The sequence below is a fragment of the Rosa rugosa genome, chromosome 6 (assembly GCF_958449725.1).
Source record: "Rosa rugosa chromosome 6, drRosRugo1.1, whole genome shotgun sequence".
Lineage (NCBI taxonomy): Eukaryota > Viridiplantae > Streptophyta > Magnoliopsida > Rosales > Rosaceae > Rosa > Rosa rugosa.
The window spans coordinates 26367720-26439658 of NC_084825.1; the positions used below are offsets into that span (position 1 = coordinate 26367720).

General features: G+C 38.0%; 3 protein-coding genes, 3 long non-coding RNA genes and 2 pseudogenes across 12 annotated transcripts; 3 read left to right on the forward strand and 5 right to left on the reverse strand.

Annotated features, from left to right (window-relative positions):
* Positions 1 to 2420: 2420 nt before the first annotated feature.
* On the forward strand, positions 2421 to 7483 carry LOC133718805 (centromere/kinetochore protein zw10 homolog; annotated as a pseudogene).
* Positions 7484 to 8043: 560 nt separating this feature from the next.
* On the reverse strand, positions 8044 to 9259 carry LOC133718537 (uncharacterized). Its single transcript, XM_062145392.1, has 3 exons — positions 8656 to 9259; positions 8470 to 8569; positions 8044 to 8388 (listed from the first exon to the last, which is right to left on the reverse strand). Exons 1-3 carry the CDS (start codon positions 8735 to 8737, stop codon positions 8253 to 8255), a joined length of 318 nt encoding a protein of 105 aa, XP_062001376.1. The 5' UTR covers positions 8738 to 9259; the 3' UTR covers positions 8044 to 8252.
* A 3667-nt stretch (positions 9260 to 12926) lies between these two features.
* On the reverse strand, positions 12927 to 21028 carry LOC133714869 (putative ABC transporter C family member 15). Of its 2 annotated transcripts, XM_062141133.1 has the most exons (12): positions 20878 to 21028; positions 17614 to 19967; positions 17388 to 17474; positions 16356 to 17006; positions 15809 to 15973; positions 15175 to 15469; positions 14677 to 14891; positions 14173 to 14478; positions 13880 to 13943; positions 13549 to 13788; positions 13332 to 13437; positions 12927 to 13238 (listed from the first exon to the last, which is right to left on the reverse strand). In XM_062141133.1, the coding sequence occupies exons 1-12, from the start codon at positions 20879 to 20881 to the stop codon at positions 13235 to 13237; spliced, it is 4491 nt and encodes a 1496-aa protein (XP_061997117.1). In that variant the 5' UTR covers positions 20882 to 21028; the 3' UTR covers positions 12927 to 13234. The 2 variants fall into 2 exon arrangements, with proteins under 2 accessions (XP_061997117.1, XP_061997116.1); XM_062141132.1 differs by having other exon boundaries at positions 12927 to 13437.
* Positions 21029 to 21234: 206 nt separating this feature from the next.
* On the forward strand, positions 21235 to 23850 carry LOC133717824 (uncharacterized). Of its 2 annotated transcripts, none has more exons than XR_009849964.1 (2): positions 21235 to 22289; positions 23493 to 23850. It is a non-coding gene; the product is annotated as an uncharacterized LOC133717824 (long non-coding RNA). The 2 variants fall into 2 exon arrangements; XR_009849965.1 differs by having other exon boundaries at positions 21235 to 22279.
* Positions 23851 to 36436: 12586 nt separating this feature from the next.
* LOC133715763 (uncharacterized) lies at positions 36437 to 44335 on the reverse strand. 5 transcript variants are annotated; one of them, XR_009849205.1, is made up of 4 exons: positions 43929 to 44335; positions 43647 to 43804; positions 36901 to 37212; positions 36437 to 36802 (listed from the first exon to the last, which is right to left on the reverse strand). It is a non-coding gene; the product is annotated as an uncharacterized LOC133715763 (long non-coding RNA). The 5 variants fall into 5 exon arrangements; XR_009849204.1 differs by having other exon boundaries at positions 36901 to 37256; XR_009849207.1 differs by lacking the exons at positions 36437 to 36802; positions 36901 to 37212 and adding an exon at positions 43066 to 43130 and having other exon boundaries at positions 43929 to 44323.
* Positions 39968 to 42632, forward strand: LOC133715764 (uncharacterized). Its single transcript, XR_009849209.1, has 3 exons — positions 39968 to 40081; positions 40187 to 40257; positions 42022 to 42632. It is a non-coding gene; the product is annotated as an uncharacterized LOC133715764 (long non-coding RNA).
* LOC133717509 (uncharacterized) lies at positions 40308 to 41498 on the reverse strand (annotated as a pseudogene).
* A 2774-nt stretch (positions 44336 to 47109) lies between the features above and the next one.
* LOC133715762 (endoglucanase 14-like) lies at positions 47110 to 56832 on the reverse strand. The gene is made up of 6 exons (XM_062142401.1): positions 56778 to 56832; positions 49501 to 49652; positions 48557 to 49057; positions 48273 to 48425; positions 47614 to 47898; positions 47110 to 47427 (listed from the first exon to the last, which is right to left on the reverse strand). Exons 1-6 carry the CDS (start codon positions 56830 to 56832, stop codon positions 47110 to 47112), a joined length of 1464 nt encoding a protein of 487 aa, XP_061998385.1.
* Positions 56833 to 71939: the final 15107 nt, after the last annotated feature.

Consider the following 71939-nt stretch of genomic DNA (forward strand, 5'->3'; position numbering starts at 1 on the left):
TAGCTTACGAACGCTCTTAGTTCGTTAAATCGATGCTTACGGACGCTCTTAGTCCGAAGTCTTACGAACGCTCTTAGTTCGTTAATTGCGTGAATCCCCACGATTCCGCTTTCTCAAGAATCGAACCCACGTTATAAGAAAGGTGGGATGTAGAAGAAGGGAGGTTGCAAGTCCCCGAAGAAAAAGAAGGAGGAAATTAAATTTCAAAAGCGGCAACTTTAACTTAAAACTTACTTGATGAAATTCGGAACAGATTCTCTTCTGAACAGCTTGCACTTCGATTGGTGTACCGGTCTCAAAACAACTCCGATAAGGCTGAAATTCGGAGGTCAGATGGAAGAGACAGAGACGAACAACTTTGATGAAGAAAAGATTTTTATCTGAGGTTCCGAACTAGACGTTTCGGGGCTTGCAAGCAGACGGACGTGCACGGGAAAGGAGAAGGATGCAGTTGGTGTGCGTTGGTGATGCAGGGGCAGCAGACGTGCAGTGGTGCTGCAGTGGCAGCAGGGATACGTGCGCAGGGGCGCGTAGGTGCTGCAGGGGCAGGCGCGTAGGTGAGGCTAGCGTGGGCTAAGAGCTGCGGTGATGAAGAAGATTTTTGGGTTTTTGGTTTTTGGTTTGTGGTTAAAGCTCGTGCTGATAACGTGTTTAAGGAAAAGAGATTTTGAGAGAGATTGTAGAGAGAATTGTCCAACATATTATTGAGAATAGGAGCCCTATATATAGGGATTACAAAGTACATATTCTAATGTTACAAGGAATACTAATCCATCTATGATTAGGAATTCTAGAATCTTCTCTCCTATTACTACTCCTAGTTTGATAAGGCACACTAAGTCGATTTTCCTTCAACATTATCAAAATTTTACAAATAATTATTCATTTTATTGGGGATATATCCTAAATATCTAATATACCAGACAATATCAGAGAAATTTCGCAGAAACGGTAGAAGATAAGATATTTCCTCCTATGATATATAAGTCCCTCCAAAAAGGGAGATATCGAGGAATATATCGAAACTATCGCAGATTTTTCAGTCCTTAGTCCTTACTCACGCTTACTCTTACAATGAAAAACAATCGCTCTCAGCTGCCTTAAACAGTATCATTAGCTCAGTTTAATGTTAAAGTAGCTATTTTTAATTCTTGGTTTAGATGAACAAAAACATTAGGCTCAAAATAGACCAAGGTTTCATTGGGGGCATATGCCCCCCAATTTGTTTTTCTCTTCATCGTTTACTTTTAATTTGATGAGGGACACCATAACCTCGATGTATACAGAAATTATCTGGAAATAAAAAGATAGAAGTCCCTTGTTCAATTCTAAAATATGGTAACAGTTTTGAAGTGGATTTCAGGGGTCAAGGTTACGTGATGTGCCAGCAACTATGACTTATGTTACTAGCAAATGATTTAATAGAATGTTTACGCTAGTCAATTCCTAGCAACAATTTCGAACACAAAAGATTTTTTTTAATCGAGATCACACAGCTTCATAAAGATTTTTTAAGTTTAGAGACTAATCTGTGTCGGGAATCATATCAGAATACTTCCTCCCCAGGCCACCAGAAATAGATTGAGATTTAAAACAGTTGAATATATACCTAGCAGTACTAATTACTAAAGGCAAAAATTGAGATTTAAAACAGTTGAATATATACCTAGCAGTACTAATTACTAAAGGCAAAAAATCACAAATAGTTACTGAGTTATAACTCATTCGACACTTAACTCACTGTATTTTCAACAATATCACTCAACTCATTCACTTTTACATCCGTATTTCATTTAACTCACTGCCGTTAATTCTATGTTAAAAGTCGTTAAAATTGAGAGTATATTTGTCAAAATACTTAAAATTACATTTTTAACTTTAAAAAAAATTCTAAATTTATTAGTTTTTTTGTTAATTTCTGAAATTTCTAATAAAAAAAAAATTATTTTAATTTAATTATAATTTGAAAAAAAATTGTCTTTCAGAATTTTTTTTTAAAGTTAGAAATGAGGGACCCTTTGGGTTCGTGCGTCTGCGGTGCAGTGGATTAGTCTGGCTTTCGCCGCAATGTCGGTGCAGGTGTCCTGGCGCTGGGATACCACTGCATGGGTGTGTGAGTTACTAACAACTAACCCGATCAAAAAAAAAAAAAAGTTAGAAATGCATTTTTTCATCATTTAGACAAATATACATTCAATTTTAATGGCTTTTAACGGTAGAATTAATGACAGTGAGTTAAGTGAAAGACGGATGTAAAAGTGAGTGAGTTAAGTGATATTGATAAAAATACAGTGAGTTAAGTGTCGAATAGATCATAACTCAATGACCATTTGTGATATTTTCTCAATTACTAAATACAATTTGGTGAACAATAATGTAACACGTGCACCGCATCTGATTGCAGTAAACATAGACCCCAAAGTGTAGTATTTTTCGGCATTCCTTTTTGCCATCACTCCCGGCCGAGTTTTAGAACCGCTCCTCCGAGACTCTCCGACCGGCCATTTCCGGCCGTCCGATTTCGCCGGAATGGACGCTCTGTTCGACTCAATCAACGTCCGAGAGCTCCTCCTCTCGGGGGCGCAGGACCTCAGCGACCCCACCACACCTCTCTCCCCCTCCTCATCCAACGCCTCGACTCCCACTCCCTCAAAATCAAGTCCAAAATCCAATCCTACCTCCTCTCTCACCACCACGACTTCGCCCACCTCTTCTCCCTCTGCAACGACGCCGTTTCCCGCTGCCGTAAAATCCCCGACGACGTCGTTCAGCTTCTCGCCTCACTCCCACTCTCCGACCGCCCCGTAATCGGCCAGATTATGAAGCAGATGAGCGCCACCACGAAAGATGCGAGGGAGAAGCGGGAGCTGCTGGAGCTGGTGAGGGCAATTCTGGAAATAAGCGAAAAATTGAAGGCTGCTTTGATGAGGTAAATCAAGCTTTTTACTGGTAGTTTCAGTGGAAATGTGACTGTTCTAGTGGTGATTTTTGATTTGAGCTTGTTGTTGTGGTTTTTTTTTTTCAGAGGAATTCGGTTTCGGTTTGTAGATTCAAGAGGTTCATGGACAATGCGGTGCGTTTCGAACGCGAATCGAATAGAATTCAAGTCAAGTATGTACTGACTACTGATGGGAACGATGGGATTGAGCTCAAGACAGTGTTACAAGCTTTGGATGTAAGTGAAAGTCGAAACCTTGTGTTCATTCCCTTTACCATTGAATATATGTTAAAGAGTTGTAATCTTTACAGTGCAGTGAATAGAAGCATTTTTAGCCACAGAAATCGGCATTGCAATGAATTCAATTTTTGATTTTTTAGGTGGTTGGCATTTTACACTATGGACTTGCTAAAGTAGCTGACTTGATGATCAAGCACGTCATCTCTCCAGCTCTGAATTCTGGATCGCCTGTGTCCGTTGTAACAGTAATAAATCCAGACTCACAAGCAATGACTGAGGCAATACTGAAGATTGTACCATCAAATGATCCTAAGGTAAACATTACAAGTCATTACTGTGTAAATTTTTGTTGGGACTCTTGTTATAATAGTTCGTCTTGAAAATGTTTAGTAGTAGAACATGTAATTGTGTGGGAAAAATGGGTTCAGCTCAGTGTATCATATACTCACTATTTAGAAAATTCATTACTGAATGTTCTCAGATTTTGCATTGTGATCGTAGCAATGGGGAAAGCTTCTGTTAGTTTATCAATTTGATTAGGGCTTATCAAATTTGTACTAGAGGACTCTATTAAAATGGTGTGCTGACATATTTCTTCTTGATTTCAGATCGAAAGAATGGACGGGGAGACTATCTATCCAAGGATTATTGAGGTTATAAAGTTTATTGACAAGTACATTTTCTTTCAAGAGGGTTCTTGGAATCGATGCTTTGGAAGATTGACATGGCCAAGAATATCAGAGTTGATTATTTCTAAGTTTCTTTCCAAGGTTATCCTTTGTAATCCTTCCCCACCCTTCCCTTTTGTATATGGTCTTTTCTTTTGAAATCCATTATTGATATACTTTTCTTTGGTTAAATATTATTGAAATACTTTTAACAAAATTTTAGTCCGTTATCACTTTGCAATAGGTGTTTTATCTTTTTCTTTGAGCCTATCATTTAGTCAATCTTTTATATTAAGTGTTTAGATATGTAAACAAAAATAAATTTTAAAAAGAAAACACTAATTGTGTCATTTGATTTTTTTATAAATTTGCTTCACTCTTATTGTTATTAATGCATTGGTTGCATTTAATTTTAATGGAGTGCATGGTCATTTCAGTAAAAGTTATATATCCCTGAGGTATTTTTACTAGTTAAAAGTTACAATTTTAATGCCACTCTGATCAAGTGGAGACAAATTTTCTTGGCATATGCATTATAATTTGCTCTGGTTCATGACATTTATCATTTTGCATATTTCTTGCATCAGGTTGTCCCCCAAGATGCTTCAAAACTTGCAGACTTTCTAAAGATCATTAATTGTACTTCTGAATTTTTAGACTGCTTTAAGGGAGATGAAGTTTATTTCAGAATGTGAAAACAAAGATAACCAGTTGAGCAGTTTCGCTGAAAATGTTGAGGTTCACTTTGCATCCAGGAAGAAGACAGAAATCTTGGGAAGAGCTAGGAATTTGCTTCTACAATGTGATTTTGCTATTTCTCAAGTAAGATTTTACGACGAGATCAAGATCCTTGTGGATTATTTATATGAAACCCTCTGAACGATACATTGTTTTGCACAGGAGAATACAAGGAGGAAAGGTAAGCACAATGGGGCTGCTAGCAATACTCCAGAAGATGTTGACTTGCTATTTCTTTCGGAGTGGTGTGTGGTGTCCAAAGCAGCAATTCAATTAATGAAGTTAGTGCATGAGACACTTAAGGTAACTGGATGTATATGTATAGAATTTGGTTGAGAACATAATGACTTTATCCATCATTTCTTATGGAAATACCAATTGATGTGTGCAGGATGTCTGCTTGTCATCCCCTAGAGTTACATTGGAATTTTATCGTGCTGCTAGGGATGTACTACTTTTATATGAAGTTGTCATACCTGTCAAGGTTAGTGCATGGAAACCAGCTGTAGAAACATTACCTACGAGACCTTTTCTCAATGCCTTTACTAAGGCATTTAAAAGCAGGGGTTTGATGTTATGTCTTACCGATTGTTGTCATTTTATATCATATAAGAAGACTCTGTTCACCTTCACACACGCACGCACACTCATTTGGATGAAATTGTGCTATAGATGGGTGAGGGAAAAAAAAAGGGATGGAGTTGGTACTCAATCTTTAAGTTTATAGTGAAGTTATCCTCTCTGTGATACTTCTAAAGTTAGATATTAGACATGTGTTTGAGAGAGCCATCACTATTTCCATACTTGAGGTTAATTTGAGGTAACTTTTGTCTGTGTCACTAGGCTTATGAAAAAGCTTCATTGATGAAGGATAGAAAAGGGGTCATTGATGATGGTGAAAGTTATGTTACCATAAGGATTTGTATGAACTTTACAAACTACAAACATATTCTTAAAAATTCAATTCTAGTAATTTTTGTGATTTAACTACACTTGGGATGTTAATGTCATTGTTGCAAATCATTATCGACTTATTTATTTGGTTGCTTTTTATTTCACCCTATTCCTGTGATGATATCTCTTAGTTTTTCAATTCCAATATTTTATGATGAATTGCGTACACAATATGTATAACTCAATATTAATAATCTTCTCTCTTAACTTATGAAGCTGGAACGGCAGCTTGATGGCATCAACCAGGTTGCTGTTCTCATGCACAACGATTGCCTTTATCTATCTCAGGAGATTCTTGGGCTTGCATTTGAGCTATGCATGAGCATTCATAATGAGCTCATGTTATTAATTTGTAGATTCCTAAGTACGACATGCATGCATGCATATATCTATAAGTATTTTGATGTGGTCCACCCATCTGGATATCCAATAAAAAAAAAATGTCCTGATATGGGCCAAACAGTTAAATATTTCTAGGGTATACAACTTGAAAGATGCCAATACCATGCTGAATATTATCTTTTAAGGATTGGAATACTGGAATTTATGTAATCTCAGAGTGTATCTAGACATTCAAATTCCAATATCTCGTTGGCTCACAATTTATTCTGTCTCAGTATCGCTCAGACTTTCCAACTTCAATGAAAGATCATGCTGTGTTTGTTGATATGGCTCCAAGATTTCATCTCATGGCAGAGGAAATACTGCAGAGACAAATCCAACTTGTGATTCATAGCTTGAGAGAGGTATGACCATGTTGAAAGGTCCCAATAAACACAAGTTTCAGAAATTTATGTCATTTACTTTATGAAGTTGCAATTTCATGTTTAACCTTAAGCAAGTTTGTTATTTATGATTTATCAGGCTCTAGATGGCGCTGATGGATTCCAAAATACCCATCAAATGCAACAATTCCAATCTGCAAAATTTATTATAGATCAGGTGATATTGCTGTGAACTTTGATGAATGCCTTTGTTTCATATTTACTATCCACATTAAGGTCCTTAGTACCTTAATTGACTTCTGATGACATAATGTAATTTGATCAGGTTGTTTTCATACTGGAGAAAGTACACATTATATGAAAGTACACATACTCGAGAAGCATGTGTATGGTTCTCGAGTCAGTTTTTTCTAGAATCACAAAAGACATACTCCATTTAGATGATATGGCAGCAGAAGAAACATTAGAGGTATAATCTATGTCGTCTTCAAAGCCAGTTCTTTAATTTAATGCCTATCTGTCAGCAGCTATCTTAAACATTGTTTTCACAGCTTCAAAGACTGATTCACTTGATGCTGGAAAACTTAACTTCTTTGTTGGGGTCCCTGGGTGCTCTTCAAGTTGAGAAGTCACAAGAGGGCATGGCATCTCTTGATGATCTTATACCATCATTACGAAAACTTAGGAAATTGGCAGGCATGTTTTCTCTCTGATGCTGAAATTTTGGATTCAGTAGAAGATTAGTTAGTGAGTTTAGTATATGTCTTGCAAGGGAAAAGACCTAATGCCCTTTTTTCCTTTTTCCTTTAATTTCTTCAGAATTATTAGATATGCCCTTGAAAACAATCACTGCAGCTTGGGAAACCGGAGAACTGCGAAATGGTGGCTTTACATCGTCAGAGGTACAACTTCACTTGAGAACATATTTTGTAGAGCTCTCTGCTTTTCATATTTTCATTGGTTTCATAAGCCCCTTCTTTTGGCAGGTAGAAGATTTCATCAAAGCAATTTTTCAAGACTCACCTTTGCGGAAAGACTGCTTATGGAGGGTACATGGCAACTTTTAAATACTCCTTTTATTTTCATAGAGTTTTTCACCAAAGCATGGTGTTCTGTTTTTACCTTAGAATTTTGAAATATGTAAAAACTGATGTACCTAGAAGCTGTAGAGTATTATTCAAAAAAAAAAAAAAAAGAAGCTGTAGAGTATATTGATCAGATATCTTTTCATGGAATCAAAACTCGAATCCAAACATCTTTTTGAATCTGGTACATCATTATTAGAATTTAAATGAAGTTAACCATTGATGTTAAGTTTCTAGCAGAATCCAGCACAATCTAATTACTTCGATCAAGGCCACTATTATAAACTTGAATTTCAGACGAGATTGGGTGTACTTCATTTTCTTTTAATTTACCACCAATTTTTCATAGTTCAATTGAATTAAAATCACGAAAAAGAACAAAGAAAACTATATGTAGACATGTAATGTGGATTGGAGGTCTACTCACCTGAGGGACAGTTTGAAGGGATTGTGAGGGACAAGTGAAACTGATAGCTGAAAACAAATGTATAGTTTTAAGTTATTATAATTTTAACTTTTTAATTTAATACATGTGGTTGAGATACATTTGTCTCTTACAATCTCTTAAAACTATCCCTTAAGTGATCAAACCTTATGTGGGTTGATAGAGATTTCCATGGTTGTTAAAGAAGCATTATGATGCTGTAATACACAAAACAAAATGCAATACTTGATCACTATGAAATCAAAATCAAAACATCAGAAGAGAGGATTCTGAGAATGAATTCGGAGATTTACTATTGATGGAATATATACAATTACCAGACCCAACAGAAGGTTTACTATAGTTGATATCAATTACTGTACAACTAATACTTGCAGCTGTGTATCTAAAGTTCTGAACCTATTTCTTGTACATTTATAAACCTGGGTATAAATAAAAAATGTAGACCTCTTGAATACATTACTCTTCTGCACTACTTTTGGGTATGTCTTCTTCTCTGCTTCCAGTAGTCGCATTTTCAATCTTCTCTTCTTCCTTACTTCCAGAACTTGAAGGAAGTGTTTGAGACAGGGTTTCAGACATAAGGTCTCTTGTCCTGAAAAAGAAAGCCAACAATTGTCGCAACATTTCCATGAAAACTAGGCAGAACTTAGATAAGACAATTGAATGTGCATACCTTACAGAAGAGCAGTATTTTTTGACTGCTTCTTTCTTTTCTGCCCCATACTGGTACCATTTTTCATCAGAAGATGTAAATGGATCCCTAGTTCCCACATCTGCACGATACAAAACTTTTAGTAGCCATGCTCAGAGGACTGAAAATTCACATTACAGACATTATATTTACAAAGGTAAAACAAACCTTGAAGCAGCACATCATCTCCATCACCATAGCTTGTCAATCTCCAAAATGCACAACCATCAGCATCGAACATATATGACATTTACAGATTCATTGGTCACAAAAATGTTCGCCTATTAGTATTTTTTTTTCACATCTCTAAAACTTTGGTTTCATTGAGTCATTTTAGTCGCTCATCAGTCTTAGCTAGGTAGATGATACTCAACTATGTCATCTCAGTATCTTGAAAATCTTTTAACAAAGTGGTGGACTATGTGGTGTTGATTTGATGATTCCGCTACCATTGAATTGGGAATTTTGGTATCATCATTTCTGAAACCACCACCAACATTGATTTTTTTTGTTTTTTTACTAGTTGAACTGATGACAGCTCTGGCCAGATCCAACATAGATCTGGCCTAATTTCGGCAAACTTAGCATATACTTGGCAAATCCAGCATTTTTGCCTGTTTTTGACCAAAATTGACTAGATCGAGATTGGACCTGGTAGATCTACATAGATTTTTTGTTAAAGATATGCAATAAGAAGGAAGAGGAAAAAAGAGCGTGGAAGAACAACCTAATTATGATGGTTACATCAATGTTGCCGAAAGCCTAATTGTGCTTCGAGTCACTATCTATGTACGAAGTCATGGGTTCGAGTCACCATGGGGGCAGGAGTGAAACTCTTTGATCCTATTTTAAAAGAAAAAATTGAAAAAAAAAAAAAATTGTGCTTCGAGAAAATTGTGGGCTTCTGAGTGCCGGATTACCCTCAACTATAACACTATTTTCACTATTTTTTCTTTTTTATCGAAAACTAAGAAACAAAATATGAATGCATGACTTAATGATAAAGAAGAACTTAGCTAAGATTTAAAATCCATTAAAACACATAAATCCCCTGATATTAAGAAATACAAGCTCTAAATTCAGATACTAATATAGATGAATTTGAATTGTAATACTTCGAAAATGCAATTTAATATAAATGAAGAGCACTTGAACCTTTCTTTTACCTAATTTTTTTTATGGACGGAATCCAGTAAGAGGCTAGATCATGAAGACTAAAATTGGAACCACTGCAAGTGGCCTAGTGGTTCTTGCCTAGTTGGGTGTGCTCCCCAACTTAGGCCTAAGCTGTCAAAGTGGCCAGACACTGTGCTGCAATGCACAGTTGGAGCATTTCACATGTGCCGAAGGGGTTTATCTTGGGCCTAGGAAGCCTTTGGGTTCCCCTTGACAAAGTCAAAAAAAAAAAAAAAATGAAGACTAAAATTGGAAGCAGAGGTTGACAGATCTAGGAACGAAAGGAAAATTGACAAGTTTAAGAGGTGGAAACGAAGCAAGATAAGATCTGAAAAATTATGGCTGGTAAGAGAGGTATAATAGTAATTTTATTTAGAAACGTGTCAAAAAATCGTGGTAGCGTCACTTCGTAGTTATTGCTTTTAATTGTGACTTCTATGAAAACAACCCTTAATAGATGCATTTTTGTGCCCCTTGAAGCCCCTTGTTAAGGTTAGTTATATTATCAAACACATAGGTTTATGAAAGTTAAAATGGATTAAATGTCCATATAATAACTAATAAAATTGGTTAATCACATCTCATTTATATGGTTATGTATAATTATGAGCTCACCTTAATTAGGTACGATGAAAGATTTCTACCATTATATGTTCATAATAATGGATTGAAACTCGATGGCCAACTTGTGGATGACAATGAGTGCAAGAAGAAACAAATTTCTTCTTGTTTGGAGTAATGGATTAATATGTGTGTGTGTGTAGGGTCATGGTCAATAATAAAATCGGTAAAGAATGAGTCATGGCGGTTGTTTTGCAAACGAAGTGATTGATAATGATGTATTAATTCATGTATCCAAGATATATTTTATGGTTTTATAACCTCTTTCAATATGTTTCAACCAATTTGGTTACTTGCTAATTCTTCATGTGGACTACAATTATTTCAACCGCCATTGACATTCAAGTATGATTTTGAAGATACGTTGATTTTTTTTTTGAATCAAACCCAATTCGGGTGTCAATATATTCATCATAGGCCAGTATAGGCCGTTACATACCCTTCCGCATTAGACAAGAAGATAGTGGTAGTACCCACAGTGGTACATAGATATAGACTCACTCATTAGACAATCAAATACGTAGACATAGCAAGAATCCTTTAGTACTACCCCATAAGCGCTAGAGGTACATAGAGTGCACATAAATGCTTAGCTTCCTAATACAAGGAAATTATTGTAATTAGATAAACTAAAAAACATAGGGCAAACCACCCTAGCCTAAATTAAAAGCCCAAGAGGGCAGCTCAAGAGAATGGGCCCAGCTCAAGGCCCAGTAGATTAGGGTTGACCTAAGCCCAAACACCGTCACCAACACCAATAGCCACATGCATAGTTTTGGTGCAGCGCTGTCGACCACGCTGTCCTGATCTAAGCCGTCGCAACCACCATAATGAACTCCCCATAACCACCAACCCACGCAGCCAGAACAATCTGCCCAGAACCTCCATAGCCACTCCGCCATAACGATCCACCCAGACCACCAAAGCCACGTTGCCACAACGATCCGCCCAGAACTGCCATAGCCACACCGCCACTAGTCCTAGAAGTCCCATGACGAAGATGCCATCGCAGGTCGTGGAAGTCCCATGAAGAGACGTTGATTGTATCATGAAGATGAGGAGAAAATTTAACCCATAATGTAAAGTCTATGGGTTCAATTCTCACAACATATGTAAGGGTGGGGGTGGGGGTGGCTTAAGAGTTTTTTTTTTTTTTTTTTAACCATAAGAAAATATTTAATTAATATTTTGATATATAAAGCATTTAATTCTTATTTTATTTTTATGGACTCTTCTTTGTTTTTATTTTATTTATTTATTAATGAAGAAGGGTATAGATGGAAATTTGATGACAAAAATATATAGGGAATGTGCATTAAGTAATTGAGGATGTGTATTGAGTAACAGACATTTTCCCTATATAAAACTTCTCTGAACCTCCTTTTGAACCTCGGATTCTAAAACAAAAAAGAATTCCGAATTAGGTTTTAAACTCCGAATTATTAAGGAATAAATTCCTATTTTTGAAATGAGACCCACTACCATGCTAATTTCCTTTAGTTCTATAATAAACACTAGTGACATATGCGATGCATGTGTTAAACAGTTTTATTTTTATTTTTACTTTTGGGAGAAGAAAAAAGTAGGAAGTTACAACCGTAAGATGTGGGAAGTTATATTTGTAGAAAGTGGGATGAATTTTTTTTTTTTTCTGAATTTTTATTTATATTTATATATTTACTATTTACCATAACACCTCTCATATATTAAAAAATATTTTAAATTAACCTATAGTCTAAGGATATTTACGTAAATTCACATCCACTTTGTTAGTGGGTTCTCTTAATAATAGTATAGATAGGGATGGCAATGGGGAGGGTAGGGTAAGGGGATTAAATTACCATCCCCATACCCGGCTTCATTCTCCATCCCCTTACCCTCCCCAATCCCCGTAATAAGATACTGGGGATTCCCCGTCCCCGTCCCCATTGGGGATTAGGTCCCCATACCCGCCCCAATCCCCGTTAACAATATTACTAATTTATTATATAAAAATTTATACAAATAATTATGGATTGTAAAATATGAAGTTAAAATCGAACATCAAAATTAAATAAATTTCTTATTTCAATCAAGGAAAATTAACATGTTGATAAAGATCTTTTATTAAAAGAATCTTCCTTTTTTTGAACATATTTATTAACAGAATTTAAATATTGACAAAAAGATGAAGTTTACATAAATATTTATTTATAAATAATATCAAATATATATATATATATATATATATATATATATATATATAATAAATAAATAAATATATATTTCAGATAATTTTTATTGGGTGGGTATGGGGATGGGGATCAAAGTACCATCCCCGCCCCGTACCCGATTTCATAATTCGAATACTGGGGATCCCCATCCCCGTTACCCGATTTCCCCCGAATTTCTCCCCATTAGGGTCGAATACCCTATGGGTACCCTACCCTATGGGGATTTTTGCCATCCCTAAGTATAGATAATAGTATAGATATTTGGAAATCAATTCCCACAACTAAGTAAATGTGCAAGTATATGAGAGGAAGAAAACATGTGTGCCCAAAGCTATGTCGACACTGATACAGAGGTAACCTTATTTCTACTGTGCAGTTTACCTTATTTCCACTGTGCAGTTTACTTTTCCAAAAAACAAGTATTCCATGTAAATAAGGATTGCATCAAGTACTCAATTATCAATTGTGCACCAACAATCAATGTTCAATACACCAACAACTAGTTCTGTCACGATGGTTTTTCAAACGTTTTGGGTTTGGAATTCATCACATTCCTTACACAATTTGATGAGGATAATTTGCAAGAAGGTTCTTGGAATTCTTTTATTGGTGAGTGTTCGGCTACTTACGTACTGGTAGAGATGTTGGAATTGGATGTTGATGTTGAACGTGCTTCTAGTTTCATTGCAGAAAGAACTATAACTGCCACTACTTCCATCGGGGTCCAATCAATGCAGTCACCTGTGTTCATATATTTCATGGTACATTATGGTTACAATCCCTGTTAATCTCTCAAACAACTCGAGTCAAGACTAATTTTGTAGATTTGCTGACCGGTTGAAGCTCTGGGATCTCATTGAGTACTCCTTTATGAGTTTAGAAAATAAAGAATCTTCTCTCTCTAGTAGCTTTGCTGGTGTGTCGTATTCTGCAATCCTTCCTGTTTGCACAAAATCATGTGCATGAGTCCTCTAATGTAATGTATGTGGTTTCTGATGTTGCTATATAAGCATGCTTGCATATGTGTGTCTTTGTGCATGTTTATACTTACCGTCACTGAGGACCAAAACGAGATCACTGTCTATAACTGTGTGGATTCTATGAGCTACTGTGACAACTGTTCGGTCTTTGAATTCGTGGCTGATGATCTTCTGTATCACCCCATCAGTTGCAGAATCAACTGATGCTGTTGCTTCATCCAATACCAGAATTCTGCTTTTCTTAAGTAATGCTCTTCCAAGGCAAAGTAACTGTCTTTGACCCACACTCCAGTTTTCTCCATTTTCCGTCACTGTCATAGACTCATGGTTATACAATTTTTAGCCGCTGTATTGCATAAGGACCATCATTTCAATATAACGGTCTAAATTAATGTTTCTGACCTGAGGCTTCCAACTTCTCTTCCTTTGCACGCACTAGATCACCTAGCTGACATTTATCTAAAGCCTGAAAATTTGGAAATTTAGTTTCAATAGAAAATGACACTAGCATAACTGATTATTTTGTTGCTCGTTGAAGGAATGAATGTGTGTTTGTCACATGGTTTAGCTCATTACCTCTTGAATGCGGTTAGATTATTTTTACCAAGAATAGGTATAGAACTAATTATAAAAGTATTTCTCCAACAATCAAAATTCCATACATCAAGTACTGCTTATTAGATAAGAATAATTACCTCCCAAACATCACTGTCAGAGTATTGCTCTAGTGGGTCGAGGTTTCCTCTAACTGTTCCTTCAAACATTGTTGGTTCTTGTGGAATGATGCTGAGTCTTGATCTTAGGTCATGAAGGCCAATTTTGCAAATGTCTAAATCATCAATTAAAATGCTTCCTTCTCTAGGTTCAACTATCCTGAAAAGAGCCTGTATGAGGGTTGATTTCCCACTTCCTGTCCTTCCTACAACACCAACTTTGGTTTTTCCCGGAAATGTACAGTTAATTTTTTTCAGAACAGATGGGAGATGTTCAGCATAACGAATCTGCAAGGCAGGCAAATGCATGTATGATGAGTCTAAGACACTGTTTATTAATTAGGGCAGAAACCAAGAGTAAAGCAACAAATGCTGTTTGATGCAATATTGTCTGTGTGCAGTATGAGTTAAATATCTTCCACATGTCTGATCATTTGGTGTTTATTGTTGAACTCCCTACTATTCAAACTTTTCTATCAGACTTACCTGCAGATTTTTGAAACAAATTGTTCCAACTTGTGGCCAGTTGATTGGTGGCTTGCATTCTTCAATTACAAGAGGTGCTTCACTTGTTAGATTTGAGTACTGCAGAATTCTTTCAACTGAGATCATCTTATTTTCTGCATTGCATATGTTCCATATAATTGAAGCTTGCAAAACATTCAGATTTATTCCATATGTTACCGCCAACCCTGCAATGCCTGTGGGAACAAAAGAAAACAAACCAGTTCTGAATATCTGTTATGTTTATGACTCAAAAGTTTATTTTATCCAACGCAACTTTGTTTTTCTCATTAAGAAAGAGTGAGGTGCACAGCACAGGGTCATATGAATGAGATACATTCTGAATTTCTGATGTCTGCTCCATGATTTTTCCTAGAAAAATTAGTTCTCCTTGGTGCAAAACAAATGATTATTTACCGCTTCCACCTTCAAGATCATGATGGTACGTGTTTAGTTTCTGTGAATGATGTTGATACTCACTTGGATTAATAACTCCTTCAGGTAGAGTCACCAATAGAACTAATGAGAAGCCAAACACAAAGTTTGAGAGTAGATTTAGTCTGAAAGAAAGCCATTCCATTGCTGACACACTATGAAACCATGGCCTTGAGTGGTTGTCAATAAGACTGAGGTTTTCATTACTAAAGCGTTCCTGTTGATCAAAAGCACGGATTGTTGCTGCTCCTGCCAGAGATTCTGCAAAGTGATGGAGGATCGGAGCCCTTTGTATGCCTGATAGCCGCGCCAGTTCTCTTGCTGTTGGTATGTAATATTGCTGAAGTAATCATCATTATATCTCAAGTCAATAATTGAGAGCAATCGCATTCATCCAGAGTGATAGATACACACACACACACACACACACATACAATGGTAGACAACATAGTTTCCATTCATATCATGATTTTTTGGGTGCATTTCAAACTAGTTTATTTTTCTGATATCATGTGTTTAGTAGTATTACATGTTCATCATGACTGAGGATTGAAAAATTAATTATTTAAGTTTTATACAAGTCAAGCTTTTCATTATCTTTGAGTTTTCGGCTTTGCCAAGAGAATTTAGTAATCTTCTGTAGATTGCTTATAGGCTGAAAGGAGATAGAAGCCCTTACCTGATACCATATGCAGACTGCAGTTACCGGAATGAATACGATGAATACTTCCCATGCTACTTGTGACATCACTGCAATGGTCCCTAAAATCTGTATTATAGAGAAAGCGCACCAACCTAATTTGATTGCCATTTCCAAATCTAACACACTTTGATCAGTAGATGCCTGCAAAATAAAATAAAGGGCTTTTACTTTTTGTAAAACACGCACGCACGCACTCATACACACATATGATTAAAGAATCTAAAACAATCCAGTACCACTCAACTCATATTATAAATCATGGATGTAAGATGTCAAGACCTGTATATAGTGTTTTTGGTACTATCAGACTACTCAGACAGTTATATTTCTATTTGTTGACTAATGAAGTATTTTTCTGTTTGCTTCTTCAGTCTGCTTCCTCCAGTTACTATTTTAATGACATCTGATTAGTACTATCAGAGTTTTACTTTTTGTTCAGAAGTACAGTCAGAGTCTGTGTACAATGAATAATTAGTTTTGTTGTTACTGGTGCCTCTAGAGTAATGTGAACTGAATAACTTACTCGGTTTAAGATTCTTCCAGTTGGGGTTGAATCGAAAAATGCCATTGGTGCTCGGAGTATGCTATGTAGCATATTTGTGAAGAACTTTTGTGCTGTTGCAAGTCCTGCTACTGCTATTAGTGATGCTCGCAATAGCACACAAAGTGAACTTCCAATAGCGAGTAGTATATAAGTAAGTAATATGAACTTAATCCCAAATTTTGGCTCCGTCTCAATTGTAGGAGGTGAAGCCCATGCCATCCAATAGTTACTAGCTACCTGCAGTACTTGGAATGATGACTGTGCCAAGATTATGATTGGAACTAGCATACCAGCTTTCACAGTTGTCAAATAAGACCAGTAAACTTCTTTTCCAATGCTTCCTTTCTCTCTCTCTTCATCTTGAACCAATTTTCCTCCTTTTTCAGTAATCTCTATAGAGAGATTATGCTCTGATTTCTGTTGTGTCTGTGGAAGTTTAGCATTTGATGTGGAATCTGTAGAGGATTCATTGTCAGATGTTGGAGTTTGAGTAGTTCTGCTGCTATTTTCAACTGTTAGGATTGACTCTAGAGCTCGGCTATGAGCACCAACCAAAACTTCAAAGCCTATATTTTGTTTTAGAAGCTCTTCAAAGCTTCCAGCTTGTGCAATTTTTCCATCTTGCATCACCTATATTAAAAAAAAAAAAAACACACACACATGTTAGTTCTAGTTTGATACAGATTCCTCACAACTCTAAGAGTCATGGTAGATTCTTAGAATTTGCAACTCCTGAGTTGACTTGACCACGAAGTATACATGTATAAACTTATATAATTTTTTTTCGCAAAAAAAAAAATATCATATATAATTTTCACTGGGATCCTGACTAGAGTTTCCTAATATTGCTAGTAGTCTTCTAATCAGAATATAGGCTTCTCTTACAGTAACAAGTATACCCTTCCAGTCACTGACATTAAGTTTTGTATACTCTCCATAATTCTCTATCTACTTTATAAATGACTAGGTAATAAAGTAAATGCAGGGAAAATTTATCTGTGACTTGCTTACCAGAATTAAGTCGGCTGCTGGGAGAAACTCAACTTGGTGGGTGACATAAAGTGTAGTCTTCTCTTTGAGAATTCCCATCATGCAGTCCTGCAAGGTATAAAAACCATAATAAATTTCAAAATTAAATTGATGATGCTTGAAAGTAGGAGATATTTGATAATAGTATCTACTTTAAAGATGATCCTCATAATATCATTTCTAACACAGGAAGTCCAGGAGGACTAACCTCGAAGAGTTGAGTGCCTGTGTGAGCATCAACAGCACTGAAAGGGTCATCTAGTAGATATATATCAGCATCCTGGTAAACTGCACGAGCAATTTGTATCCTTTGTTTCTGTCCTCCACTCATATTAATTCCTCTTTCTCCAATTTCTGTTAGATCTCCACAAGAGAATAGCTCAAAATCCTTTTCCAATGCACATGCTTTTACAGTTCTGTCATACTTGGCCTTGTCGTATGCATTTCCAAAAAGAATATTCTCCCTGATATTTCCTGTCAGAATCCATGGAGATTGAGGAACATAAGCCTTTGTACCGCTGATTTTCACTGTCCCTGACAACTTTTGAATTTCTCCAAGTATGCATGACAGAAGGCTAGACTTCCCTGATCCTACAGTCCCACAGATTGCCACTTTCATACCCCTCTTCACTTTTAAGTGGATTCCATCAAGAGTTGTGCTGCTTGACTCAATATTCCAGCCAAATTTTCCATTTTCTATTTCAATGGAGTTTTCCATCTGATCTTTTGGAATATGCTCAATGGCATCCTGCTGAATTTCTTCTTCCATGAGATATGAAGCTACTCTATCTGCGGAAACTTTTCCCTGTGCAATCACGTTGAGGACATCAGGTAGATTAAATATAGGATCTTGTAACATTCTGAAGGTGGCTAATGCTGATAAAACTCTCCCTGCTGTGAGGTCTATACCCATCAGCATACAAGCCCAGAAAGTCACCACTGAGATAAATGAGGGTGCTCCCCAAAAGACAGTAGAGCCAATTGCAAACAGTCTTAGTGACTTCCATAGCCAGTCGTACTCTATTTTCCTCAAGCTTTCTAACTTGTGAAGGAACTGACTGTCCCATGCCTGAAGTTTGATGGTCTTCATGTTTCGAAGAATCTCTGTAGTGGCTTTCATCCTGTTGTCCTTGGCTTCCATGATCCTAGACTGGTATCTTTTCTGAAGATTAGTCATTGGGATATTGCAAAGCAGTACTCCAAAAGTTGCTACTAATGCGCCGAAGGAACCCATGCCTAGATTCGTGTGAAGGATATAGATTGCCAAGGAAATTTGAATAGGCATCATCCATATTATGTTTAAGTACCAAATGAAGTCTGTGATTCTTTGGATATCTACACTCATATAGTTGATGACCTCTCCACTGTTGTGGCTTTGGTGGGATTGGCTTGATAGATGTAAGCCTTTCTTGAAAATTTGAGATATCAGAGCAGCTCTAAGGCGAAGGCCTAGCTGTCTTGCCCCAAATATCCATTGCCTCTGTGCAATCGTTTCAACCATCTTGGCTCCTAGAAAGGCAACTGCAAGAATGTAGCCACTCCCTGAGCTTCGAGTTTTCTTCTCTGTCAAAAAGTTTACGAAGTCATTAATGAGATATGGTCCAACATATGATGCTACAGCATATATTGCAGCAAACATAGCATTAATTGCTGCTTTCTTCCTGATAAATAAATAAATTGTCTTGTAGATTTCTGGATTTGTGGTTCCATCTCTCTCCTTAACATGTTTTAGTCTCTCATCATATGAGTGAGACAGATATTCAGCTGAGTCTTTGATGTCAAGAGCTGGGACTTCTTCCTGGTCTAGGGGTTTCTTGATTCCAAGAGAAAACAAGGGGTTGAGCCAAGAGAATGTGATGAGTTGGAGAAGAGTAGCTTTTCCATATGGAGATTGTTGTCTTCCTTCTGTATGTTTATCACCTTTTCCACTGAGAAGTGGTTCGGTGATGCTATCTGGGACGGTGAAGGTTAGTCCTGTCTTCCCTTGTATTGAAATACCAAACAGGCAGGTGGATGCAAGGAGACTCAGGAAGTCAGAATAATCTTGTAATCGAAGCTGGCCATGGTATGTGATTTGGAAATATGTATCAACAGCCACAGAGATGATGGACAAGATAAAGCTGCAAAGCCACCATGCTCTTAATAGCCAAGGGAACTTGATGGACTTGATATTCACAAGCCGGTATACTGCAACTGATGATAGTCCCCATGATACCACTTGCATGCCCTCTGATGAAAATGTGGGAACTTTATGATTGCAGTATGTAAAACTTCCATTTACCAGCAACAGCACCACTATGAAATGAGTTCCCATCAGTAAAAGGCAACAAGCTATTGTAGTCTTGTAAAGGGTGCTGAATTGCGTGCCAATGCCAGTGCCATTGTTCTCCGTGCTTTGGTCTGTGAACGTAGTTCTTTGTTTGCATATTTGACCCATGTTTTTTTGTAAAAAATGCAGTACTATGATGCCAAGGAAACCAAGTTGCATAACTATGCTGATGTGCTCATACAAGCAGGGAAAGTTTTGCTGGAGCCATTCTGTCTGAAATTCAAGCCGGAAATCTGTCACACATGATAAAAATCAAGTTGAGGACTGCTTCTTTCCAATAGCTAGTAACCAATATCATGATAAGTTTGTAGAAAACTGAATTTTAGTTGTTCTTGACACATAGTAATTTTGTAAAACTACATGAACTGTACATCCAAGTTCTGACTAGCTAGTTCCTTATGACTATAAGAATTCCTCTATGTAAGCACGTTACAAGTTGCAACTTACAATTAGAAACTTCTTTAATCTGTACAGTATATGTTTCTGATACATCCTTTACTGACTCGAAAGTTCCGCCTCATTTTTTGTATATCAATTTTACTATTATTACAAGTATACAATTCTGGGGCCTTTGTGAATCTAACTCAGCAACTACTTACAAAAGTAAACCAAATAGTGGTGGATCATTTTCTCTATATGTAGTTACCACATAATTTTGATTAATTCTTTTGCATGTGTAAGAGTACTTGGACACCAATAGCTATCATATTGAAGCTAGCTAAGATATGATCACAAGGGTCCTTCAATAAAAATTATAAATTTACATTGTGTTTCATTTTCTTGTGATGAATTTATATATGATGCAAATTTATGTTGTAATTAGAAGGATGAAAAAAGGACACAAGGGTCCTTGACCAAGAAGAAGAAAACATCACAATTATAGAATTGTACCTCAAGGAAAAACCTCATTCTGTACAGAATCAGAAAAAAAAAAGAAAAGGAATGAATGAAACCGAACTACTTGGCCTTTGTTGATATCACCAAAAGTTGGGAACAAGAACTACAGCTAGAAAGGCAAGAAAAAGACCAGGAAGTAAAGCTAGATCAAAATTTAACATAGTTCCTCTACTTTTAAAGCAAAATACACCCTCTTTGGTCATGCCTGTAAATATATGAGTCTGTTTTAAGAGATGAAAAGCTTACTCATTGCTCTGCGTCTCTCCAGCTTGTACCTTCAGCCACCCTGGCCTCCTTCTAGTTTTGCTGACTTCAGGATTCCCAGACTAGTTATATGATGAGTCCTCCTGGGAATTTTTTTCCAAGAAGAGATTGGAATGTACTAAGAAAATGAATGAATATATGTGTTGCTTTCTTAACTGCCTTGTCTTTTACGCGTGCATAATACTAGAAATTGTGGGCCTTTTGTCTTTTAAATTTTTAGGGGTTTAACAAAATGAACAGTGAATTGACGGTTATGCCCTGCATTTTTCTGGTCTTTTGCTTGATTGCCCCCCTACAGGTGTTGGCTGCAAGTGAGGCCGTGTTGCTCTGCGTGTTTGCTCTGGAGAAGGACACATCTTCATTCTTTGTTCTTCAATTTGAAACATTCAGTATCGATTTATCTGTTTTCGGTGTTGGGGGCTTTAATTTGGGATTGGGTATCTGGGCTTTTGTTCTTTGGTGGTTTGCAAATTTGTTTATTGGGTTTTGATATTGATAATTTATGGACTGAGATGATTTTCGATTTTGTGTGGATTACAGAAAGGTTGGGACTGGTTTTCTTTGTTTGTATGTGCAAACTCACTCTAAATCTTTGTATGTCTCTGATTAGGGGGTTTGGGTGATGCAGAGGTTGCTGAAATTGTTATTAATTTTGGAGCTTCTGGATTTTCGATAAGGATGAATGCACTATCAACACAAGCTGTCTGAGGTTTTTGTTTTGGTGTTTCAATTGTGCTAAATTCTGGGTTTTGGGCAGTCAATTATAGAATCAATCATTGGGTTATTTCAGTAGTGTTGAAAGGTTTTAGTTCTTTAATTCTGTATTGGATGAATGTAGCGGAAAATGCTCATTTAGTATTGTATGAGGTTCAGCTAGGGTTCTTGCAATTACTTCCACAAATAGTTGAATATGATTTACGTCTTGCTGTGAATTTATTGGGATTTTGTAATTGAGGTTTGTAATAATAATAAAAAAAAATGATTAAGCAAAATGAAGCATTTAGAGACTACAAATCAAAATTTATTGGGACTTTGTAATTGGGCATGTTATTGATTGTAGTGTGTCTGTGTTTTTCCTCCATATTATTGATTGACTACACCTGTTTTTAGCTTTACAATATGCTATTAAGTGAGCCTTTTTCCTGTTGAAATTGGAATTGACTATGGTTCAGTTTCAGTTTTTAGATCTGAATCAGATTGGTTTCCTTTTTACTGAATTGGAAATTCATGCAAATTTTAATACCATATGCTCAGTTTTCTATTATTAATGTTATGGTTTCATTAACTATTCTGCATTTTCTTTGTGTTCAAGTGCAGGTTTTTGGTGCTAGGCTTCTTTTGGATTTCTTGCTTTTGGTCCAAGAAACTTGCTGATCAGTTTTATGTAATTTTCGGTCAGCAATTAAGACTTTAGTGACCCTGTTTGAGAGTCTTATAAAAAATTATTAGTTCTAGGTTTGTTTAGAAATGGAAGCTTAATAGACATAGGTTTGTTTAGAAAAATATTGAAAGCATCTTAATAAAACTAAATTAAATAACCATTTCAGATTTGTTTAATTCTTTGTACTATCAGGAAGATACCCATCAGTTTTCTGTTTTGATTTTAGTAATATAACAATGTCTGCATCTGGTAGGGATTTCAACAAACAAGCGTAGTTAACAGTACTATGTACTTTGGTTTCTAATTTTTGGATTGATGCCTTTTGCTTTCTTGGGAAGTGTTAGCATTTATTCCAATTAATTTGTGGTTAGCTAAATCAATTGTTCACTTCTCAATGTTTTTTTATGAATTCATATGCCTGCATTTTCTACCTTTAGGCTTCAGAACAAAACAAACACTGAAACTGAAATGTGTTATTGCATTGATTGCATGAATAACGCTGTGTACAACATATTCACAGTATGTTGGGGTATGTACGGTTATGGGTTTAGGAGTTTAGTGTTCTTATTTAAAACGACTTACAGAAATGGTCAGCTTAATCAGGTATAGGCCCTTTCAAAAATAAAAGAATTTGGTATGTAGTAGCAGCAAAATCTTATTGAACATCGTTTTGGATATAATAGGATTTCTGTGAAGGTTCAATTTATATGCATCCAGACTTTGTCTTTGGATAGGAAAATTGAGAGCTAATAGCTTTATATGGGTAGTTTTTTTTTTTGCCAGGTTTATGGATTGTTAAGCATTTCTTAACAAGTATAGGGCAGAGAGCTTTAGAAAAGTTTTAGATAATTGGTGGTGAAATTTTTCAAAAAGAAAGAAAAAATGAAAGAACTTCTGCCTTTTTTTGACATTAGGGTAAAATATTGTGAAAAGGCACTCCTGGTAAGTGTAGTTCTGTCCTTAATTGGTTCTGCTTCTTACATTTAAGAATGTCTTTGGTTATTTTAAAATGGTGTTATCTATTTGGGCAACCCTATTGAATGGCACTGATAACATGTTAAGCTTCTTTCAATCTCTAAAATTGATCAAGTATCCGCTAGCTGTACAACTTTTAACGAGTATCTGACCTCTTTATTGGTCCTTCTACGTAAACCTTGAATAATGTATAGTGTTATGATTTGATATGAAAATTATCTCATAAACTTCACTTTTGCAGGCTTACATTCCAGAAGTTCCAGCAGACTGGTTGAGCTTAAAGGACTAGACCAATTGATATGGAATGGAAGGTTTTTAGTATTTTTGCAGGGATTTTCTTTTTTGAATCGACCCCTACAATTTCTTAGTCACCAGCCTAAGCCCTCACTTATTTACCATAGTACTTAGTTCAGTACTATGACCAATTGGTTGAGACACCAGATTTTGGAAAATGTGAAACAATACCATTTGTAGGTATGTAATGTATTTAATATTTGTAAATATTGTATTATTAAGCTGAACATATTAATAATATACTTGCAGCATCGCCCATAATATACCCGCAGCATCGCGCGGGCTGCAATGCCTAGTTATATTACTATTTAGAGCTTACGTACATACAAAATATAAAAAAAACCCATAGTGCTGCAAATAATATATGTCCACATTTCTGCACATGATACAACTCCAAACATCTTTCTTCATTCTTTTGCATATATAGAAGCACTTTGAATGGTGGTTAGCTAAAGAAAGTTTGGCTTATTGATGGAGATGATCTAGTACGTACTCCAATAACTTTGTATCCTATCTAAGCTATCCGTATATATGGTCCTGCAATATTAGGGTGACAGAATTGACTAGCTATAAGCTTGTGCATCCTTCTCGATACATACATATAATATACTATATATATGTTTTTTTTTTAATTGAGATCAGTTCCTCAAAGACTTTCTAGGCGCCCCAGAGACTAATCCATGTATATATATATATGGTCCTTCTAGTGAGAGATCATTTTTTTAAGGGATCGCTTATTAGACCCACTTAGCTTTTTGATCACATATTCACATCTCAACCGTTCAGTTTTTAGGTATATATGAGTAGATCACTTATGTAAATTTTCAGCAAAATTGATGATCGTTAAGGTATCGAATTGGATTAAATCAATTGGCGAACTGAATCTGTCCAACCTGAACCTTTCATTTCATAATTGTAAATCGCAATTATGAATGCCTTAATGATTATCAATTTGGCTGAAAATTTGCATAGATGATTTACTCATATATACCTAAACACTGAACGGTTGAGATGTGAATATGCGATCGAAAAGTGGGTCTAATAAGCGATCCTTTAAAATGGCCAAAAAAAGGGATCCCTTACTAGAAGGGTCCTTATAGACACACACACACACACATACACACACATATATTAGGACCTAAAAACTGAACGATCGAAACACCAAAATGCGATCAAAAAGTGGGTCTAATAAGGGATCCCTCAGTGGAATTGCACTATATATATAGCTATCCTAATGAGGACTAATTGAGTACTTTTGACTCACTTTTCGATCACATTTCCACAAATCAATTGTTAAATATTTAGATATTTATGTGTAAGTCATTTATATAATTTTTCAACCAAATTAAAAATCATTAAGACATTCATAATCGTGATTTATTAGTTATAAACATGAACGGTTCATATTTGATAGATTTGGTTCGTCCATTGATTTGATCTAGTTCGGTAGCTTAATGATTAACAATTTTGAAGAAAATTTTCAGAAGTGATCTACTCATGCATACATAATTATCTAATGGTATATTGATTTACCGTATTGTAATCGAAAAGTGGGTCTCCCAAACCGTTAATTAGAAAGTCTTCAACTAGTCCTCATTTTAGTGATCCTCAATAGAAGGGCTTCATGTGTGTGTGTGTGTAAGTCTCTAGGGCCCCATATGAGTTGATTTAGGTCTGATTCATATATCAATCTGATCGACCAGACATTACATTATAGACTTGTCCTGTTAAGATTCATGAACAACAACATCGCGGACCATTTGACACACGTGCCACTTACTATCTCGCTGTCCAAATTCATAGAATGTAAGCCCTACATGCAATCATGCACATTGAGTTTTGCTTTTTGGGATTGGCTGCATTCACTCTTTAATTTACAAAACTCTTTCCGCATAATTTACTCTTGTGAGTAACTCCAACAATTTCTCAATATTTTGATTTTTCTCTATTTTAGGGAAAAATGAGCATCTTTTGCTCTAACAGATTTCTTTATAACTATTCCCATTTTAGAGATAGTGAGGAAAGAGAAAACAAAATTCCCTAAATTTACAGCAATCTCTAAAATTTAAGAAAGAATTACGGAGATTTGAGAGATTGCTGTAAAATAAGGAATCTGTTTAAGTTGGAGAAGAAAAATTGCTTAAACATTTGACTTTTGCTTCCCTATAATACAAAATTATAAAGAAGGTATCAGAGTTGCTCTAAGTTGATTTGATTGAGGATATGCATCATGGAGGGTATGAACTCATCATTAAGATTAGATCTACGATTCAATGTTAATCGATCACAAAAGACAACCTTTAATTTATACACTCTAGCTAAATAGCTATATATCTGCTCTTTCAGGCAAAAAGAAAAGAAAAAAAAACACACTACCTGCCTTTCAAATTCAATAATGTAGCGCTTAAAGCTTTGGTGAGTGAGTGAGTTGCAGTTGGATGAAAAATGTGTGCTATAAAAATAATTCCTTGATTTGCTATTAACATTATCCCGGGCACTTTTTCGAGTCTTCAGTCGGATCATTTGACCAATAAACTCAAGCAGGGCGTCCTCTCAATTATTTAGCCAAAAAGAAAGTATTTTAACTTACAAAAGCAAACAACAAACTTTGTGCCCCAAGAGAGCTACGAAAGACAGACCTAGCTCACTTTTTCTTTGGTTTGTAGCCAATTAGTTAATTAGTGATTGTCTGAGAAAAAGTTAATTACATCAATTAATTAATAGTGATTTAATTAACTAAATTATTTCAGTGATCCTTATCAATCAGTGCTACTATAAATAGATTAAGAACTAAACGACAATGTTTCCAAAAGATTATTAAGCACTAAAAGAGACTAATCCATGTTAGTATTGATGTGCATGAGGGCTACTGATCCGAGGGTTTTGAATATTTTGTTGGCACGGTATTGCAAATATGTAAAGAAAGCCAAAATATATGAGCCTACACTAATTGATAATACTTTTATATACTTGAAGGTGAAGGTGCGTGGTAGGTGGCTATGATATAATTAACAAGTAAATTGATTAATAGTGCATGCAGTCACAGTCGACGTGGTAGATGACTTATTTTATGTTTATGGAATTCTCTGAGGGAGATGGAGTCATGGAGAAACATATAATTGAATGTGGAATATTATCATGAGAAAATTATACAAACAGTATCCGAATTAAAGCTTACTCTTAACTTCAGTACCTGACCATGCAAAACTATCACTTTGGTACCCCAAGTTTGAAGCCCGACTCAAGAATGGTACACACCGTCCATAACAGGGTTAAGTCTCTTGCTGTGTGGCAAACCATGAGGGGTAATTGGGTAATTTCGTTACCCATCTATCTCCTTCACCTGTTCTCCGCGCAAGACCCATTTCGCTTCACCTGAGCACCACTGCAGAGCCGCCAAAACCACCGATCTCCAACTGATTTGTGCGGCAACTGAAATACTCGAGCTTGGGCAGAAGGGTTTTCTCAAAATTGGCTGTAAGAAATTGCGGGCGTGACCTAAGAACCTAAGCGATTTGGGTTTCAAAGAAGCCATGGTTTCTGAAATGGGCCAAAACGGAGTCTGCTCTTGCTACGGAGCGCAACTTGACCCGCTTAGATACTGAAAATGCTCCTTCCGGTGATAACCCACATGAGTTTATCAAGTAATTCACTGTGAAATTCTCATCTTGTGAGGTGATGATGTGTGTGCAGAGAGATTATGATTTTGATGAGAAAAACATGAGGGTGGTCGATCACCCACAATAAGTGTTCTACTTTTGGAAGCAAATGGGAAAGATAACGTTGAACAACCCAACCTGAGGATCTTCTTCAGGTTGTGCAGCACTACCATATTCGATGTCGATGACAGTGACCAATTTCTGGTGGAGTGGCCAGATAAGGCTCGGAGCTGGTGGAGTGGGCTCTGATTAGGGTGTCGTACATGTAGGTGTTGGGGGTCTGGACTTAGTTGAAGAGGAGAGAGGCGTATCGGAGATTGCCGAAGCCGGAGAGTGCGCAGAAGGCAATGAGTTTGCTGACGGCGTAGTTGTTGAGGTAGAGGCCGTGGGTGATGAAGACGGCGTGGGTGGGTTTGAGTGTGCGCATGTTGGTGCAGCATTAGGCTAAAGACATGCGCCTCTTCCATTCTTGGATTCTGGTGTAGACCAGTTGCTTCATATGCGTCTACTGCATTCTGGGCGTGCGCAATGGAACGGTGTTTTTGGTGTTAAAAAAAAGAAAAAGAAAAAGAAAAAGAGTTAGACCAAATTATCCCTCAAAATATGTCACGTCGTTAGCTAGTTAACACCGTCATAGACGACGTGTATGAATGTTGAGTCGGGTTAGAAACTCTGGGTACCAAAGTGATAGTTTTGCATAGTCGGGTACTGTAGTTAAGAATGAGCCTCAGTTTGGGTATTGTTTGTATAATTTTCTCTATTATCATTCCACTTATGATACATTCATTTTGTGTTGGTGTTTTTGTTTGTTACATACAACATCGAAGTCCTAGCTTATTAACTTATTGTTTGTCAAACCACAATATGTTATTTAGTGATCTGACAATAAAATGAGTGCATAATTCGAATTCTTGATTTTAACTATATATTTTTTTTTTTTTTGATCAAAGAAGAACTTCATTAATAATGAACTGCTTACAACGAGTTTTAGGCGACATCTCTGAACAAGAAATGGCCTCTAGACTTCACACTGGAACTCTATAATGACTGACTCTAAACTTGCACTACAACTGTATGACAAAGACAAAAAGCGCAGGAGCAGTGAATCCTTGACATCTCACCTCTCGTCCAGCCAGTAAGAACTCTAGAACTAGACAACTCACTTGTGTCGACACTAAACTCACCAACCAGAGTCCTCCTAACCAGCTTTGGATCGACCAAGTCAACACTCATGGTGACCTAAACTCAACCAAAAGTATTGCCGGACATTCAGACCTGGGACTAAAGAGAACACCATCACTAACATCAATTACTTTCATACGTGCAATATGACAATTTTAAAAATAACTAAAGAGTTAAGATAGAAAGTCTGCTAAAGATACTAAAAATTATGGGTAAAAACTCAAAATCGTACATGAGTTATTGTGAAAGGTACTTTTTGGTACCTATGAATTTTTTTTAACTGGAATGGTACTTGAAGTATTGCTCCATTACCAAATATAATATTTCCGTTGACTTTTTTTGTTAAAGTTGCCTACGTGATATGCATTTTTTGGTTTAAAACTCAAAATGGTACCCGAACTATTGTAAAATGTATTTTTTGGTACCTATAAATTTTTTTTTACCCCAAATGGTACCTAAATACTATATCTTTACTATTTTTTTTTATCATAATATGAAATTCATTCATTGGAAGTGTCACAAATAGGTTGAAACAATACAAAAGTGGAGCTATTATCCGCTACTTATAACATAATCAGACCATCAGGCCTAAATATATTTTCCATACTACTAATAAGGAGCCGCACCATCTCTGCTACACCATGAGGCTAGGAAAGATGGTCATGTGGCCACGGAGACCCCAAATATATATTGATCACAAATTTAAGATGAAAACTTCAAACATATGATACATACTAATCCACTACATAATAATTATAAACCTAAGCTACAAAAGATATGATACATATTGATTATAGACACTTAAACCCAAAACATATTTAGTAGGTCACTTTAACGAGAATGCTAAAGAAAGTATTATATTTAATAATGGCGTAATACTTTTGGTATCATTTGTGGTAGAAAAAAATTTATAGGTATAAAAATTAAATTTTCCAATAATTCGGATACCATATGGAGGTTTTATCTAAAAAAATACTCGTCACGTATGCGACTTTAACGGAAAAGGTATTTGGTAACGGTATAATACTTCAGATACCATTTGGAGTGAAACAACTTTGTAGGTACCAAAAAATATCTTTCGCAATAATTTAGGTACCATTTGGAGTTTTTACCCAAAAAAAATAATTATACTTTTAAAATTAGCTTATAAAAATGGAGAAACTCAAGCTTTCACGTATGGGTGGTTGTTGGGGACATGACATGAGTGCGAGATAGAGAGAGATGAGAACGTTTTCATATTATAAATTAGTATGACCTGATTCTGGAAAGAGAATGTTTGTGATAATGTCAATAATTAGTTGTTTGATAGTGAACTGATTGAGGTTAATTACATATTCTATGTGTCTATAAACAAACTTCATGATGGCGAGAGCTTTGTCTTAAACGAGAAAGTGACGTTTGACCTACAAAAACACTTGTTATCATCAATCAACCACAAATATTTTTCTAAACAGCTAAATTATTGGAAAATTTATTGACTTTCAAAACTCACTATACTAGCAGAGCCCTAGGGTTTTGAGCAGTGTGCGGCAGGGGAAAATTTCCCGTTGCCGTCTGTTGTGAGCACTGGCGAAGTGCCTCGCCGTGGCTGGGAAACTTTGGGCGCCTTGCCTCAAAGTGGATTGGTGGTGCTTGAAGATCGAATCACTTCCGATTTGAGGGTAAACCAATTGGAGTCGGCTTGGCAGTGGAAAGTGTGTCTCGTTTGCCAGTGTCGAGGAAGCAGATTGCAGAGGTTTGGGGAGGTGGAGATTGCTTCTTCTGGTGCTTGATTGATCGGCATCAGAAGCGGCGTCAGTATAGACGTTTGAGGTCGGATTCTCCTGATTTGTGGTGCTGCGCGGTAATGTGGTGCCGCTTATGATCGAAGGTCTGGTTTTGATTGGAGGGGGAATGGATGCAGGGATGGTTGCCTGGGTTGGACGTCCCCCGGACTGGGCGGCAGCGGCAGGCTGGCAGCGGGGGAAGGGTGCTCTGGCCAATGTTTTTGTTTGGGGTTGTTCCTCTGGGCTTAATCTCAGACCATATGGGCTTAATCTAGGCCCAGTTGAGTAGGTCTAATTCTTTTCAAAATTAGGCCAGGTTAGAGGGTGCCTTGATACCCTCATTCATTACTTAGTGCTTTGGGCTAGCCTGGCCCGAGAGCTTGACCTCCTTGGGCGATGTTGGGCGTTTACGGTCTCTCAAGTGCTAGTCATAACTCAGATCATGGTTCTACGAAATTGGTAATTATCTCGAGTTGGACTAGAGAAAGTGGCTTATGGATGAGGAATTGGCTCCTATTTGTTTGTTGGGAAGTGGCTTTCTATTTCGTACCACAATTGCGTGATTAGCGGATGGTTGGCTAGAAGATAATTTTGCCTCAAAATACACGGAGTTGTTCTTTGTATGTGAGTCCGCTTAAAAAATGGGCTTCATTTGACTTGTCATGAATTTGCAGTACTTAGATAGGAGCTTGGTTGTTACCCCGTCATTTTTCTGTCTTTAAGGGTATGGAGACTCTGGCTTTTTAGTTGGTCATCTAATGCAATTAACCTTCTATTTAAAAAAAAAAAAAAAAAAAAGCGATCAACTACAAAGGTTGAGTGATCTTTTTTCCCTCCATATCCATATTGCCCTAAAATACTCGTTACTTGTACACCACCCTAACTCAAAAGTAGCATGAAGAGGAGATATAAGGTTTGGATTTGTTTGATCCCCTTCTAACATAGATCAAAGTTTGAGAAAAAAGTATAAATAATGGCTATCATTAACATTTTCTCATATTCAATTCCTAGCCGGGCAATTTTCCAGTATTTCATTCCACCATATCTTTGGAATGACAAATTGTTAGAAAATTTGGGTCGATGGATGTTATTTTTGCCATCAGATTTCATCTCCTACAAATTTTTAATAGTAAATAAATATAATCACATTAATAGCTTAATAAGCTGAAAATAGAAGATCAACACTTATTTTTTAGATTTGCGAGCCGCCACCCAACGATTACATCAAAAAGAGTTTAAAGGTTGAGGCGTGTAAATACTACCCTTAAGAGTAGATTTCGCCCCTCGGAGACAATGTCTCGGTGTAGCAGGTTTGTGAAGCCCTACCCTCCAGGGTACAACAACCTCGATCCCTGTAGGTGTACACTCACAATACTCGGATCGTATCGAACAACTTGAAAGTTTCTTTTGGAGGAATAGATAAATTAAAGGAAACACATGAATACTTTGAGCTCGGAAAGGAAACAAAAGAAATTGAATTTCTTGTTGTATATTTTGATTTGGAAAGCTAGAGATTATATAGGGCAAGGATGATTAATGCAATAACAATTTGCCAATAGCAATTAAGCTTTGTAACTTATGTAATAGAAATGAATATAATGACATTGATTAAGAAAAATCAAAACCGGAGGTATCAAATAAGGAATGAACTAATATAATTGCAAAGTTAATCAAATGAATAATCCAAACTGATGAAATTTTTGTAATAATCACAATCAAAGAGAGTTAATGACGCAAAAAGAATTAATGACTATTACTATTTGCAAATAACGGTTCAAAGGAGGTTTCAAAAATGGAAAATTCTAGTATACGTTGACGTATGCCATACATCAACTCTTTCAAATATTTTAGGCCGTTGGATATAATTAAAATATGAATATATCTAACGGTCTAGAATATTCAATAGTGGTGACCTGCTTACCAGGTAACCTGTATAATTTTTTTTTTCTTTTTCAAAATTCTAAATTACATATCTACATTAAAAAAAAAAAAAAAAAAAAAGAACCCTAATTCGAAAAAGAGGAGAAGACGAGGAAAAGAGTTTCTTTCTTCCTGTCCAGTTTTGTTTCTGTACAAAGCGAGAAAACAAGTACGTAGAATCCTGGTTTCATTGTTTGCACTCAGGTACGTAGAATCCTTATCATCTAGATGCGATTATAAGACTTTGTAGTTGTATGTTGCACCATTATCATCTAGATGATGGGTTTAGGGTTTCCTGTTGAATGTCCCTTATTTTATGTTTGAGCACCGATTCCAGTTGAAGATTAGACTATAGAGTTTAAAGACCTTCGTTTTGGTCTCACTGGTCTTAGGGCTAATAGCAAAATAGAAACAAGTAGGGAGGAGGGCAGCCTCCGAAGCATAACTTCATTAAGTTCAATTTTGATGCGGCTTGTGATGGGAGGAGGGGCTATACTGGGTTGGGAGCAGTGTTCAGGGATGAATTTGGGAGATTGAAAGGCGCTTTAGCGGTCCCCCAGGTGGGCAGAGTGAAGCCCAAGGTGGCAGAGGCGCTGGCTCTGCTGCACAAACTGAAATTTGCTGTTCATGTTGGTTTTAAGTCCCTTGAAATTGAAGGGGATGCCCTTACGGTGATTAACACGCTCCATGAGCAGGGAGAAGATCTTAGTGAGGAAGGAAATATATTGGATGAAGCAAAAGATGTGATAAGGCAATTAGATCATTGCAGCTGGGGGTATGTTCGTCGGAACTGTAATATGGTTGCTCACAAGATTGCAAGAGAAGCTCTTTCTTTTACTAATCCTATGCTTTGTTTACAGTTTGGGCCTTCATGGCTTCATAGTTGTATTGAGAGGGATTCTTCTCATAACTAGTTAGTTCTTGGGTGTGGTGCTCTTTCCGCGTCCCAGTTGGGAAAGATTTTAGTGAGGCCACTAGATACCCAAAATCGTTGTACCTGTGTTTGGTTAATGAATTGCTGTTTCAATCAAAAAAAAAAATGGTCTCACTGGTCTTGCATGTACCGTACAATCCATTAGTTTTATGCAGTTTATTACTTAGGTGGATTCTATTATCCTTCCATGGATCAAAGACGGTTTTGATTCACATTCGATCATGGTGTCTAATTTGATTCCTACATTTTCCCTCAAGTACAGAGAGTCACAAACACCTCTACAAGATTTGTACTTTCTATATCTGTACATGTATTTCCAAGTCTAAATTTAATTGTCTCATTGAATTAAAGTTGTTTGTATGTGTTTTCTTGTCCTTTTTTTTTTTTAATGTTTTTATTTTATTTTAGTAGTCTTTTGTTTCTCACTTTTTGTACAGTTCTACGTTAAGTTCATATGATTTTAAGAATATGTTCTAATATATATGAAGCTTTTACTAGTTTTACATTGCTTTCATCTCATTAATTGGTCCTCTGTTTTACTCTATTAATTACTAGTTGGATTTATATTGTTCTCTATGTTTTAAAATGAGATGATTTCAGCATGTGTCAAGTGAGTTTCCGTGTTGTTCTTCTGGTCTTGTTCTTTTTGTTTGTTTGGGCATTTTGCTGTTTGTTTCTTTGGTCTTTTGGCTTTGTGTTTTTGTTATGTTTTTTTATGCCAGACGTCTTCCACCTTCTATGTAAGGTTTGGAGTGTTTTTGGTTTTCTTTGTACTGTTCGTGGTTCAATAGATTGCTTTTTATCCAAGAAAAAAATGTTTTTGATGGTTTCAGCATTGTCAAGCTGAGTCAGTTAGAAAATGTGCAACTTCTATTTACGACGAATGTTGAGTGGATTAGTCAAAAAGGGAAAAGCTGATGAGCAATTGATTATGGTTTGTTAATACTTGGGTAATATTTTCTTTGTTTCAGGCATGGATGGATCGTATGAACCTTCAATATCTGATATTGGTTTGGTGTCCCAAAGTTCGATAAATGGAAGTGACTGTAATGAAATGCAATATAAGGGAGTTAGGTATGATAAGTTGTCTACAGAAGATCTTAAAGGGCAAGAGTTTAAGACTGTGGAGGAAGCTGAGTCCTTTTACAATGCCTATGCAAAGGCCATGGGTTTTGATGTTAGAAACGATTACAAGAGATTAAGTATACGCACAACAGGGAGAGTCACTTCATTGCGGTTGGTTTGTTCTGCTCAAGGGAAAAGAAGAGAAGAGTACATGAGTAACAAGAAAAGAGTTCGCAGGCCAAAGAAAGAAACAAGATTCAGTTGTCCATGCTTGTTCAAAGTAAGGTACCGTTCGAATATTAATGCCTATATTGTTGCTGATTTCATAACGAACCACTCACATCAGCTTGCACAAGCACATGAGTCGCATCTTCTTCGATCACACAGATCAGTTGAAGATCATCATTTAGCACTGGCCACATCTATGCAGAGAGTGTCTGTTAAGCCTTGTCATACATATGAATACATTGTTGATAGATCAGGAGGTTTTAAGAATGTCGGGTTTATTATGAAGGACTTGTACAACAAGTTAGATTCAAGACGCCGAGAAATTTTACTTGAGGGTGATGCAGAAGCTGCACTTACATATATGAGAAGCAAAGTTGCCACAGACTCGCATTTCTTCTGTAAGTTTAGCATAGATGAAGATAATAGGTTGGCGAATATGTTTTGGAGAGACTCTAATTCTCTGGTGGATTATACTTGTTTTGGAGATGTCTTGGTGTTTGATAGTACCTTCAAAACCAATCCTTATGAGAAGCCGGTAGTGTTGTTTGTTGGTTCAAACAATCATTTATCGACCACAGTTTTTGGTTTTGCATTACTCATGGATGAAACGATTGAGACTTACACATGGGTTTTGGAGACCTTTATATCGTCTATGAATAACAAAAAGCCTGTTGCTGTTTTGACTGATGGGGATGAAGCAATGCGAAGGGCTATTGAAGTGGTACTCCCTGGTTGTGCTCATCGTCTGTGTACGTGGCACATAGCAAAGAATGCCCGGAGGCACCTGCGTAAGAACAGTGTCTTTTCTGAATTTAGACGTTGTATGTGGGATGAAGTCACTCCAGATGGTTTTGAAAAACGCTGGAATGCTATGGTTAACACACATGGTCTCCACAATAAGGATTGGGTTAAGATGATGTATGAAAAGAGGCAAATATAGGCAGAGGCATTTATTAGTGGCCATTTTTTTGCCCGTATGAGAAGCACGCAGAGATGTGAGGGTATGAACAGCTATATGAAGGGTTATCTGAAAAACGGTGTGAAATTATTTGAACTTATTCCGGCACTTGATAGGGCATTGTTACGGCTTAGGAACAAGGTTGTGGAAGAGGATTTTAAGTCCAATAACTCTAGTCATGTCCTTACTTCTTCACTTCGAGAATTGGAACATCATGCAGGTATTATTTTCACTGATAGCGTGTTTGAGCATCTACTTAAAGATTTTAGGACACATAACTTTATTCATGTCCTTTTTTTTTTTTTTTTTTTTTTAACATGGAACATCATGCAGGTACTATGTTCACTGATAGTGTGTTTGAGCATGTACGTAACGAGATTGATGGGGTCGGCGATTTAATAACATCTCGAACTATGGTGTTTGGTTCAAGTCGTGTATACTTTACATCTAGTTACAATAACAACAAGCAAGAGATTGAGTACACGACGGTTTACTATCCTGATGAAAACAATCCTCGTATGGAGTGTTCATGTAAGCTGTTTGAATGTGAAGGCATTCCATGTTGTCATATATTTAACGTTATGAAACATGAGCGTATGAATGAGATTCCTTCATCCTTATTAATGAAGAGGTGGACGAAGTCTGCAAAATCTGATACGCAAGTATCAGTTCATGAAGACAACGTCCCTAATGAAGTTATAGAATTTGCCAGGTACATACTTCATTTAATTATATTTAATAGTTCTTCTTGTTTTACATTAACAATGTCACTTACTTTTTTTTTTTTTTTAACAACACATTATGATTAGTTTTAGGCTCGTTTGTGAATCTTAACTAATGTCTTGTTAAGGTTTGCAAAGGTCTCCAAAGAAAAAGAAGACAATCCAAGAAATAGATGCAACCAACGTGAACAAAAAAAGAGGTCGTGGTCGGCCTCGTGGCTCAAAAAATAAACCTAAGAAATAACCAATAGCGCACAGCAAGTTACTACTAGTTACATTTTATCATACTCTTTTGCAAGTTACATTTGATTGTTACAATTGAGGCTAGCTTTGTTCTTACTGTGATAAAAGTCTGGTTGGTTAGCTAATCATTTTGCTTGTTTCAATGACATACTAAAGCTTGTGCAAGCTATATATAATTTCATATAGACCAGCTGAGAAAGCAGCTAAGGAAAGATAAGCAAATGAAATCCAAGTCCATGAGTTGAAACAAATAAAGAATGGCACTATGTCTATCCAACAGCAAACTCACATGTAAGGATAAGCACTATTCAATCTCTCTAATCTTACTATTATATAGAAGCATAATTAGAAGTTCAAAGTTCACCCCCTTTTATATACATCACATCATTATGCAAGGTAAAATCACTACATAAATCACCCCCATATATAAACTTGTGTACTGAGACTTGCTTTGAGCTAGTTCCATTTGATCTTGATCTTCATCAGCCTTGGCCACTTTCTTCTTCAAATAAGAATGCCATAAGTTTTTTTTATCTCATTGTCTGTCCTTCCAGGCAAATGTTGTGCAATCTGAGACCACCTAACCATCATTGACCCAGAAATTTAATTATCCAAGAATTACTCCTATCAATTTTACAACTGTATTAAAAAGTTGGTAGTACTTGAACAAATGCTTACTTGTTGCCTAACATATGATGAAGGGTTAGGAATGTCTCCCTCTCTTGTTTAGTAAATGTCCCTCTCTTTAGTAAATGTCAGAAACATTATTCAAAACAAAAAAAGAAAACAATAGCGCCATGGCTCTTCAAGTAAGTAGCATGCCTGTGCGGTATGTATTTCAAGCAACTCCAAACAGGGTAAGCCCCCATTGAAATTCCAATTACATAGAATTTGGACCCAATCTGCAACGTGTCGGCTAGTTCTTGAATATCATATGCTTCACTCTAAACTGGGCGTGAGGGATACAGATCACTTTTGCCATAAGCAGCACTGTCAAAGAAGAGAAAATATACCCTTAACTCGTCAACGAGTTCCTGACCATAAATAGAACACAAGTTAACTTTTTTTTTTCGCAGTGAATTAAACAGAACATAATGGGAGGGTTTCCACTTTTATCAAAGATGGGGTGAAACATTAATGATGCTATGTACTAGAATGTAGCATGTAAAAATTGAGATGCGATGCAACTTCCAAATTGAGGTGATAGAAGACCAGAGAAGTTCGACGTTAGCATTCATGTATGTTCAGGAATCGGTAACCAGGATTTCCATTGAAGCAACCGACATTACCTTACTAATTAGAGATAAATAAATAAACAAATATTATTAATAGATTATATAACAAACAAGATTTGTGATTGATTATAAAGTAAAATTACACCTATATATGTCTTTTTTTTTGTGGTAATTGAGATTCTAAGACTTGGAAAGCTGAGCTGTGATGTACTTTAGTCAATGTTTTCCTGGTTCTTTTGTTCATTCAGAGGCTCTATTATATGATGTCTACAGTAAAAGGCTGTTTGTGACTGCATATATATGGAGTTTATGAAATCCTCAAAGCTTAGCTTTATTGGGTCTAGTTAAAGATACAATTGGCAGGCCAACATCAGATTTATAAATAGTATACTAGTTACATAGTATATAATATATGAAATGGATTAAGACTGTGGCAGAGTAATCTAGAACTGGGAAATGACAGAACCATATACAAGAGAATCAAAAAATCCCAAAATAATACATGCTGGTACTTCTGCAAAAGCATTTTGGTCTCCTAAACTAACTTACAGAACACATTGTTCCTAGGCAAACCAAAAAGCAGTTAAAGAACAGATCTAGAGAAACAGATTCTTAAAGTACTTGTATCTATCTTGAAAAGTAGTCAAAGAAAGAGGAATTCAATACACAAGTAATGAGAAACTAATAAACTAAAACTAGCTGAAAATTATATCATTGCACAGAAAAGCTAGCCAAACCAAAAAGATTAAAGATGTGCAAATCCAGTTCTTCTAGCTAGCATAAATACCTGGTACAAATCCAACCTCCAGATTTCACATCCGAGCCGGTAGTTGGGCTGCCGAACCCGAACGAAGACCCTCCTCCTCCGAGCCTTCCACCATTGAAAGCCCCAATTTCCAGTCCTCCTCCTCCTCTAAACTTGACATCTCCACATCGCTGACACAAGTCGAGCCTCTGGAAGAAAAAGAAGAAAAACTAGAGACAAAACCAATCCTTATGATGAGGAGAATGTGATGGTGAAGAGAAAAACCAGAAGGGAATATTGGTGAAGTAATGCGTCAGGGAGGGAACAAAACCCCAACGGATTGGACATTACTGGAATTGGAGTTTGAATTAGTCGGCTTCTGGCTCCTAGGATGACTAAGAGAGATTGAAAATTTTAGGGTTTGGGAATTCTGATTTAGGGGTTTTGGGAATTCTTCAATTAGATTTCTGTAAATTCAAAGACAAGAGAAACTAAGGATGGAGAGAATTGCAGCGGAGAAGTGATAGAGGAACGATGTTCAGGTAGCCATGGATCTGACACGCTAGAAGGAAGAAGGAAGAAGGAAAAAGAAAGAAGGACGCTGGAAGAGAGGCAAATAGAGAACCCCAATCCTCAGTTCTCTCTCTCTCTCTCAAAAAAAAAAAAAAAACTTTAATAACCATGTTCGATATTCCAATCCGACTTATTGTAAAAAGTGGTAGACAAGTTGTAATTAGTGTTAATATTTTACTATAACAAGTTTGAGAACCGTTTTACCAATAAAACAATGAATTGTGGTAAAAAGTGATAATTTAGTTATAATAAGTGTTAATACTTCATTATTACAAGTTTTCAGAACCACTTTACTAATAAAACAACGAGTGTGTTGCTATAATAGTAAAACTTCATATATTTAAGTAAATTTGCGGTGAGTCCTTTATGATGTAATAAAGTTGTCTATCTTGTAACTACTGTCCTTTATGAGTTATTTACTCATTTAAAGATGTTTTTTCCTGATTTTACGACAATTGAGGTCCAAAGTAGTAACTAAGGTTGTATTTATGGTAATTCTTTAATATTACAAGTTTGAGAACCATTTGACCGATGAGACAACAAATTGTTGTAGAAGTAGTAATCAAGCTCTTATTTGTGGTAATTTTTTATATTACAAGTCTGAGACCCATTTTACTAATGTAACAACGAATTGTTGTCAAAGTGGTAAAACTTTATGTATATGTTGTAAATGAGGCGCGAGTCCTTAATTGTGTATTAAAATTCTATATTTTGTAATTTAATACTTTTCTGGAAAATTCTAGTATATGTTGACATATGCCATACATCAAGTTTTTTGAATATCTTAGACCGTTGGATTTAATTAAAAGTTGAATATATCTGATGGTCAGGAATATTCAGTGGTGGTGACCTGCTTACCAGGTAGCATGTATAATTTTTTTTTTCTTTTTCAAAATTCTGAATTACATATCTACAATGAAATTAAAAAAAAAAAAAAAACCCTAGAATTGAAAAAGAGGAGAAGACGAGGAAAAGAGGAAGAACGACAGTTTGTTCTTGTACAAAGCGAGAAAACAAAACCCTTTCTGTTTCATATAAATTGGATGATGTGATTCAGGGTTTGTGTGATTTGAATTGGATGATTATGTGCAATATTGACCAGGATTGAGGAGGCGCCACAGGGAACAAAGTGAAGAGGAGAAAAGGAGAAGGAGGAAGAGCGCTGAAAAGGAGAAAAGGGACGTAAGAACTCGTTCAATTTCTTCAGTACAAATTTTTCTTTTGCTCTGATAAAACCCTAAGTTGAAAAGGAGAAGACCGGAGGAATGAAGAATTGCATTGAGGAATGATAGATTTCCCAGTATTCGTAAGTTTTCTGGTACCCAAATCTCTCTCTCTCTCCAACCATGCCATGAGAGCTTTGATGAGGTCATGATTTATTGTTTATGATTCTCACAATGAGTTCTTGCAGGTTGGACCATCTTGGACTCTTGGTTACTTCCAAAGGACTTTTCTTTTCGTGTGTCATCACATACTTTTGAAGTAAGATTCTTGCTGTTCTTGAATCTTTTTTTTTTAAGTTTAAGTAAGCGTTTTATCACTGGTCAGATCAAATAAGAGAATATAACTGTGGGAGTTAAAAAGATGAAATGGGACTGCTGTCTCCCATGTTTACAGTTCTCGTTGATGGTGTTACTTTCTCATACAATACCATAGGCAAACCTTTCTTCTTCAGTTGAGAACTTGCGTTTGTCGAAAATGGAAAGTGGATGATGAATAGATTGGTAGAGAATTTACTCTGCAGGTGTATCATCAACAGATTTCTTGTACTCTGGCTTAAGCTCATAAGTACCCTGGTTGGTTCCCCTTTTGTTGTATACACAGAGCTCATTTAGTATCTCTTTCAAGAATTGCGCAGGTTGATCAGTCTCTTACACAAGCTGCTTCAATGCCCAATTTGGTTGTCTTTCAAATAACTTGAACATTATATCCTCCAGTTCCCCACGATCCCTTCTAGTCCTTTTCACATCTGATTGTTTAACTGGTACAGGTTTCTTCTCATCCTTGGCATTGGTAGAAATCAAGCCAATCATACCAGGAATGGGCCTCATATGTACTCCTCGGTCATTATCAATAACCTGCATGTATTTGTCTATTCTTGATCATGGACTTGTTTGTCCTTTCACGACACATCTTCCCATACTCTTCAAAGTTTGTACCATGGGGCTTCATGTCAAACTTGTGCTCTACTTTTCCTTTCACAGCAATCTTGCCTTGATTTCCCTCCGAGAAAACGCACATAGGAATAAAGTCTTTCGACATGTTCATAGAATAATTCTTTGGCTTCATCCCAGCCTCAGTGGGAGCAACCTCCATTTTGAACTGCATCTTCAAATCGTTTTTTTTGTTCTTTTGTTTTTTGTACTTCATCTTCAAATCGTTTTGAGTGAACATTATTTCTTCTGTTCATACTAAGCTTCTGATATTGATTGGTTTGCAATTCTCCTTTCTTATCCTTAAGGTCACAGATTCTAGGTTGGTGTAAGTATTTCATCACAAAACATAACTTTGACCCATGCAAAATCGACATCAGCTAAAATTTAACCTATTAAGGACCCATTTCATAACGTGCTCTCAAATCCAAGCTATAGTTCTTGGTTTAGAAATAGAAAACTCATTAGGGCATAAAAAAATTACTAGTTTTTCTAGTATTCTATTCGAGGATTGGACAAAAGGGTGGTTCTGCTTTTTTACATAAAAAGTGACTGTTACGATGAATGTGAGCATGTATTGTAGTCCAATCTGAAGGTAAAAATTATTTTGGATATTGAAGATTAAATATGATATCTGGGTGCACCTTATTTGTTGGCTTGCAGGTGGAAACTGAGACATCTTATTTGTTATTCTCAAATGCATCTCATCCCACTTTAGTTGAACCAATGTAAATATTATTGAAAAGGAAAAAAGAAAAGAAAAGGCCTAGCTACTGATTCATTTATTGTCATGTAAGAGACAATAAACTAAAATCTTTTTTACTTTGATCTTTCATATAAACCAGGAACTAGCTTTCGTTTCACCATCATCTACTTCACAATCCAAAACACCCAAAAGACTCTATTTTACAAATCCCAAACCCTGTTTATTCCTTAAATTGGTCTACTATGTACGTACATATTGTTCCCAGTACAGTAATTTTGTTTTAATAATCCTACAGGTTTCAATTTGATATAGATAATCCATCTAATTATATGTTGCATATTAGTTTGTAATCTCAATCTCTGTAACTTTTTTTTTTTTCTATTTTAGGCATGGATGGATCATATGAATCTTCAATGTGTAATGGAAGTAACTGTAATGAAATGCAATATAAGGGAGTTCGGTATGATAAGTTGTCTACAGAAGATCTTAAAGGGCAGGAGTTTAAGACTGTGGAGGAAGCTGAATCATTTTACAATGCCTATGCAAAGGCTATGGGTTTTGGTGTTAGAAACGACTACAAGAGATTAAGTATACGCATAACAGGGAGAGTCACTTCATTGCGGTTGGTTTGTTCTGCTCAAGGGAAAAGAAGAGAAGAGTACATGAGTAACAAGAAAAGAGTTCGCAGGCCAAAGAAAGAAACAAGATTCAGTTGTCCATGCTTGTTCAAAGTAAGGTACCGTTCGAATATTAATGCCTATATTGTTGATGATTTCATAACGAACCACTCACATCAGCTTGCACAAGCACATGAGTCGCATCTTCTTCGATCACACAGATCAGTTGAAGATCAACATTTAGCACTGGCCACATCTATGCAGAGAGTGTCTGTTAAGCCTTGTCATACATATGAATACATTGTTGATAGATCAGGAGGTTTTAAGAATGTCGGGTTTATTATGAAGGACTTGTACAACAAGTTAGATTCAAGACGCCGAGAAATTTTACTTGAGGGTGATGCAGAAGCTGTACTTGCATATATGAGAGGCAAAGTTGCCACAGACTCGCATTTCTACTGTAAGTTTAGCATAGATGAAGATAATAGGTTGGCGAATATGTTTTGGAGAGACTCTAATTCTCTGGTGGATTATACTTGTTTTGGAGATGTCTTGGTGTTTGATAGTACCTACAAAACCAATCCTTATGAGAAGCCGTTAGTGTTGTTTGTTGGTTCAAACAATCATTTATCAACCACAGTTTTTGGTTTTGCATTACTCATGGATGAAACGATTGAGACTTACACATGGGTTTTGGAGACCTTTATATCGTCTATGAATAACAAAAGGCCTGTAGCTGTTTTGACTGATGGGGATGAAGCAATGCGAAGGGCTATTGAAGTGGTACTCCCTGGTTGACTCCCTGGCTATTGAACCAATTTCCAGTCCTCCTCCTCCTCCAAACTTGACATCTCCACATCGCTGACACAAGTCGAGCCTCTGGAAGAAAAAGAAGAAAAACTAGAGACAAAACCAATCCTTATGATGAGGAGAATGTGATGGTGAAGAGAAAAACCAGAAGGGAATATTGGTGAAGTAATGCGTCAGGGAGGGAACAAAACCCCAACGGTTATAAAAACTTAATCAAGTTTGCCTGACAATCAAAACAGTTCATACATTACCAACAATCATACTGTTGACAAATTCTAAATGAAATCCAACCCAGCAACTAAACACAATCACCTGCACTATAAACACAATCACCTAAAAATCAACCCAGCAACTAAATTTATAATGATATACTCTAATGACCAGATAAAACTTTTTCGACTTTTTCATTGGCAGAAGCAGAAGGGAACTTCATATAGATCAGAGGTTTCCCATTCACCAGTGAAAGAATAGCAGCTGGAATACCCCACAAAGATTCTCCACAAAAGCATAGACACTTACTCTATATGATTATCCAAACGGAACAACTCAAACCCAGATTTATAATGAAATCAATTGGAATCATACCTTCAAATGGCCTGCTGCGAATCGAACTCCAATACCTTCAAATGGCCTGCTGCGAATCGAACTCCAATACCTTCAAATTGACTGCTGCGAATTGAAATCACTACCAGATTTCAAGCCAAATCACTACCAGAAACCTATAACTTATCTTCAAAGCTTTACTGGACCAAAGTTCATTAAAGGAACAAAATTTCAGAATCACATTCAAAAACCAAAGAACTAACCAAAATCAACTCCAATTTACGGAAAATAAACTGCAAACATATACCAAAAAGCCAAAAATACCTAACGAGCGACAAGATTTCGATTGCTAAACAGAAATCGAGTGTGACAAGCAACTGATTGCTAAGCAAGAAGTCGAGAGAGCACGTGTGATTGGAGGAGGTATTTGGGGCTGAGGTGTTAGGTTTTTTGATTTGGGTATTACGGATTTTGGGCCAAGATTGGTTTCATAGGAAATGAAACAGGATGTGAGAGGCTGAGAGAGAAGGATGACGAAACGGATGGCGAAGGTACGATTCAGATTTGGTTGTTTGGTGTTTGGCATGTTTTTCGATCTGGTTTTTGAGGGTGAGAGCGACTGGAGGAGAGATGAGGAAGTAAAAGATAGAGAAAGAAGAAAAATGACAACAAAAGAAGAAAAAAAGAAGAAGCAAATAATCTGAGCGCCTCTGACCAAGAAGAAAGAAGGAAGAAGGACGCTGGAAGAGAAATGGAAATAGAGAACCCCAATCCTCAGTTCGAAAAAAAAAAAAAAAAAACATAGTTAATACTTCATTATTACAAGTTTTCAGATTCACTTTACTAATAAAACAACGAATGTGTTGCTATAATAGTAAAACTTCATATGTTTAAGTAAATTTGCAGTGAGTCATTTATGGTGTAATAAGGTTGTCTATTTTGTAACTACTGTCCTTTAGGAGTTATTTACTTATTTGACAATGTTTTTTCTAGATTTTACGGCAATTGAGGTCCAAAGTAATAACCAAAGTTGTATTTGTGGTAATTCTTCAATATTACAAGTTTGACAACAAATTGTTGTAGAAGTAGTAATCAAACTCTTATTTGTGGTAATTTTTTATATTACAAGTCTGAGAACCATTTTACTAATGTGACAACGAATTGCTGTCAAAGTGGTAAAACTTTATGTATATATTGTAAATGAGGCGCGAGTCCTTAATTGTGTATTAAAGTTCTATATTTTGTAATTTAATACTTTTCTTGTGTAAATCTCATCATCCATGAGAGAATTACTCGTTTGACAATGCATTTTACTATAAATTACAACAATTGAGGTATAAAGTGGTAATTATGGTTGTTTTTATGATAATTACATGAAATATGATCCATTTACAAAAACGATCCCTTTACCAATGCTACAACAAATGTTTTGTTTATATGGTAAATAATCATATTAGACCTAAAACTTTTCAAGTCTTTATTCTTGTAATCCAGTTGTTCTTTTTGTAACTAGAGTCCTTTCTTTTGTAAATTATATCATCGATGAGGCATTTTACAACAAAATACGACATTGGACGTATTTAGTGATAATTATAGTTGTAATAAAAGTAATTACAACATTTACGATCTTCATTACAAGTTTTTGAACGATTTACATATAAAAGAATAAATGAGTACTTAGTATGATAATTTTTATTTTTTTTAAGTACACATGTCAAATTATAAGTGGATAACCTGTTGACCTGTACAACAGGTTTCACTAACTAATTTAATTTAATATATATTAATTAAAAAGTTGATGTATGACAAACATCAACACACCTTAGACTTCCCCTACTTTTCTTGTGTAAATCTCATCATCTATGAGATAATTACTCGTTTGACAATGCATTTTACTATAAATTACAACAATTGACGTATAACGTTGTAATTATGGTTGTTTTTATGATAATTATTTGAAATGTAGTTCTATTTACAAAAAAAAATGATCATTTTACCACTGCTACAACAAACGTTTCGTTTATATGGTAAATAATCATATTAGACCTAAAACTTTTCAAGTCCTTATTCTTGTAATCCAGTTGTTATTTTTGTAACTAGAGTCATTTCTTTTGTAAATTATATCATCGATGAGACATTTTACAACAAACAACCACATTGGACGTATTTAGTGATAATTATAGTTGTAATCAAAGTAATTACTACATTTACGATCTTCATTACAAGTTTTTGAACGATTTACATATAAAACAATAAATGAGTACTTAGTATGGTAATTTTTTTTTTTTTAGTACACATGTCAAATTATAAATTTATAAGTGGATAACCTGTTGACCTGTACAACAGGTTTCACTAACTAATTTAATTTAATACATATTTATTAAAAAGTTGATGTATGACAAACATCAACACACCTTAGACTTCCCCTTCAAAAATAGCAGGTATTTTAAAATATTCTAATTAAATTCCAACAATTTTGTGGCTAATTTTGTGGCAAATTCCCATACTCGGTCTTCTTTAGTTTGGCATTATGAGAGCCTCTAGCTTTACCTTCCAATTTGATCAGTTCGGGGATGGATGTTATAGAGGATTTTGTTGGTAGTTATGTAGTTTTTGTTTAATGTATCGGAAAAAAAAAAATCTTTTCGAAATCGGAATGTAAGGTTTTTCGATCAAAAAATAATTGAAACATCACATCCAATGTCATGCAGTGATGCCTTTCTATATAATTTATAATGCTTTTATCCAAATGCAGTAATGAATTCAACAAGGTAAATTTTATATTGCTCGCTTTGTTGTTCATGAGCCCGACCTTCTATTTGGTTGAAGAGTTTTTTGGCTTTTGATTGTATTGCAGGATCATAATGTGAACTAATACCTATGGTATTGGTATTACGTCCATCCTGGCCAGGCGAGTGTGTACTTTCTTGGATGAATGAAATGAGCTTGATGACTTAAACCCCGAGCTAGAGTGGGCTCAGCCCTCGAATTAAATTCATCCCATTTAAATTTTATATTGCTCGCTTTGTTGTTCATGAGCCCGACCTTCTATTTGGTTGAAGAATGAGTTTTTTGGCTTTTGATTGTATTGCAGGATCATAATGTGAACTAATACCTATGGTACTGGTATTACGTCCATCCTGGCCAGGCGAGTGTGTACTTTCTTGCTCGAATGAAATGAGCTTGATGACTTAAACCCCGAGTAGATTTCCTGCAACTCGAGTAATTGGCAAGAGATTTCCCTGAAGATCGATTTCTTGCACCGACATTTAAAGGCCTATACGGTTACAAAGGACCTCATTGCAAAAAAGTCACAACGAACCAACGATTAGATACCATTCTTGAAAGAGAATTATTACTGTTTATTGATGTGAATACATACACACTGATTCCTAAACTGGCAATGCATGTCAAAAACCACGTATCTGTTTCACTATTTTCCTGAGCATTATATTACAGCAAGCTAGAGTACTATAAACCGTAACTAAATAATTCAATATGATACTCAGGCAAGCTTGGCTAGGACACCAACTAGTGGTGCAGTATTAACAGTTGAAGCTTCAGCCATTTGGAAGTTGGTTCTCGAATCCGTATAACCATCACTATCATTGGGTCCTCCAACTATTGCTCCATCCAATACATTCGGATTAGGGGCGTTCTTGTTAAACCAAGCGTCGAATCCAGCTTGGCATGCAACTGGAGATGGATCTTTCTTGATTGAAACAATGGATGCTCCTCTATGATGAACTTGAGTTGGATACTTTGAACCAAATCCAACCATGTAGCTCATACCATTAGGATTTGAACCCAGGATATAGTCCACCTGTACGTTAAATGGAAAAACATTGTAAATCAGTGAGTTAACTACGTACAAGTATGAAGTGCTTAAACCCTAGTCAGGTCTTTGATATGCTTTATTTGTTTGCAAAGATGATTATTAGATTATGTGACTAACATTTTGTGGTTGCACAAAGGGGTGATTAGTTTCGAATAGATAATTTAATTATACCTGTGATCGGGCCAAGTCAAGTAGAGCAGGAGCCTGAACAATGCCACCACTACATTGAATGGAGGCACGTTTTGGGGAAAGGTATTCAGAGTAAACAGTTGCAATGAGTGCAGCAGTTGCAGTATACTGAAGATTGTTAAATGGCAAAAACCATAACAAGCCACCGGGCGTCTTCTTCACGTTGTTGTTACCCTTCTGAATGCAAGAGCAAATGAACTGCTCTGCCTGGTTCTTGTATTGTGACCACGGTCCTGAATCAGCCGGTACCTTGCCCTCCAAAACAAGCTTCAAACATGCAAAGAATACACATAAAGTCGCACAATTTTTTGGTTTACTTATATATCAAGGCTGCGCAAGAATCTTAATTGCCCTAAAAACCCCCAAAATAAAAAAAGCAAAAGTGCATATCCAAGCAAATTAATGATATCGTGAGTTTAAGACAAAACAAAGAAACCCAACAAACAAACTGACAGCTGAAGAGAAGTGGAACGATTACTAGAAACCCTGTAGTTTTAACAAAATCCTAGCCACCCTACATCACATATATATGCATCACTCACACACACACTAGACACATATATTCTAGTGCTCATCTATCAATGTAGTTCAAAATTATGATCTAGTGATGTCGAATAAATACATATGCAATAATCTCTTACCTTTGCAACCAAGACCTGGGCGCCAACAAACTTGTCATCCCAAGCGAACACGGTTCTTGCACCACCAGTATTGCCTGCTTGACCAAGGTAATCTAGGTACGATTTATCATCAGTAGCACGATGAAGCCATGCTGCAGCCCACAATAATTCATCCTGATCGACAAAGGAAAATATATAGCACAATTTTGGAATTTTGACCAAGGAAAAAAATAAATAAATAAAAAAATAAAGAGAAGAAGATGTGATTGGTTTTTAGCTAGTCATATATATGTTAATTACATTACCTCATATCCGCTGCTGGAGTAGAACTGGCCTGCTACATTAATGCTATTCTGATAAACACCAGCATGACTGCGGGCAAATTCAAACAGCTGTTTCGCATGCGTCAAGAGCTGGCCAGAATATGTAGGGTCTTTATCCTTGAAAGCAATGGAAGCTGCGGCAAAAGCAGCTGCGGTTTCACCAGCAAGATCAGAACCTGGATGCTGCTCATCGATCTTGAAGGATGTCCGTGGGGTAGTCATGTCTTCCGGTCTCTGCCAACAAGTATGATCAGAACCGCCTTCGCCAACTTGGCCATAGAGCACATTTGGCTGAGGGTGTGCTTTGATCAAATAGTCGGTTCCCCATTTAATGGCGTCCAATGCGTTGGAGAGCTCATTCTTCGTCTCAAGTTTGCTTGCGAACTCTATTGTGCTCCATGAAAGCATTGTTATTGTGAATGCCATGGGGAATCCAAACTTGACATTGTCCCCAGCATCATAATACCCTCCATCAAGATCAACCTGTATTTTGTAGGCAGTAAACTTCATTCTAAATTATGTAGGCATCAACCTCTCTGTGTGCGTGTGTGTGTATTTAAATTAATTATTAACTTTGCTTGGCCTTTTGAGTTTTGGTAAGATCATTGAAGGAATATCCAGTACGTTTTGGGCTCAGGGTTTGTGTTCAAGGGTTTTTCAGTTTTTGGGTGTAACTAAAACTGAACCCTAACGACACCTAAACCACTATTCCAAAAACAACTTACTTCACTAAATCCAACGATGCAGAATAATGATACAAACAAAATTTCTGAAAAACCTAACCTCTATATTCTTAAAAAAATAATAATAATAAATAAATAATTAGTAATTTGTTTCAAATTGCCCTTTGACTCTAAAAAAAAAAAAATACACAATTCATGTCCGAAACAAAATCCAAAGATGAAAAAAGGGCATATAGAACTTACACCAGCATCGCTTCCATCTTTAAGCGCTGAATCGCCACGCCATTGCACTCTCTGTTCAGGAGGCAACTTACCAGATCGTTGAGCCTCATAATACAACAAAGACTTTGTAAGAGCTTGCTCATAATCTATCGCTGCAAGCGACTTTGTAAGAGCTTGCTCATAATCTATTGCCGCAAGCGGCTTTGTAGGAGGTTGCTCATAATCTATTTCGGCAAGCGGCTTTGTAAGAGCTTGCTCATAATCTATTGCAGCAAGCGGCTTTGTAAGAGCTTGCTCATAATCTATTGCAGCAAGCGGCTTTGTAAGATCTTGCTGCTCATAATCTATTGCCGCAAGCGGCTTAGTAAGAGCTTGCTCATAATCTATTGCCGCAAGCACTGAATGAGTTGATAAAATGAGAGAAACGCAAACCAAACCAAGGACATGGATAGAAGCCATGATTACTCTTGGAAGAAAATATTGCAAATTAAGCTTGAGAAAACAAGCTTCAATGCCACGAATTTATAGAAAAGTTTTGGGGAATGGTTTAGGCAACAAATTGATGTCAGATTCTGTGAGAATAGAGTAGTAATTACATGATAGAATATTTTGTGGGTTTTAATACGGAAAGTTAAGTGAATGTTTTCTTGTGAATGATTTGCAAAGTGCGGCATTGCAAATAAATTGACTTCAACCGTAAAGATGGCGGATTCAATGACTAAATTATAGTGAAGATTAAACTGTAATTCTAGATCATTAGATAGAGTAGTAATTACATGATAGAATATTTTGTGGGTTTTAATACGGAAAGTTAAGTGAATGTTTTCCTTGTGAATGATTTGCAAAGTGTGGCATTGCAAATCATACAATCAATTTAAACTTCAACCGTAAAGATGGCGGATTCAATGACTAAATTATAGTGAAGATTAAACTATACTTCTAGATCATTAGATTAGAGTACTATTGATGGCTGAGATAAATCATGAATTTCTATTCATTTTTTATTGCATCAATAATTGAAATTACAACAACTAGGTTTGCGTGAGTCAAACTCACGACCTCCTACTTAGGAAGAGAAAATTTCTTCCACTAGACCAAATGATACTAAGTTATTCCTTTTTTTATTCTAAAATACAAAATCAATTAATAATATGTTAAAGGAAAAACACATTATGTGTCTTCGTCAAAGTAACTGACGAATCTTATATCTTATATAATTAAGCTAATTCTTGAGAGAATGGTTAAATTTTTGAACTATCATATATGTCCTCACATAATATAGATATTAATAAATAAATTATTTATTTATGAGGATAAGATAGTCAATTGACTATATCATATTTCAAAAGATTGCAATACCTCCCATAAAAAATGGAGAAACTTCCTCAAAATCAGGAGAGAAACTGCTGTAACTTTTTTTAATTTAAAAAAATAAAAACAAAAGTCAATTGACATGTGCGGAGCACATGTTAAGGGGCTAGTCTTATATCTTATATCTTATATATATATATATATATATATATATATATATATATATATATATATATATATATATATATATATATATATATATAATTAAGCCAATTCTTGAGAGAATGGTTAAATTTTTGAACTATCATATATGTCCTCACATAATATAAATATTAATAAATAAATTATTTATTTATGAGGATAAGATAGTCAATTGACTATATCATATTTCAAAAGATTGCAATACCTCCCATAAAAAATGGAGAAACTTCCTCAAAATCAGGAGAGAAATTGCTGTAACTTTTTTTAATTTAAAAAAATAAAAACAAAAGTCAATTGACATGTGCGGAGCACATGTTAAGGGGCTAGTAGGGAATTAAGGAATTACGATTATAGCTCAATCAACATTTACTATCATTATTGTAATTGATATTTTCATTGTAATTCTCTTCCTATATAAAGGGACTATCAAATTAAATGAGTAGACCAATTTCCATTTACTTTTACACGCTATCAGCATGAGTCTCTAGCCCTAGATTCGAAGAAAAAAAAAAAAACCCAAACCCTAGAATTTTTTTTTTCTGCCACCACCCTAAACAAAAAAAAAAAAAAAAAAAAAAACTTCCTTCTACCGCCAGCCCACACGGGCCTCGCCACCCAGCGCACTGCTGCAACAACCCAGCCTTTGTTGCCCAGTCACACAGCACAGCCCCGACACCTACAGCGCAGCCCACTTGATAGATCTCGCTTCCACCCAGCGTGCCCTGCGCCCTGCACCTCGCTGCCCAGTCGCACACCCTGCGCAGCCCAGTCGCCTTGCACACCCGACAGCAGCACCGGAAAAACTTTTCCCTTCAACCACTCATCTGTAAACCAAAAAAAAAAAAAAGAAGAAGAGAGAAAACCAGAAGGAAGAAGAGCAGGCGGAGGAAGAAGAGAGAAAAGAAAAGAAAAAAAAGCGTGACCTGGCCCAGATGAAAAAAAAAGAAAAAGGAGGGGTGTCTAGTGACGTAGCTCAGCAAGAAGAAAGAAAAAAAAAGGGGAAGAAGGCCCTGGCACACTGCTGAAAAAAAAAAAAAAAAAACCCATCACTACGTACGCCTGCATCAACACGCGCGTGCGCTAGGATCGTTTTGTCTTCTCAAAACCAAGAATGAATCGATGAGAACTTGAGTGCTTAGTTGATAGTGGGACTACCCACACCATATTAAGAAAGAGGCCATTATTTATTGAATTAATAGCTTATAATTCCTCTGTGACTACGATGATTGGATCATCACAAGTAATAAAAGGGCGAGGAATTGCCAAATTTTTGCTGCCTCACGGCACAATGTTTAAAGTCACAGGTGCTCTGTTTACACTAAGAGCTAATCGAATCTTGTTAAGTTTCAAAGATATTCGTGCCAACGTACGGTTATCATATAGAAACCCATTATGAGAATAGAATTGAATACCTTTATATTACCTCTAATGAATGTGGAAGGAATTAAACATATTTTAGAGAAACTAATGAGTCAATCTAGTGGATTCTACCTCACTACTATTCGGATCATTGAATCCTATGCTGTCATCAACAATGAAATGTGGGACACTGACTCATACAGGGTTTGGCATGAGCGCCTAGGGCATCCTGGTTGTGCCGTATTTTAAAGAACTTACATGGACATCCCTTCTTTCAAGTAAAAAACAAAATGGGACAAAAATCTGCCACACTGCAAGGTGTCGGTCCTAGTACTGCTCAAATATAGTCATTGCCCTCTGAAGTACCAGAAGCACTATCTCCCTCCCATTATGCCTCATTGACTATTTCAAAGGCACATCACTCATTTTGCAAAGCCTGCTCTTTAGCAAAAACAAGATCGAGACCTTCCTATATATGCTAAAGATACAAAACAAAACATTTTATTCTTACAAAGGATACAAGGAGATATCTGTGGACCTATCCATCCAAAATGCAGACCATTCAAGTACTTTATGGTTCTGGTGGATGCTTCGACACGCTGGTCACATGTCGCATTATTGTCCACAAGAAATGCTGCATTTGCAAAACTCCTAGCACAGATTATATGTTTAAGGGCTCACCACCATGATCACCCTATCAAGTCTATAAGGCTTGATAACGCTAGAGAGTTTACATCAAAAACATTTGATGATTATTGCATGTCTATTGGGATTGATGTAAAGCATCCTGTACCCCATGTGCATACACAAAATGGTATCTCAGAAGCCATAATCAGAAGGCTACAGATGGTGGCTAGGGCACTGGTTATGTGCACTAACCTGCCTATATCTGCCTGGGGTTATGCAATATTGCACGCAGCTTTACTTATTCATTTCAGACCCACTACTTGCCAACCATTTTCTGTGTACCAGTTGGTAACTGGATATGAGCCTGACATTTCACACTTATGCATATTTGGTTGCGCAGTATATGTGCCTATTGCACCCCCACAGCGCACCAAAATGGGTCCTTAGAGACGATTAGGTATTTATGTTAGATACGAATCTACAACAATTATCCGCTATTTGGAACCCTTGACAAGCAATCTCTTTACCGCTAGATTTGCGGATAGTCACTTTAATGAGACAATCTTCCTGTCATTAGGGGGAGATAGGAAAAAGGATTTTCCAAAGGAACAATAGGAATTGTCGTCGTTTGTCCCCACTCTGTCTCATTTTGATCCCCACACTTCACAATATGAAAGTGAAGTGAAAAGAATTATCGATCTTTATAACGTAGCAGATTCGATGGGTGATGCGTTTACTGATATCGTAAAAGTGACGAGACCACATATACCAGCTGCAAATGTGCCTGCAAAGTTAGAAGTCCCCAACAAAGGGCACGGCGCCGCAGATAGAGGCGCTACAACTACACTTGGTGGAGGTGTGGTTGAGGCCATGGCTCCTCAAAGGAAGAGGGGGAGGCCACTTGGTTCGACTGACACTCACCCAAGGAAGAAGAGGGCGAGTAAGGCACAAACAGATCCATTAATCATCAATGTACAGAATCCCTCTCATGAGATTGTCTCTGATTATAGTTATGTCCATAAATTAATACTGGAGGAAGCTCCGATGTTTGAAATGATTCCAGAGAACAAAGAAATCTCAATGGATTATGAGAGTGCATATGAGTTGATGGAAAGATCTTCCATACACATTGATGATGTATTTGCATACATTGTTGCTCAAGAAATCATAGAGCACGATGATATCGAACCACGCTCTGTTGCAGAATGTCAACAAAGAGCAGATTGACCTAAATGGAAAGAAGCAATTCAGGCAGAACTAGATTCTCTAGCAAAGAGACAGGTATTTGGTCCGGTAGTGCTAACCCCACCAAGTGTAAAGTCTGTAGGACATAAATGGGTCTTTGTTAGAAAGCGTAATGAGAATAATGAAGTCCTGAGGTACAAGGCTCGCCTTATGGTGCAAGGTTTCTCACAACGCCCTGGAATTAACTACAAGGAGACATACTCTCTCGTAATGGACGTTATAACGTTCCGCTACTTAGTTAGCTTGGTAGTTTCCGAAGGACTGGAAATGCAGCTCATGGATGTGGTTACTGCATATCTCTATGGGGATCTTGATTCAGAGACATATATGAAAGTGCCTGATGGCCTTACATTACCAAAATCAAGTGACTCTAAACCACGGAGTGCGTTTGCAATTAGGTTGAAACGCTCACTTTACTGATTGAAACAATCAGGGCGGATGTGGTATACCCGTCTAAGTGACTACTTGATTGGGAAGAGATATAAGAACGATGATGCCCCTGCGTATTCATAAAGAAAACAAGTTCTAGATATGCAATTGTAGCTATATATGTCGATGATATGAACATAATAGGTACTCTTGATGAAATAAGAGAAACCACGAGCTACTTGAAATCCGAATTTGAGATGAAGGATCTTAGAAAAACTCGATTCTGTTTAGGCCTTGAACTAGAACACCGAGTTTATGGAATACTAATCTACCAGTCTACATATGTCCAAAAGATGCTCAGGCGATATAACATGGACAAAGCGCATCCTGCTAGCACTCCCATGATAGGTCGAAGTTTGGATGCAAAGAAAGATCCATTTCGTCCAAATGAAGATGACGAAGAGGTGTTGAGAGCTGAAATTCCCTATCTAACTGCAATAGGCGCATTATTGTACTTAGCCCAGTGCACTCGACCATACATTGCATTCTCAGTGAACTTGTTAGCTAGATTTAGCTCAGTGCCAACACAGCGTCACTAAAATGGTATCAAAAATATTTTCCGATGCCTAAAAGGAACCATTGACTTGAGACTGCTCTTTCCCTACAGAGAGACAAAAGGGGTCGCAGATGGAACTGCAATCCCTAAAGGAAATGTTGATGGCGAAAATGCCACTCACTACACCGAAACCTCAAATAATGCTTTGGTTGGTTTTGCTGATACTGGGTACCTCTCTGACCCACATAAAGGTCGTTCCCAAACTAGTTATGTATTTACCATTGGGAACACGGCGATATCTTGGAGATAAACCAAGCAGACCCTTGTGGCTACCTCCTCGAACCACTCAGAGATCATTGCTCTACATGAGGCGGTTCGTGAGTGTATATGGTTAAGAACTATCATTACACATATTCGAGGGACTAGTGGTTTAGTTCTACCATTGAAAAGCCTACTTGCATTTATGAAGATAATGCAGCTTGCATCGAACAGATGAAACTACGTTATATCAAGGGTGATAATACAAAACACATATCACCAAAGTTTCTACAATCAGAAACAACAGGCTCTCCTCAAGATTCAAGCGAATCACGTAAGGTCTGAGGAGAATGTGGCATATTTATTTACCAAATCATTGCCTAAGGCCATATTTGAGAGACATGTGAAAAACATATGAATGCGAAGACTTTTCAAGCTCCCTTGACTAATGTAAGGATCAGAGGGAGGTGTAGACATCAGGGGGGGTCTAACACACACATGTCATCATCAAATGTAATAGGTGCATTGTGCTCTTTTCCTTCAACCAAGGTGTATTTTTTGTCCCACAGGTTTTTTTATTGTTACTTGGCAAAGTTTTTAGTGAGGCAACAATTCATGCACCATTTCGTCTTTGACTTGGCACAAGGGGAAATGTTAAAGGAAAAACACATTATGTGCCTTCGTCAAAGTAACTGACGAAGAGGGAATTAAGGAATTATGATTATAGCTTAATCAGCATTTACTATCATTATTGTAATTGATATTTCCATTGTAATTCTCTCCCTATATAAATGGACTCTCAAATGAAATGAGTAAACCAATTCCGATTTACTTTTACATAATAAAACTAATATTTCCTTTTTACTGTTTCCTTCTTAAAATTGTCTTTTTTTTTTTTTTAAAGAATGGCTGGTGCAGCTGCCCTCAAGCCTTGATTAATGAAACTACGGAATACAAGGGGGGGACATTGAGCTTAAACCCCTTATTACAATAAGCATCCAGAGGTCCCGAAATAATATCAGGCGACTCTACAAAATACATGTATTCTAACAAGCACCAATCAGCAAAGAGTGCACTGCTGGCTACTCCATTTACTTTGACATAGCTGTGACACACCGGCAAGATAACTCGATTACAACGAAGCATAATTACTAAAATCACAGCTTTCCTACTATGTTGCCGCCGGAAAATAAATTCGATGACACTTAGTTTCATTCTGCCACTAGGAGGTTGCGACCATTTAACAATGGATCGCCTCCTCACTAGGCCAGACAAGGCACTAAGAGTGCAGGCACGGACATTTAGCCTGACTAGCCCTACAAGATACATGCAGGGATTTATTTCACGCCAAAGGCGAGACAATAATACTAACCAAATAAAATAAATAAAACTAAAAACATAAATAACAAATCCAGCCCAAGCCTCATCCAAGGAAACAGGAAGACCACATGCCGTCAGCCAAGCCTGGTCCAACAATCTTAAATTCTTAATAAAATTATTATTTTTTGTACACGTGTCTGCATTCTATTTGTCTATCTTTATCTATACTATATTTAAGATATTGAAGAGAGGTCATCAGCCAAAACAGAGTTTGTTTACGTAACTACCCTTTATATATTAAAATATTATGAAAATCAAATTAATTAGAAAGAGTACCCAAGTAAACTACAAATAACAAAGAAAGATTCTAGCATATACAAAAAACAATTAATAATCAAATTAATATTTCTTTTTACTGTTTCCTTCTTCTTCTTTGAATAAAGAGCTGGTGCGGCTGCCCTCAAGCCTTGACTAATGAAACTGTCGAATACAAGGGGGGACATTGATCTTAAACCCCTTATTACAATAAGCATCTAGAGAACATCTTGAAATACTATCATGAGTTTCTACTAAACAACTGTATTCAATTAGGCACCAACTAGCAAAGAGCGCTCTACTGACGACTCTATTTGCTTTGACATGGCGGTGACATAACGGAAAGATAACTCGATAAGTAACCCAATTACAACGTAGCATAATTACTATACGCACAACTTTCCCACTATGTTGCCACTGAAAAATAAATCCAGTGACACTTAGTTTCACCCTGCCGCTAGGAGGCAACAACCATGTGACCAAGCAAGAAACTCACCGCCTACCTAGAGCAGACACGTTACTGCCACTAGGAGGTTGCGACCATTTGCTAATGCAAGGAACTCGCCGCCAACCTAGAGCAGACAAGGCAGACCAGGTGCATAAACTGACACGAAGCCCATCTCGTCCTACCAACCTATGGCAGAGACTTATTATAAACAATAAACAAGCAACAAAATAACAACTATTATTCAAACAACTCAAGCCAATAACCCACCAGCAAGGGCCCAAAACCCTAAGCCCAACCCAACCTCCAAGCTCCCCAAGGAACGTCTGAGCCGTAAACCTCCAAACATGCCACCATTTCCACCGCCTGTGAGCTGCAATCCATTCCTGCCCCCAACTCCGCTGCCCACACACCGACGCCATTAGCCTCACATCACCACGCCGCCTACCAGTGATCTCGCTTGAAATTGGAGGTCGCATCTCAAGGCGTGACAGATCCCTTTCGAGATCGCCTCTGCCACGAGAACGAAGCCCCAACCACAGCCTCGATCCGATCTGCTGTAATGACATCCGATCCCGCAACCGGTCAGCAACACCCCTACGTTGTTCTGTACCCGTGCTCGCCCACGACCAAAGATGGCCAGATCAGAATATATCTGCCCACTCCAAATTGTCTATCTTTATCTATATAATATTTAAGAGATTGAAGAGAAGTCATCAGCCAAAACAGAGTTTGTTTACGTAACTACCCTTTATATATTAAAATATTATGAAAATCAAATTAATTAGAAAGAGTAACCAAGTGAACCACAAATAACAAAGACAGATTCTAGCATAAACTATTTATAACCACCAGGCTTGCTCACCTAAGGAACAATTTTAAGGGACTGTGAGGAACAAATGCATCCCAACCACATGTGGATAAAGAACATAAGGCCTCCGTAGTTTACGGAGCAGGTGAACCTAGGGTTCGCGTGGTGGCGGCTGCGACCTTATGGTCCCCTGGCCAGGCAACAGCGCTGAGACCACTATGGCATGGTTCGGAAAGGTGGTTTGCAGGCTTCTCGTGCGAGAGGGTGGTTATCTGGATCGTGGATCGACGGAATTTTGAGGCAGTGTTTAAGGCTCAGATTGTGACGGTGTTGGATGTGGTGGTTGAGGGTGTGATTCCGGGGGTGTAGTTCGTGTAGTTCGACGGGTGGAATCTCTCTCGAGGTTGTGGCGTCAAAGAGTCTGCAGCGGCTGCATCAAAAATCCAAGGAAGGAGGCGTCGGTTTTGCTTTTGATCGTGGTTGATTGAGGCCAACTCGAGATTGGGGTTCCTTTTTTAGACCAAGGCGATGGTGGAGGAGCGAGGCCGGCCGCCGGAGTATTGTTAGACAGTTGCTTCCTTGCTAGCTGGTGCTACCTGATTTGGGGGAGGAGGAGGGACAGTGGGTTTGGGCCTCACGCGTCAGCAGGCCTCGGTTGCAGCAGTGAAACCTAGCTGGGCTAGCCCACTATCTTTTCCTTCTCCTTTTGGATTGGGCCTAGGATGGGCTGTTGAGGTGAGGCCTTGTCCTGTACTTTCTCATTTTGAAGCTGGTCCTGTGTTAGTTACTGTGATGTACACCATTGAGGTCTTAGGTGTCAAAGTTCCAAGACAATGCTTTGATCTAAGATTGTGTAGGTGTCCTTTCAAAAAAAAAAAAAAAGATTGTGTAGGTGTAGGGTTTTTCTTTTTTTCTTTTTCGAATAAGTGAGCTCCGCTCTACTCTTAGTTTTTTTTTTTTTTTTTGTGAGGTTTATTTTCCTTGCAGTTCCTTTAGATTTTTAGTCTTTTGATTATGAGTGTTTTTGGCTGCTCCAACAATATGTATTGTGTTTGAATTAGTACTATAAGTAGTTTCTTGAAACCCTCTAGTTTGACCCAGTGACGTCATTATTTAATGGAACTTGATTCCGTTCCCCTCAAAAAAAAAAAAAAAAAAAAAAATCTCACCCACATATATTAAATTAAAAGTCTGAAATTATAATAACTTAAAACTGTTAATTTGTTATCAGCCGTCAGACTCACTTGTCCTTTAGGTGAGCAAGCCTCTTATAAGCACCCACCTTCTATAGCTATTTTCTTCCACTCTCACACCCATCTAGTGTGTGCTTATTTCTAATTGCACCCAAAAAAGAAAAAAAAAACCTACTAACTAACTATCCGGAATTCTAGATTTGGAAGTATTCAATTTATTTATTTTTTTCCTTCTCTCTCTCCTTTTTTTAATTTTTAATTTTTTTTTTTTTTTTGACAAGATAGAGAGATTTCCTTTAGATCCCAAAGTCAAAAATGACACATACAATAGATCCATATGTACTGATTGTACCTTAAATCAATGGCCAAGTAAGTAAGAGATCGATGTGTACCATATATTAATACAAGAGAAAAATGCACCATCAGTGCCTCAACTCTTGTGCACCGGCCAAGTTGATACCCGGACTCTCAGTGCTACCAATGTGATACCTGATCTATGATTTTGCTATCATTGACATACTTCCGTCAAATTTCTCAGACAGGGACGTTAAAAAAGTCACGTGCCAAGCACGTGGGCCCAAAAATGGCATGAAATGACTTAAATGACCCCAGAAATTTTTTGTATACAATTTTCTCTTTCCTCTTCCTCTTCTTCTTCTTCTTCTTCTTCTTCTTCCTTTGTTCAGTTGTTGCTGCATCGCTCAATCTTCTTCCAAATATTCTTCTCTAAAATTTCTACCACATCATGATTGCTTCACACTTAGTTTTTATGAACTTCATCCCTCAATTCTAGCAATTATTCACGCTCTTGAACCCAGAATAACCATTAACCAAGATGCCAAAATAGCAAAAACAAAAACCCAGCAATTGTTCATGTCCTTGAATCCAATCCAAATCATCCATTTTTCTTTCTTTTTCATAAGCTTTACTTCACATACATAACCCAATGGCCACAACCACAGTGACCCATACAAACAACTCAAAGACTCAAGCTTCAAACTCAGGCTTCACCCTCTGTCCATACTTGATCTTCATCTTCTCATCAAACTCTTTAATTAGCCTTAATCTCTGCAATTTTTTCAGCATTCTCCATGGGCTCCTCTTGAACCTTAGCAAGCTGCCGACTCCTCTTCTTCGTCGTGGCCTCTCTCTCGACTTCCAATCCTTCATGAGCAGAGCTGCATAAATACGAACCAGAGAAAAAGACAAAAAAAAAAAAAAAAAAAAACGATAAAAGTTGATGTTCAAACAGAGAACAGAAACATAGCAACATATGTAAGCAAACTAAAATTGTAAAAACAAATACAAAAATGGGATAGAAATCAGTTGGGTTCTGGGTTGCAGGAGTTGTGAGGTGGCGACCACCGTGTCCTGGGTTTTCCCCATCCTCACTAATCCAATTATCAGATGCAATTAACGCGAGCGTGATAGCCGCTGCAAGATTTCAATTGGAGAAGACAGGGAACCTTGTTCGGATTGAAATCGACTTTTCTTTTGGGCACAAATACACTGTTCTTCTTCTTCCTCCTCCTCCTTCTTCCGATCTAATTCCCTCTTATCAATATCCAAATAGTAGCCTTGCTGCTACTGCAGATTGCAGAATGGTACTATTTGCAGCCTTGCTGCGACTGCCAGGAACGGAAAGCCCGGAAAAAGCTTTCTCCTTTGCAACCATATCAACAACCCAATAAGTCGAAAACCGGAACAAATAGTGATTCAAATCGCATTGAATTATAAGGCACACAGTTCACCACTGAAAGACTTGGTCTTTACCTTCTTCATCGGACTGAACAGCTGAACAAAGGAGGAAGAAGAAGAAGAGGAGAGAGAAAATTGTAAAAAAAAAAAAAAAATTGGGCTACATTTTGGGCAAAAAGACGTGTTTGCCCTTTCTTTTAGGCCCACGTGCTTGGCACATGACTTTTTTAACGTCCCCGTTTGAGAAATTTGACAGAAGTATGACAATGATAGCAAAATCATAGATCAGGTATCACATTGGTAGCACTGCGTCCGGGTATCAACTTGGCCGGTGCACAAGAGTTGAGGCACTGATGGTGCATTTTTCTCTTAATACAATGAAACTCAATTATTGGAGTTTACATGACTATGTAAAGTCATTCCACACAAAGGAAAATTCTATGACGTACATTATTGGTGTACTATCATCCAGTTGTGAAACCAAAAATTGATTCTTAGAGGGGCCGAACAAGTAGACAATTATAAAGATTTTTTTGTTAATCCAAATCATAGTTTTTTTTTTTTTTGGCAATACGAATGGTTCTGAAAAATACTTTGGTTCTCAAATAAATAATGGATGTGTTGTAGAGAAACTGAAATTGAGAGGAATTTGCTGTGTATTCTCATTGATAATAGGGGCCTCTTTATATAGAGGATTACAATGCATAGAATCTCAATCATACAAGGAAAGTAATCTTACATTGAATAGGAATCTAGATCCTTCTAATCTAACCCTATTACCACTAGGTCAAGTAACCTAGAGTTTGGGCCAAACACAAATAGAGATATCCTTAAACACTCCCCCTTGTGTTGTCCAAACACGGTGCTTCTCTCGTTGCCTCGTTAAAAACCTTGCCGAGTAACAAAAACTCAGTGGGACAAAAATAACCTCGGTCGAAGGGAAAAAAGAGCACAACACACCCTTCACGTTTCGAGACCATACATGTAGACATCTCCCCCTGATGACTGCATCTCTCCCTGATGACTGCATCTCCCCCTGATGACTACGGTCATGGGAGTTCGGATAACTTCCGCAATCGATGCTACCAACATGTTTCTCGAAAGTGGAATTTAGGCAATGACTTAGTGAGCAAGTCTGCCATACTGACCTCAGATTGAACCTAGTTCACTTTGATCTTGAGGAGAGTCTGCTGTTGCTGATTAAGCTTGGTGTTGTCGCTTTGATGTAGCCTTGCTTCATTTGTTCAAAACAAGCAGCATTATCCTAAATGCTCGTAGGCTCATCTATGGTAGACTTCAAACCACAATTGTTCGAACATGCGTAATTATGGATCCAATCCATATACATTCACGAATCTCTTCGTGAAGAGCAATAGTCTCTGCATTGTTCGAAGATATAGCGACTAGGATCTATTTCTGTAGACCTCCAAGATATCACGGTCTTTACCCATGGTGAACACTTAACCATTTTGGGAATGACCTTTGTGTGGGTCAGAGAGATACCCAACATCAGCTAAACCTTCCAAAATGCTAACTTCGTTTTGGGATGGGGATAGAGGACGCAGGCCAGTGTTGGCGGCGTTCCTGGTGTGTGATGGGTCTGAAACCATCATCTCTCTGTAGGGATAGAACAAGCCCATATCAATCGTACATCTCAAGTACTGAAAGATATCTTTTACACCAATCTAATGGCGTCGCGTTGGCGCAGAGCTATATCTTAGCTAACAAGTTTACTGCAAATGAGATGTCCGGTCTTGTGAATTTAACTAAGTACAATAATGCGCCTATTGTACTCAAGTAAGGCACTTCTGCCTCTAGCACATCTTCTTCATCATCCTTTCGACGAAGCTAGAGGATCCTTTTCAGGATCAAGACTACGAACGATCATGGGGGTGCTTGAAGGCTTGACCTTGTCAAAATGCCTAAGCATCTATCGACACGATGCTCGAGTTCCAAACCGAGACATAATCGTGTTCTCCCAAAATCCTTCATCTCAAACTCGGATTTCAAATGTTCAGTGGTTTCCCTTAACTCTTTAAGGGCTTCTAATGAAGATCATGTCCAACATGAACCGCGATAGAATCCTAAACTTGTTATGGAAACGCGTGGGCATATCCCTTCCCAATCAAGTAGTCACTTTAGTGAGCGTTTCAACCTCTTTGTAAACGCGCTCCGTGGTCTAGAGCCACTTGACTTGGGTAAATGAAGTTCACCATGAACCTTCATGTATATTCCGTATCTAGATCCCCATAGAGATACGTAGTGACCACATTTGTAAGCTGCATGTTCAGTTATTCGGAAACTACCAAACTGACAAGGTAGTGGAGTGCAATGACATCCATTACGAGAGAATATGTCTCATCGTAGTCGATTCCAGGGCGTTTTGTGAGAAGCCTTGCGCCATAAGGCGAGATTGCCATCTCTTTTTCTCATCACGCTTTCTAACGAAGACCCATTAGTCAATAGGTTTTATGTCAGGAGGTGTTGGCATTACTGGCTCAGAAAACCTTCCTCTTCGTTAGAGAATCCATCTTAACCTGGATCGCATCTTTCCATTTAGGCCAAATCTCTCTACGTTGGCATTCATTCATCAACGGAGCGTGGTTCGATATCATCGGACTCAACAAACTCATGCGTGACTACATCATCAATTATGATGGAGTTTTTATCCCACGTCTCATGTACACTAGTGTAATTTTCATAGAGCTCTATATTCTCAGGAATAGGGTTCTAACGTTGAGGCGTCCCCCAACGATAACCATAACCCGGAAGATTCTCATGAGACGGATTTTGAGTGTCGATGATCAAAGGGTTGGAATGTGCCAAAGTATCCTTCGAACTCACGGGCCTCCCATGCATCCTAGCTGGGGCCATGGCCTGTAACGCCAGAGTGCCACTCTCTATGGCGTTGGCGCCATGCCTACCTCTGTGTAGGGTGGCGCTACGTCCTCTCGTAGGGACGTCCATCCTTGCAGGCATGTTTGCAGCATATTTGTGTGATCTCGTCACTGTAACAGGGATCGAGATGAGACATAGTGGGGACAGACTACGACAATTCCTGTCGTTCCTGTTGAACATTCGTGTTCGTATCTCCCCCTAACGACGGGAAGACTGTCTCATCAAAGTGACATCCGCAAATCTAGCGGTAAGGAGATCGCCTAGCAAGGGCATTAAGTGGCGGACGATTGTTGGAGTCTCAAATCCAACTGACTTGTTCATTCATCTGTAAGGACCCATTATAGAGCGCTGTGGCGGCGCAATTGGCACATAAATGGCACACTCAAATATGCGTAAGTACGATATTTGTACCCAGTCACTAGCTGTAACGCAGAGGTAGATTGAGTGGCAGTGGGTCGTAGACGAATTAGCATAGCTGCATGCGATATTGCATCACCCCAAGCAGATATAAGGAGGTTGGTGCGCATTACCAATGTCCGGACTACCATCGTAGTCATTTCCGCGAGACCATTTGGGTGTGCTCATGGGAATATGATGTCCAACATCAGTCCCAAATGCAATAACTATCGAAAGTCTTCGATGTAAACTCACTAGCATAGTCAAATCCAATTGACTGAATAGGATGATTCGGGGAGTGAGCCCGTTGTCATATGATGTGTGCTAGGAGTGTTTCATAAGCAGCATTACAAGTGGACAATGGCACAACACGTGACCAGCGTGTTTGCATATCAACCAACATCATGAGATATTTAAACGTCCGCAAGTTGGTGGAATCAGTCCACAGAATCCCTACAGATTCTATGTAAGAACATAATGAGTATTTTCATATCCTTTGCATAGGACTGTCTCAGTCCTAATTTTCCTAAGGAAGTGGCTTTGTAAAATGAGCGAGAGGCCTTAGAAGCAACCAAGGAGAGTTTTGGTTGGGCCTGAGCGTTTGAAACGCATATTGAAGCAAAGTTTGTGACTACATCACCCATCATGGTGTCATGACCATGGGAAGTGGCATCCATGGCGTTATAACCATGGGGATTGACATCCATGGCGTCATGGCCATGGGTAGCGCCATATATGGCGTTGTCACAAGGGACTTGGGCGGCCATATGGCGCTCCAAGACAGCTGCAGCGGCAGATGCTGCAATTGTTGCGATCTTGCTAAGTCCAGGAACCAATTTTTGATTCTTGCTTCATTTCGCTCGAGGGTGTCCATGTGAAGTCTTTAGTAGACGGATCACCATATCATGACCAGGGTGACTTATCCTGTCGAGACAAAGCCAATATGTGTCTAAATCCAAGAGATCTTCTCTCATAACTTTATTGGATTTAATAGCTCGAATAGTGACATAGAGTCCACTAGAGAGACACATAAACTTCTCTAAGATGCGCCTTCGTTCGCAATCATTAGAGGCATTGCAAAGGAACTCATTTTTGTTCTCTACATGCGTTTTCGCATGGAATCCGTTGGCTATCCATAGGTGCGAGTTGCCCTAGGAGCGTAGAGAGTTTCTGTGACATTAATCAAGGTGCCATTTGGCAAAGAGAACTTGGGCTATTCCATGTCCTTGAATTAATACTGATGGCCCAGCCATCGTAGTCACAAAGTAACATGCTCATGAATCAAAATGGAGTCATAATGAAAAGAACTCAAAATTTTATTCATAAGCCAACGGAGTACATCATTGTCTCTTAACCATTAGGAGAATCTAATCTAACTGCTTAGCTAATGCAAAACAATGGTAGTCGTCTAACTTTTTTCGGTAATTCCAACGCAAATGTGACCAGGTGAGTAGGGAGATGTCGGTGGAGCAAAGCTCGCTTAATTACCACTTATCTCAAAACCTTCCTAGACATCACATTTACATTGAGTACGCCTACTTTGAAGAAAGACTAAACCATAGGCATCTACTACAAAAATAATATGGCAATTGCCTACATCTCTTGGAAAATAAAGACTTAAACAGAATTGGCGATCTATTGATCCCAACCAGATTCGTAGTCTTCAACCCTTCACTCTAGATCATCTTCTTGATCTTCTTGTTCTACATAGTGAGCTTCTCTTGCTTCACAATATGTTTTGTAGGCGGTGACAATTTCTTCACGAGCTCTACAAATGTGTGCCCAATGATCAGACACTCCACATTGAGAACATACATCTCTTTTCTCAAACTCCATTGATTAAGGCGCTTTGAAAGCGTCATTAAGATGGCTCTTAGTGTTGGTGGCGCCACCAACATGGCCAGAGGCGTTGCCTCCCTCTCTTTTTCCACGTTTACCTCTTCGGTTCCGTGTTCGCCTATTTTGGCGATTACCTTCCCAAGTAGAGCGATTATATGGACCAAAAAGTCTATAAGTATCCCTAATGTTAGGGTTTTGCTCTTGGCGCCTTCTCTTAGGGGCACGACTATAATTGGATTCCGGAATATGCTCTATTTCCACGGATCTCGAATTATAGTTCTTCACAAGGATGTTGTCATACTTTTCAGTGATATTCATAGCTCCAATGAGCTTATGAAACCTTGTGATCCGTCCTGCAGTAACATCAATTCGATAGTTCTTAGCAACCATCAATGCAGAAACGGGGAAGGTAGAGAGAGTCTTCTCAATCAACATTGCATTTGTGATCTCTTTACCACAGAATTCCATTAAGGATTTAATGCGAAGTGCTTCCGAGTTGTAGTCAAGAACTGACTTGAAATCATAGGAGCGGAGGCTATGCCATCTCACTTCTAGGTCAGGAAGCAAGGAAGGAGTCACGGACGTTGCCAAATCTTTCTTCGAGTGAGGCCCACAGCCTTCTGGGGTCTTCTTCATTCATACACTCGTACTGGAGCGAATCATCCATATGAGGAGTCATTAGGATGATGACTTTCGCCTTATTTGCCTCTAAGGCTGCTCTATTTGCTTCCAAAGCTTGAGCTTGCTCAACAGTTAGCACGTCCTAGCTAGGCTCGAGAATCGTATCCAAGATTCCATCGGCCTTGAGATGCTGGCGGACATCACGAACCCACCTGTGATATTCAGAGCCAGTTGTTCCCAATGAAGCAAAGTCCAATTTGTTCAGGTTACTCATCCTGAAAGAGAACAAGAAATTAGGGTTAGTTTCGGAGCGTGTAAGGCTACCACGAAAACATATAAAATTTCTGAGCGGAGTCGCTTCCAAGAAATTAGGGATTTTCTGAGCGTAGTCGCTTCCAAGAAAATCCGATTCCAAGAGGGGTTTTTGGATTAGATCGAAACGACGATGTATGTGGTCGATCGTTTTCTTCTCAACAAACTCTAAGTTTGGAGGACTCTACAAGCTCCAAGCTTGGTGTGAGCACGAACCCCCACAGTTCGGCTATTGGTCTCCCCTATGAAGAAGAAAGGGGGGTAGAAGAAGGGATGTTGCAAGTCCCCGAGAAAAGAAGAGAAAAAGGAGAAAAACTCAAAAACGGGAACTTTAATCTCAAAGACTTACTTGTTGATTCAGGGCTTGAGAACACGCGCATGTTGGAAAACAGGCTGCGGGGATAGGCTGCTGGTGCTGCAGGGCCGCGGAGGCAGCAGATACAATGCGCGCAGGAGGGAGCAGCAAACGCAGGGGCTTGTAGGAGCTGCTGGGGCAGCGGGTGAGCGTAAGGCTGCGGGTGAGCGTAGGGCTGCGGGGGCAGCAAGCGAGCTTAGGGTTGCTGTGGTCGCGCGGTCGCGGGCGAGTTACGGGAATGCGGAGTCGCGGGGGTCGTTGCAGATATGTTGTGGGGATGCCGCGAGGCCGCTGCGGAGATGTCGCGGGGCAGCGAGGATGCTGCGGGGCTGTCGCGGGGCCGCGAGGAAACTACAGAGATGCAGCGGGGCTGCGAGGACGCTGCGGAGATGCCGCGGGGTCGCTGGTGAGTCGCGGTCGCAAGGGCAGGCGAGTGCGCGCGAAGGTGGAAGGCAAGCAGGGCTTGCGGGTGCTACAGGGGCAGCAAGGCTAACCTGGTAGGGTTAGCGATGAGTTGCGATGCGGGGGCTGCGGGGGCAGTAGTAGCGTAGGCAAGGCAAATCTGGTGGAGCTTGATCAATTTCTGGGGTTTTGGTTTCTAAAGCTAGGGTTAGGGCTCGTGCTGATAACGTGTTGTAGAGAAACTGAAATTGAGAGGAATTTGCTGTGTATTCTCATTGAAAATAGGGGCCTCTTTATATAGAGGATTACAATGCATAGAATCTCAATCATACAAGGAAAGTAATCTTACATTGAATAGGAATCTAGGTCCTTCTAATCTAACCCTATTACCACTAGGTCAAGTAACCTAGAGTTTGGGCCAAACACAAATAGAGATATCCTTAAACAGGATGTGATTTTTGCCACCGTACTAACTACTTTCTTCACCCTACATTCTCTTCTCACCCTATATATATATATTTTTTAATTTTAAGTTTACTTAGTTCACCTATTTACAGTACCCGAAGTACCATTTTCCAATAGTACAAGGGTTTAACTCGAATTCTTTTTCTAATCGGGTTCCTCCGCGTGTCGAATTCTTTTTCTGTTAGCATATCATGAGAACGATTGAAGAAGGTGAATGTTAAGAAAGAAAGAGATATCATGAGAACGATTGAAGATGGTGAATATTACGAAAGAAAGAAAGAAAGAAAGAGTTAAGGTTTAACCATGAATGAAGAGATTAAGAATGAAGTTTAAGTATGTATTTTATAGGCTGTAATAAGAAAAACATATTGTAATTTTAATCAGATATTGTTCTTTATTGTTATTTTAAATTATGGTATTTTAGTCTTTCAATAAATTGAAAACTTGGAGGGTGAAGAAAATAGTTAGTAGAGTGGCAAAAGCCGCACCCATAAATAATATATATTATTTCTAATTAATAGAGTTGACCTTGGATCTTTTTTTTGAGGGAAAAGGAATCAGGTTCCAATATATTACGACGTCACTGCGTCAAGCTAGAGGGTTTCAAGAAACCACTCATAGTACAAGTACAAGCACAATACAGACTGCGTAAAGCAGCCAAAATCTCCTAAAGAAACTGCAAAAAGCAGCCAAATTATTACTAACCAAACTAGAAAAGAAAAGCAACAAGTAAAACACCCAACACCTATCAAAGCCACTGATCTAACAAGCATTGACGCCTAAGACCCTTATGGTGTACATCGCCACTCATCAATTCAGCATACAGCAACGATCAAGGGCAAAAAGGGGATGAGTCGAGCCATGCTCAATTAATCAAAGCAAGAAAAGGGAAAAGCTACCACTCTCCCAAAAGCCTAAAACAGGCCTGATCCAAATAGAAAAGGATATAAGAGAAAGGGCTGCCTAGCTAGACCACAAGGAGCGGCCCAGGCAGGCCGAGGCCCAACATTGGCCAAAGCCCAACTCTTACCCCTCTCCTTCCCAGACCCGGCCACCCCAGGCTTCGAGAGAACAGCCTCCAATCACCAGTCCGGCGGCCGGCCGTGGACCTCCACCCTGGCCATGGTCAAGCCTGGACCCCGACCAGTACCCTGACCTAGATCAACCGAGCCGGAAACACACTGGTCGCCGCCTCCTCTCCGCTAATAACAAACCTCGGATCACCGCTCAAAACACCGCACAAAAGCACAGAGCCCTAATGCAACCCCCGCCGCAGAGAAGGATCACTCCGCTCCCTCCGGTCTGCACCCTCAACCGCCGCAGCCTAAACTGCCACCGATTGAAGCCGTCTCAAGCTTTCCTGCCGAAACACCGATCTGGAAACAACTCCGCCGACGTATCCAGAGGACTGTAGCGTCGCTCCTTCCCCTCGCCGTCGTTGTCCCGTCGCCGCCTGGTCTGGGGACCGTGAGATCGCCGCCGCCAGCTATCGAAACCCTAGGTTTCGCAAGCGAGGTCGCTCCATTCCTATTGTAGTGTTTTGAGTTGACCTTGGATCTTAATTAGTAATAACTACACAAAAATATTCAACGAATTTAGTTTATGAAAATTCCAAATCAGATTATTTTAAATTTACTTTTGTATCAAACGAGGGGGTCATGCATGTCTAGATATTAATTATTTTAAGTAACTTATATTAATGGGGGAGGTAAGAAGAGTTCTCTCTCTCTCTCTCTCTCTCTCTCTTATTTGTCTTTTAATATGAGTTGACAAAGTCTAATAACAATTAAAAAATAGGGAAAATGCTCATTTACCCAATTTTAGCTTAAAATTTGCCCACTTGCTCCACTAACTGTTTTTTAACCCCGTTTACCCAAAACACTCTAAGGGATTATTTCCCCTTTACCCAATTAATTCTTTTTATTTATTTTTGGGACTTTTTTGCCCTCTCCCCCCTCACCGATTTCTCTCTCCTCCCCCCTCACCGATCTCTCTCTCTCTCTCTCTCTCTCTCTCTCTCTCTCTCTCTCTCTCTCTCTCTCTCTCTCTCTCTCTCTATCCAGACGACGTCGAATTTCTCTCTCCCTCCCTCCATCCCTCCAGCAGGTCGCCCACGACGCCTGCTCTCGCCATCGCCGCGCCGAAACTCGTCGTTGTGCTCTCCGCTGTCAGGCTCGACGCCAAGCCGACGGTCCTCGTCGCTGAGAAGCTCGGCGAGGCCGGCGTTGACCTTCTGAAGGAATCGACGACGAACTGAAAACTGTTATCTGCTATTGGGCAGTCATAACCATAAAAATTGTAACATTAGTGCCCCCCAGTAGACTTTGTATTGGGGGCTAATGATGACTGCTTTATTTATTGACGGACTGAAAACTGCTATTCCAAAGTAAATGTAGTGTTAAATTGCAGTAGCCGATAAATGAAAAAAATTGTGTGGTTTGTGTCAGTCTAGTGGGGGGCAGTAGACAGAATATTGACCCTCATAATGCGGGTTTTTAGACATTATCTATTGTTTTGAGTGTGAATAACTTCTATAATCTGTGAAACATAGGAAGCGGTGTAATGTTTGATGGTCTATTGGGGGGCAGTAGACACATTAGTGCCACCCAATAATGTCTTTCTTAGGAGACAGTAATCATCTCTTGTTGATTTGTTTGTGATAAAGTGCAATACACTGTGAATCCTTGAAGCTGGTGCAAGTTGTAATGGTTTAGTGGGGGGCAGTAGACACATTACTGCCCCCAAATAATGTCTTCATACGAAGTCAGAACCCTTCACTTAACTGGTGCAAGTTTTAATGGTTTAGTGGGGGGCAGTAGACACATTACTGCCCCCAAATAATGTCTTCGTTTTAAGTCAGAACCCTTCACTTAACTATTATTGACAGATTATTGTACTTTAATAAACTCAAAACAACATAAGACTTATCAAAACTCTAATTTTAGTGATTAATTAACCATAGTTAAGAAATTAGTGGGGGGCAATAATCTGTCTATTACCCCCCAATAGACCACAGTTTTGACGTCGTCCGAGACCTGCAAGGGAAACCCAGACCCGATTCCGGCGTGGAGAGCTTTCCGGACATTTGACGAACAAAACCGGCGAAGCCCAGAGGGGTTGGGATCGTGGAGTTAGATGGCGTCATCCTCTGGTGGTCCGACGGTGGGACAGAGCGGCGGCGGTGGAGGCCGACATCGACGGTGGAGTGGTGGGCGTGGTGGCTCAGAGAGAGAGAGAGAGAAAGAGAGCCTGAGACGAGGTTAGAGAAAGAGAGAGAAAGAGAGAGAGAGAGAAATCGATGAGGGGGAGGAGAGAGAGAAATGAGTGTAATTTGTTAATTAAAATGAGGGCAATACTGTCAAACACTGTTAGATTGGGTAAATGGGGTTAAAAAAACTCTTGGTGGAGTAAGTGGGCAATTTTTGGTCAAAAATTGGGTAAGTGGTCACAGCCCCTAAAAAATA

Coding starts and splice junctions, on each gene's coding strand:
- LOC133718537 (XM_062145392.1), bottom strand. CDS start 8,737: ATGTCATATATGTTCGATGCTGATGGTTGTGCATTTTGGAGATTGACA. Junction 8,570..8,655: donor AGATGATGTGCTGCTTCAAG/GTTTGTTTTACC, acceptor TGTATCGTGCAG/ATGTGGGAACTAGGGATCCA. Junction 8,389..8,469: donor AAATACTGCTCTTCTGTAAG/GTATGCACATTC, acceptor TTTCTTTTTCAG/GACAAGAGACCTTATGTCTG.
- LOC133714869 (XM_062141132.1), bottom strand. Junction 15,470..15,808: donor CAGTCTGCATATGGTATCAG/GTAAGGGCTTCT, acceptor TGATTACTTCAG/CAATATTACATACCAACAGC. Junction 14,479..14,676: donor TTTGTTTCAAAAATCTGCAG/GTAAGTCTGATA, acceptor CCTGCCTTGCAG/ATTCGTTATGCTGAACATCT.
- LOC133715762 (XM_062142401.1), bottom strand. CDS start 56,832: ATGAGGCTTGGGCTGGATTTGTTATTTATGTTTTTAGTTTTATTTATT. Junction 49,058..49,500: donor AAGATGGAAGCGATGCTGGT/GTAAGTTCTATA, acceptor TACAAAATACAG/GTTGATCTTGATGGAGGGTA. Junction 48,426..48,556: donor ACTCCAGCAGCGGATATGAG/GTAATGTAATTA, acceptor TTTGTCGATCAG/GATGAATTATTGTGGGCTGC.